Below are 72,089 nucleotides of genomic sequence, written 5' to 3'. Positions count from 1 at the left end.
AATACACTATAGCATGAGGTAACATTAGAATGGCAACACGTGGAAACATGTGCTTTCAAGGAGATGGGCAGATAGCTTGTGAAAAAATGAAAGCTTTCAAATCATGTATTAGTTAGCTTGACCAAGAGAAAACTAAGCTAACTCAGTCAAAAGAACAAACTATAGCTTGGTAAAAGAACAAATTGAGTAAACCTGGTCAAATAAGGGATCGAGCTAATAGGAAATGTTAGGCACCAAATTTAACATGATGACCCACTACAAATAAAACATCCCATTGAAGGTCTCTCTAATTAGATATCGATGATGGGCTAAATGGGGGCAAAAATACCCAACATTCTTGGCAACTTAGAGGGGATGCTTTCTTACTAAGCATGGATGAGTGGCCTTAAGAAATCCATTGGGAATAGATTCACCAACAAGAAATGACACATAATTCCACCTACAACTTTGCAAAATTCTACAACTAACAAAAAACAAAAAACTCTAGGAAGCTCTGGAAAAGGGAGCAAATAGTTGTAGAAGTTCTAGGAAGCTCTGGAAAAGCTCTAGATGGAAATTCTACATGTTTGTTATGTGGGAAGTTGAAAATAGCAGCAAGCATAACAAACATACTACTACATGTAATACCCTCTTCTGATTGTTTAATCTTTCTAGCACTAGGATACTATCTTAATGAGGAAAACATGCTTTCTCTTCCTTGTACTCTTCACCCTCATGCTCAAGAGTAAGCATGATTGGGGGCAACTTGCTAATTTGTTGCAGAGCTAGATGCCTAATGGGGCATCCTCTTGGTGGCTTTAGGTCTAAGAAATTGACCTTAACCTCACTATTATGCTCTGCAACAGATGTATCCCCTTAGCTAGTAGGGGTTGGATCTGATGGCGTGGTTGGTAGTGTGCATGTCTCCTCATGTTATTGTAGAAGGGGAGGACTACTCTGCATGAAGTAAGAAAACTTCCACCTTAGGGGCTCATACACCTCAGCAACTTGCAACTGGGAAAACTTGAGCCTTGTCTCCTCCTGGTCTACAACCAACCTTTTGTTAAGATCCTCCTTAAATTGAGCCTTAAGCCCTTCCCACTCTAGAAAGTAGATAAGGGCAGAAAAACTCACTTTTATTCTCATAATATGGAGGTCCAAAAAAGGGGTCTCTATGAATTAAGTCCATGTTGAATAATTTAAACAAGAGACTTCATAGAAATCCCAAGAAACATAAAAAAGATCAAAAGATCTTTACACAAAATAGCACTTGGTCTGTTAAAACTAGTGAATGCATAGAGTAGCCATGGTGTTAGATAAAATGCCTCTAAAGGTTGATTTCACTAAGAATAACACCAAAATTCTCAATGCATGAAGATTATATTGGCTTCCATTGGACTTATGTAACCAAAATCTATTTCTCCCACTGGGCATGCCAAAAACTATTGAATGACTAGTGGAGGTTTTGGAAATTGATTTCAAGATTTGAATGTTTGTCCCATCTGGCGTGCCAAAAATTGTTGACACAAAATTTTGCACCTTTTCTTGAGGTATGACCCTCAAGCAACCTTGTGTAACATGGAAACAACCTCCAAGTGTAGGACTTGCACTCTAAGGTTGAATCTTTGGATAAGGTCGACTTCCTCACTATAAGGATGCACCTACACTACTAGTTGAGAGGAAAAGGGAGAAGGAGAACTAGAATTAAAATGTAGAAAGGAGAAGGGGTGATGCACCAAAATAGATATATGGCTACTACTCTGACTATAGATGCACTACACATCAATGAAACACCCAATTACACTAATCTTGACTCTATACTACCTTCTAAGAAACTGCATGCAGGTTTGGAATTGGTTAAAGTGTTGAAAGGAAAGGAATTTCACTATACAACAACCGCTAACAGACTTAACACAACACATAGATCCAAGAAAATAGAAAAGAAACATTCAAAACAAGGCAATAAACATGCACAAAGTAATGAATGACAAGAATAGGTAACAACAAAAATATTTCATTAATAGAAAGCAAGATTGCATAGCATAATGCTACTGCAAAACATACAAATAGAGAAGAAACCCTTAACAAATATTTACAACTTCCTTTTAAAGAGTTTAGGCATAACTTTGATTTAACATTGAGTTCAAAGCCCAACCAAGTGGAGTTGAGTTGTAAATGAGAGCAATAATTGAGAATCAGAAAGGAATATGATCATGGAGTAGTGATGGGAAGAGACCAAGACCTATAAACCTAGCTACAAGAGATAAAATCACTAAAATCAAATCATTTCATGCATTAAAGAGGAATGGAGTGCAATGGTGATGTGCCAATCGATGCCCAAGAAGTAGCTAAGCATTTAAGAACTGGCCCCAATGGCATGAAATGGCCAAAAAATGTAGGGAGGGATAATAGGAGATGTTATCTACCTGCAACATGCAAGGATGACCATGGGGAATAACTTTAATTTTCCTAAATTTAAACATTGACCATCAATCAAGGTCTCCTCTTTGAAACAAATGTTCTAGATGCAATAGGAAATCTCAGCAATGAGATATTAAAATACAGTCATCCATGTAGATCTACTTCATTTCTAGTAGATGGCTAAGATGCAGTGAAGATACCCCAAGAAGTGCTAGATCTAATGAATGTCATGCAATTCTAGGCATTGAAGGCTCACGGGGGACTCTGCTACATGAAGAAAATCTAAAACAATGACACTTGGCAGCATTTCACACTTTGTCATTTAACAAAATGGATGACCATCTTTTAATTTTTCCTTGAATCTTGATCATTGATCTGTGCATGTGCATTGGGTGGACTTAAGTCAAAGATGGGACCCTCCACCATGTGGCACAATTTTGGACCTCAGAACCTTGTGGAGACACTGTAGCATGAGGTAACGTCAGAATGGTAATGCATGGAAACATCTTGTGGTTTGAGGGAGATGGGTAGATAACTCGCAAAAATATGAGAGCCATCAAATCTTGTATCAATTAGCCCAACCAAGAGAAAATCAAGCTAACCTGGTCAAAAAACAAACTATAGATTGGTAAAAGAACAAATTGAGTCAACTTGGTCAAATAAGAGACCAAGGTAATAGGAAATTTTACTCACCAAATTTAACGCGATGACCTATGGCAAAGAAAACAACTCATTGAATGTCTCTTTGATCAGATATTGGTGATGGACTAAATGGGGGCAAAAATGCCCAATAGTAACTCTTAATCAAGAACACTTAGTCCACTTATAGATTAATATAATCTAGAAAATAAAGATCCAGCTGACAATGATTCCATGTAGATTATCCCATTTTTGCATAGTGTGAGGTGTTGTTATTTAAACCAAGTGTGGCCTTGTGCCAAGAAAATATGGATGTTATCTAAGAAGTTCAGTTATAACATTATGTGGTAATCCATAATATACCAAAAAACCATTTAATTTCCATGACCCAACATTACAAGGGAATGTTTAATATTTCCTAATAACTTTGAAGAGCATCCAATTTGCAAGAAAAAATAAATAGAAAAGGGGATTATGAAGAGGAAATGAGTATAAAGGAGGGATTCTTTGTTTTTCTTCTTTCAAGAGTCTTTGAGCCATAGGGGAGAGGGATAAATTTTCTTTTTTTTTCTATAATTGAAGGGAGAGAGATGAATATTTTATTCTAAACAACATTTTGTAGACATCTTATTGTGTCTTTCAAGAAACATGATATATATATATATATATATATATATATATATATATATATATATATATATATATATATATATATATATATATATATATATAAATCTTTGAGTTTAGATATTTGTCCTCTAACTAAGATTGATCTTTGAAATGTTTCAATCTTCTTTGAATATCATCCTATTCCATTTTATGGTTTGTATGTCTATTACTTGGTCTCTGATTCTCAATCATTCATGTATCTAAAATGAAATAACATATCTTCATTTGTTTCTTTGTAGTATGAATAATGAATAAGTGGTATTGATTTCATTTATTGGTCAAATTTAGTTATTTAAATCCAGAATAATGTTCATTCTATGTTTGTGGATGAATGTTAGTATGCCTTCTTTACCTTCTAGTTAGAGGTATAATTATTATAATGTTCATTGCAAATCCAAACATGGGAGTTGTACCTTCACATAATAGTTTAAAGAGCATGTACACATAACCATTATAATAATCTCAACTATTAGTTGTATGTTTCATCTTCTTTTGTGGGTTCTCAAGAGTCATTTCAAGTAATTTTTGTGAAAAGACAAACCTGTTGACTAATACACTTGCTTTTTCAGATATGTGAATGGAGGAAATGGGTGCTTCTACAACTCCCTCGTATAGTCTATAGTCATCCCAACATCTAATACATCAGGGATAAGATCCTACTAAATAGGTCACAACTCCTGCATCTCTCATAAGCACTCATATGACAACATTAAACTACATCCTAGGTCTTCCTCTGCAAGACATTGAGCATAGTCAGTAAACTTTGTACTGACCTCTTATTGTCTCTTAAACTATTTCTAGACTCACATGATGTAGAATCTCTCAACATGTATGAAATCTCTTTACAAGCTTCCTTTGCATTTCTTGTACTGAAGATACAACACCTAACTATAGAAGTAAGATCATCAAACTTCTATCTCCAATATAAGGTGTTCCCTAATCGGAGTTGATGGATGTAACTTATGTATTTCTATATATAGGGTATCCCCATTTTCCTTTGACTGACTACTAACCTTTTAATTAGGATGTGCTCATAGACCCATATCTAAGCTACCAATAATCCCACTTACCAAATATTACCCTTGATAAACTACATCATGTAGCTCCAGGTATAGTTCATTTAGTAGGCTAGGACTCTAGGCAAAATAACACAATTTAGACAAAATATCCATCAAAAGGAAGCCCCATCCACACAAGAAGCCTACTGGCTCTAATCATTCCAAGTACACAATTGATCAATGAGACAAGTATACACAGTATTGGGAAGTCTCTTTTATATTTAGTCATCATGTACTCTCATGTGATATGCTGGTCAAGAATGGTATCATCACTAAATATGTGTCTCATCAATGAAAATTCCCTCTCCAAGGTTCTAATCAAAATATGCATGTACACATAAAGCTAATAGTTAGTACAACTTGTTACATCATCAAGAGGAAATTTTGAACATATTAAAGCACTTAGTCAACAACTCTCCAACGCAAGGAATACAAAGGACGTGGTAGACATCCTCCAAAGTGATGGTTGTCTCTCCCATCGATAGATAAAAGGTCTTATGCTCCAAGTAAAATTTCTTTACCAAAACTATCAACAAACTGTGGTTCACTCTATTTCTCCCATTACACACTCATGTTATTATTAGTGCCAAAAGCATTGATAATAAGAATAGAGGATACTAGTCTATAGACATAGTCACCAATCCATGCTATAGTATGCAAGAAAAGGAGAAGGAAGAAGTATACGTATGGTAGTTGTAACTGAGCATAGACATCACCAAGAAAATCAAGCTTAATTGAGTAGGAAGGTCACTGAGAAACAATATTTTTACCAAGCCATTATATGGTATTCATCGAGTTGCACAAAAGATACATAAAAGTTTCAAATGGAATAGATACTTATGTATAAAGATATCACCAAGAAGAAAAATATATTTTCAAAGATAAAGAATATAATTTGGTAAGCTTTATTGGAAAATGTGATTTGATTGTTTATGATTCCAAGGCAAAAAATAGACCAATGAAAAAGAAGAAGGAAAAGGAAGAGGTAAGGATTATTCTAGATTATTGATTTTGATCTATGGTGCATTCTAGATGATTCCTAAACCCTAATTTGGTTAAGGTTTGAAATGGAAAATATATTACTATAAAGGAACTACAAAGATGAATTTAAATTTGTTGTTGAGATAATTATTGGAGCTATTATTGAATAAGAGTTTAAAAATTGGGAGATTTTAGAGGAATGATATGATATATCTACTGCAGAGAAGAACATTGATCATAAAAGGATAGATTAAAAGATACATCTATCACATAGGGTGATCAGACATTGAACACAAATAGATATTTGATTGAAAAAGTAAGTTGCACATGTACATATCATTTACTGATTTTTTTCACCATTGTAGCAGACAAAATCCTTTCACAAGGGAGACCTCATAGTCTTATTATAAATCTATTAATAAAGTACACACTCATTATAGTGTTGTAAATTCCTTGGAAAAGATAGGTCCTAACAAATATTTTGTGTTACTCCTAGGAGAGTAAGTCACTAGAAGTGACACAGCCCCATTATAAACCTCACAAGGAAACTTCTTATAGCAGTAGTGATGGATTTGTGGGTACCATCCCCACCATAATTTTCCATCTAACCAAGGGCTTCTGCATGACCAAATACTTATATTATTTTTCATGGTTTTATGGGTTATGTTTACATGCATATGTCAAGATAGATTATTTACATTTAATTTTATTTCAGTATTGAAGTAATGTATAAGCATGTCTATTGAGGGAGTAAATAATTAAGGGCTAATTATATTGTAAAGGGTATAATGTTTTTGGAGGGTGCTGATTCTGGCACCCCTCTCCCTGCATCCTACCTTTCCTCAATATTACAACAATTGGTATTAGATATAGTTCTCTTGTTAAGGGATTTCACCACCTCAGAGCAAGATCAAAAACATGGAAAGATGTAGATTTGACCTAAATTAGAGTTAAGGATGAACCTAAATTAGATCAATGAGATAAAGGAGAAACTAAAGCAATCACTAAGCAAGAGGGAAGAACCTACACATCAAAAAAATGATACAATATATCAAGTAGAAGTGATAAAGGAACTATCTGATGGGAATATTTATGATGAATCTGATGCTACCATAGCTGATCTAATGGAGAAAAACCATCACCTTATCGAGTAGATGAAATCAATGAAAAGAGAGCAATAAGTGCAATCTTCAAGGATGTGTGAAGTGCTAAAAAAAAGAGACAAGATGAGGATGAGAAGAGAATTATTGAAGATGATAAGAGGCATATCACTACAAGACTCTATGCAAAAGATGAGATTGGCACAAACCCGCTATGATTTGGTAAATCAGCTAATTGGTACAAACAATGGTATTGGTAGAAAGATGGAAGAAATAGTTGAGTTGAAATGTGAGAATGAAAATTTAAATAATGAATTAAATGTTGAAAAAGACATGAATAAAAGGTTGAAGAGATTAGAAGATAGTATAAGGAAATTTGATGATTAATTGAGAGTAGAAACAAGACCACGAGATACTTCTAGATTAAGATATACCGAGCAGTCTTCTACAATCAAGCAAGGAGACTTGTCACATAAAGTAGAAGAAAGGAATTTCTATACAAATCCTAAGCCAAATAAAACTTCATTATACCATTATGGAATATCTGGACACACAACCAATGTATGCAAGAGAAAAAGTGGTAAAATAAATATTATTCCTAAATTTGATGGTTATTATTATGATTGCAATAATTATGGTCACAAAGCATATGAATATAGATCTAAGTCTAATTATGATCCTAAGTAATATGAGTTCAATGAATATTGTCATACTTGCAATAAGTAAGGACACAGGTCATATAATTGCATATCTCACAATAACTCTAATTGGTTACTAAGAAATAAAGGTAATACATTTAATTGGGATTATAATACATGGATTACCTATATTTTATGTGGAAGATATGGTCACATTGCAACCAATTTCATGAGATTACACTTCAAAGGAAGACTTGCAAACTGGAGGAATATTAATATGGCATATTATCATTATAATAAGGTCAACCATTTAAGAAAACACTGTAGTTACTGAGCATCAACACCTAACGAAGAATATATCAAAGGTAAAAGCAAACTTGATGTTGAATAATTACAGAATTATATGGGAAAGACGTGGAGAAAGAAAACTAAAGAGAGCGAGACAACAAACACCATAGTTGGTGACACCTCATCCAATGGATTGGGTGAAACCTCCACTTCAAATTAATTCATACAAGGAGGTATGGAACTATATTTTAATTGATAAAATTACATTAGTTCCTAAATATATGATGGAATGAAGTCCATATTAGCATAAAGCTAGATGCATAAGGACAACTCATGAAGTATTGAATGTGAGTGAAGTTGATGAGTCTCAGCAAGAATAGTGTTAAACAAGCTATGTATGGAAGTGTTTACTAACCAACAATTTTATATCAACTAAGTGAGGAATGGAGAGTTATTTGAACCAAGCATGTTGTAGGTCACATTTATTATACACTACCTAATATTAAGAACTATTTTTTGTATAAAATATTGATTAAAAAATTCATTTATTCACCTTGGATTCACAAGAGAAAATTAAAAAAAAAAGAACAAATAGTTTGAGAAAAGTTTGAGTGATTGATATTGATCGAGCCTTCCTTGTTTGTGATCAAAATGAGTAAGTGTGCTAACTGGGCTAGATTTTCTAGTACTTACCAAACCCTATTATTACAAAATGGATTCAATCTCTACACTAGTAAAGTCCACCAAGGATAATAGGGTTAGAATGATTTAGAATGAAGATTGCAAGGAACCAAAGTACAAACCACACCCTGAGGTGGCAAAAAAGATAGATCAGTGAGGTGCCTTATCTGCAATTATACCTAGGGTTTTGCTAGTGTGTGATATTCAAACATTTTATCACTTTAAGATTGGTGAGGTTGGAGATTTTGAATTTAACAAAATATACAAGAAGTCATGTGTGGATGGAAAATTTAAGGAAGAACACAAGCATTTAGTAAAATGGGACTCATGCATTTTCTTCATTTCTCCAAGGTATTTAAAACATAATGGATTCAAATTGTTTTGTCCAGGGTTCATAACATGACTATGTAGTTGGATGAGTCCATAAAGATCACTAGAGATTTCATTCATATGTGATGCAAGATTATCTTTGGTCTTTCAGAAATCTTGCATCAACCAAAAATATCTATGGTTTTCTATGCTAGTTTTTTGTTCGCAAAGTAGTGATGCTTTTGGTTTTAGGTTGTGTGCAATTGGTATCATGTTGTATATCTATCCTAGATCCTTGTCCTAAGTGTGTGTATTCTGATGTTTCATATTCTTTGAGTTATGTGTCATTATTTTTGGTCTCTATTTTTTGTAGTCTTCATCTAGTGAGGCATGTTGTTTCTTTTGGTGCAGTTTCCTTTGCTCACATGATGTCTTGCACAATTGGGAGCCAACTTTTGACTTATGTTTGGACTTATTTCTAAGAGTGCATGATCTTATGTTTTCCTTTTCTAGGGTTTTAATTTACTCTTCCAAGAGTTAACCTATAATGTAATTAATTGCCTAACTAGCCATAAGGATAACTTTAAGAAACCCCCCTTTGGAGAAAAGTATAAAATTATGGCGAATGAAATATTTTTTCAAGGGAAAAAAATTAATTTCTATTGGAAAATTCTTTTTTTAATAGTAACAAATTTAACTTTATTGGCAATTTTTTCAATCATATGAAAATTCTATGAAATCTTGGTGAAATATTTTATTATTGATGAAAATTGCGAACAAAAGTACACATACCTAGAAACCATGATTTTATTATTATTATATGAAGTCTAATTAGTTATCAAACTTGAAGGCTAAATTTAGCCCACTTTTATCATTACAATTTCCATCCATATAATTGAATGGTGGTTTGGGAGTAGCGCCCTTATTATCTATAATCATTGGATGATCCTAAATAAATGACCTAAATCCTATTTTGGGCCCAAATTTTAAAAGGATACCAAGTTTTAAAGAAAGTCCCAAAAATAAAGACACTTGTCCCCAATCAAATCTATTTCAAGCCCAAGTGAGAAAGGATTAAAAGTTTCATGGAAAGTCTCTCGAATAGTGACACAAGTGAAATCTACAAATTATTACCAAACATTGGAAAATATGGCCATCAATTAAGACAAACCTTGCAAATTATACACAAAAATATTTAATTTACCACATCAAAAATTTAGATTCCATTGGCAAATTCATCACTAAAATAAAAATACTTTTGTATTAGTATTGATGATTGATTTAAGCATGGGACCCAATTTTAAAAAATTGTAGGTAACATGGCCACCCCAAAAGTATTAAAAAAAGGGCAAATTTAGAATTGCCAATGAATGACATTAGCCAATTGGCAAATATTAGCAACTAAAGTTATCCTTTACTAGTTGGCTGGTGGCTTAGCTAGCTATAAAAGAAGCTTGGTTAGATGTAGGAGAGATCATCAAAGAGGATCTTAGAGAGGAAGATAGATTATGAGAGCTTAGACTTTGGTTTTGTAACTCTTCCTTGTATAAGGCCGCAACCTAGAAGGCCTCACAACCGATCATGTTGTTTTCTTTATATATGAAGTGAAATAATTACACCTATTGATATTATGCATATGGCCTATTATTCCTTATCAATTGTTTGAGTAAAGCTTCTATGTGTAAATCTTTGCAAGGGTAGCTTGGAAGTTCCTCCTTGGCATTTCTATCCTTGCATCAAGTGGTATCATAGAAGAGTTCTTTCTTATGGGTTGGATCATGGAGAACCTTATTGGATTGGTTATAGGGTGGCATATCTAAAATCTGACCTATAACTTGTAGAAGGCTATGATCTTGTAGAAACTATAGTAAAGATGGTTCATGGTAGAGGGAATGTAGATAATTCTATAATGGACGTGCTAAGGAAGATTGCAATGAGACTTGAAAATATTGAGACAACCTAGAGAAGCGATATATATCTTGAAGATGTTATTGATCATGAAGAAGTGAAACCTAATCCTAATCCTGAACTTGTGGTTGAAAAAAATGAAGAAAGGATTTTGAGATTTTTTCGAGGGATAATAATATACTTGTTATTGAAGTTGCTTCCTATGATGAAAGACTTGAGACTAATCCAGTATTCGATTGGATCTCTGAGATGGACAAGTACTTTGAGTATGAAAGCAATCCTGATAACAAGAAAGTGAAGATAAAAGTCATAAATTTGAAGGGCCATTCTTCACTTTGGTGGGATCATTTGCAAACTAGAAGATAGAAAAGAGGAAAAGAAAAGATAAAAAATTCTATGCTATTGTTCAAGCTTTGAAGAAATGGAGACATTACTTGATGCCAAAAGATTTTGTGTTGTACACTAACCATAAATATCTGCAATATTTGGGTAGCTACAATAAGTTTAATTGGAGACACATGAAGTGCATTGAGTATTTGTAGAACTTTTCCTTTTTTTTTTAAAGCATAAGAGTGGATAATCAAATAAAGTTGAAAATTCTTTGAGATAAAAAAAGAATTTTCTAATAAAAATAAGAGTTGAGGTACTTGGTTTTGATGATTTGAAGTACTTGTATGAAACTAATCCTAATTTTGCAGAACCTTGGATTGCTTTTAAATCTTAGATGGTAAGATATAAGTGTACTGATTACTTCATTCAAGAACACATGTTGTTTAAAGGAGTTCAATTGTGCATACCTAGAGGATCTATGAGAGATAACATCATGAAGGACAAGAATAGTGATAGACTTGTAGGACATTTGAGTATATATTTCCCATGGAGACCTTTGATTATGCCCCATCTTGTTCATGGAAGAATTGGATGGTTGGAAATCATGAGGAAAATTGGAGAATCATAGGTACTGGCCTTCTTCCTAGAGAAAGCAAGGGCACTCCTTTTCTAGATGTGATAGTCTTTCATCATATCCAAATTATTAAAATGCATAGAAGGAGATTTTTACCTTATTTAGACCCTAAAATATGAGGGTTAGCACTAAATGATTGAATGATTCAAAAGAATTTATCATATGTTGATAAATAGGGTGAATTTGAAGCCTCACAGACTTCATCAATTTGATTTCTTGGAGGACATAATGAAAAATGTACCCAATTTCAAAATACAAGATGAGTATAAGAGGAAATATTTTTCTTATGAGGATATGTTAGAAATAATTCATGAATTTGATCCAAATTATGACTTTCTTGGTATATACTTAATAATGAAGGAAAAACTTGACCAATCAAAGAAAACAAAGGTTACTTTTGTTGAATGTATAGAGGGTCTAGAAATATTATCCCAAGATACTGACATGATTCCTTAGGAGGAAGTTGGGAAAAAGAGATCAAGAAGTGAAGGAGACCCAAAATATGCTAAGACATCTAAAAGAGACAAGAGGGAACATGGCCTTAAAGTATATCAAAGAAAAAGGTCTACTAGGGGTCCTCATACACCAATGGTATACCAAGGCCAAGAAGAATAGGCTCCATCTTGAAGGTCGCCTTCCCCCTTCTTCACACCCACCTCCTATTCCTTCACCCAGATAACATCATCATTATTTTCTTCTTGAAGAATAAAGTACACAAAGGGGTGTGATAAGAACCCTTGACAAAGATAAAAGAAAATAGATTGAGAAAGTGGAGTCTGATGTGGGAGTGGCCCCTGAAGCAAAGGATGAAGAGGAAGATATAATTTATGCACTTGAAAATTTAATGAGAAGAATAATGCCTCTTATGCATGTTGCAATCACCCCTAAAGAAGGAAGAAAGATAGTCAGGAGTTAGGGGTGCTACTTCTATAAAATATGGATATATCTAATGCCATTTATTTTATTTAGATATATAAAGTCTGAAAACACACCACCCAAAAGCTAGATTATCAGATAAGCTAATGAAGGGGAGTTATTAATAGTAAAGATTATGCCATGTGTAGTTTGGTTCTTTACTCCCACAACTACCCAAAAGGAAATTTTTGATAAAGAGATTGGCATTAGGGGATATTTTATTTTACAAAGGGTTGAAGATGCCAAATTCTCTAAGGCCACAGATGGACTAAAACATCATGTTTCATATGTTGATGATGTTTCTAAGGAATTTAAAAAGAGATACAAAGATATCACTATAAAATATAGACATATTTTCCAAAAATATGAAGAGAAAAGTAACCCTTCTGTAGCATTACAGTCCAAAGTTGAGACACTAGAGAAAAAAGTAGTTGATCTTGAATTTTCTAAGCCAATAGAAGTAGAAGTGGTAGGTCCTTCAAATAAATTGAGCTTAGAAAGGAGAAAGAAAAATATACCTCATGTGCCAGTACAAAATATTTTAGTTGGAAAGTATTTGGATATGGGAAACTTGCAAAAAGATATTGCTAGACTGAAGGTCACAACCAAACAAGAAAAGAAGGATTAGGAAGAAAACAAGAGTGAAGTTGTTCATTATTTGTTTTACATGAAAAAATAAATTCTAGAATTTATAGGATTCATGAACTTTATTCTTTAATTCATTTATCCATTAGTAAATTTGAAAGTTATAGATCAGTTTCCAAGCCTATTTTTGAAAAGTTGGTCCAGAGAGTAGAAAAGATGAAAATAATTGAAGCATGTATGAGAATAGATCATGCCGAGCCATGAAATGCTATGCCTTCTACCAAGTTAGCTAGATCAAAAACTAGTTTGATCACTCTACCCAAACATATTGAGGATATAATGGTTGAGTTAAAGAAGCAATGGATGAGTTTGAAGACACATTGATACCACCAATCTTAGATAAGGACAAAAGTGTAAAACCATTTGCAAATTAGTGAATGGAAGCCATTGATAAAATATATGAGGTAGCAGTCGAGATTAATAAAGATCATAATATTGAGCTTTTCAATATTAACTTGGGCAAGTTAGTTGACTTTTGACTTCATTATGAGAACTTTGAAAGAGATGTCACAAAATGTACTATCAAATATAATCCTCATAGGAAATTAGTAAATCAAATCACAACTCACAAATGGCCTTGTGATGATGAATATGAATAATGGATGCAAAGGAATGAATTTATTGATGAGGGCATACCAAAGTACCAAACATGAGAAGATCTTATTTTAAAGACAATATGTGTTTGAAGAGAAAACATAAGATATCACAGGTGCTAGAAGTGTTAACATCAACTTCTCAAGAATGTCTAACTATGTGTTTTCCTTTTGACTTTGATGTATACTTTTATTTTTCAAATATTTTATATCAAATTGTAAAATTCCATTTGTTACTCTCCCATGTCTGAAGCTTGTTGTAATCCATCACTATAAAAAGATTTCCAAGACTGGGAAAAGGGACCTAAAATCTTATTTTTGGGAATGTCATACTTGTATTGAAATGATAGATGAAAGGAGAGAGAACCAATATCTTAATTTGTTGTTTTTATTTTTAATTTTGGTCATAATATCAAATGTATTATATTCAAAGAAATTAATACAAAGAAGGCATTACAAGGAGTTCTAGGGTATGTGAAGGAACATGGTGTGCCAAAAAGTGGTGATGTGAAAAACATGTAGTTTTGAAATGCCTAAAAGTGTTTCAAAATGCACTTTGACTTTTTTCCCATCCATCTTGGTACCAAACCAAAAATGTAATACCTTGCTTGACCGAGTATCCGATTTGAGAATAGGTATCCGATTTGAGAATGAATATCCGATTTGGGAATGGGTATCTGATTTGAGAATGGATACCCTATCTATGTTCCCAAATTATGGCACCAAAATTAAAATGTAAAGGGAGTGAAGACCAATTTTTACGATAAATATTGATTTTTATTTACCAAACTCAAAAGGGAGACCAATTTTTAAGTTATATCAAGTCTTAGTATAATATAGTTATGGGATAATTGTGGGGGGCGAACCAATTATTATATATAGTTACTAAAATCTATTAGATAGTTATAAATAATAATAATTTATTATATCATTATTTATATATAGTTATTACATATTGTATACAATTATATAATTATATATCATATATTATTATTATATATTATATATTATTATATATTACTAACCTAAATTAATAAACTATATGATGATGTATGTTCCTAGGGGTCTCCCTAGGGACATACATGTGTTTCAATGAGTCCAATTAGGTCATGGGATACCCTAATTATATATCATATATATAATTATTATTATATATTATATATATTAGTAACCTAAGTTAATAAACTATATGATGATATCTGTTACTATGGGTCTCACTTGGGACATGCATGTGTTCCAATGAGTCCAAATGGGTAATGAGATACACTATGACCCATTTTGACCTAATATATGACAACATATCTTCCTAAGGGTCAAAGGATGCCTAGGGACATATATCTTGTGCTTCAATGGGTAGAAAGAGGTTATGGAGAATCCTATGACCCCTTTGACCTAATCCATAATAACTTGTTCCTAGGGGTCCTAAGACCCTTATAGACATATATGTTGTGTTCCAATGGGTCGAAAGGGTTCATAGAGTATCCTATGACCCTTTCAACCCATTACATGACAACATACGTTCCTAGGGGTCTAGGAACATATGTTGTCATGTAATGGGCCAAAAGGGGTCATATTTAGATCCATTGGAAAACAAAATGTATGGCCCTAGGGTATTAGGACCCCTAGGAACATATGTTATCATGTAATGGGTCAAAATTTGACCCATTGGAGCACAACACACATGATGATAAGGGTCCTAGGACCCTTAGCAACATATGTTCTCACGTAATGTGTTAAAAGGGGTCATAGAATACCCTATGACCCCTTTCTACCCATTTGAATATAAGAGGTATGTCCCTATTACCCCTTTCTATCCATTAGAACACAACATATATGTCCCTAGGGGCCCTAGGATCCCTAGGAACATAAGTTTTCATGTATTTGATTGAAATGGGTCATAGGTTATCCACACAACACATTTCAACACAACATGTTTGTCCCTAGAGGTCTTAGGACCCACAAGAACATATTTTGTCATGCAAAGGCTCAAAAGGGGTCACAGGATATCATTTAACCCAATTCGACCCATTGGAACACAACATGTATGTCCCTAGGGGTCCTACAGACCCTATGAAAGTATTTTGTCATGTAATAGGTTGAACTATGTCATGGCATGCTCTATGACCAATTTTTACCCATTATAACACATCATGTATGTCCCTAGGGATCCTAAGTCCCCTAGGAACATGCAACATGTGTTTGAATGGGCTAAAAGGGGTCAATAGGTTCCCTATGACTCCTTTTGACCCATTAAATGATAACATATGTTGATAGGGGTCCTAGAACCCTTAGAAAAATATATCATGTGGTCGAATGAGTTGAAAGGGGTCATAGAGTACCCCATGACCCCTTTCAATACATTATATGAAAATATATGTTCATAGGAGTCCTAGGACCCCTAGGGACATAAATCATGTGTTTAAATAGGTTGAAAAGGGTCATAGGTAACCTATGACCTATTTTGACTCATTAAATGATAACATATGTTCCTAAGGGTCTTAGGACCACTAGAAAAATATATCATGTATTCGAATGAGTCAAAAGGGGTCATAGATTACCCTATGACCCTTTTTGACATATTTCATGATAACATATGTATTTTGAGGTCCTAGGACTCCTAGGGACATATTATAATCATTTATATGGGTTGAAAAGGGTTATAGTATAACCTATGACTCCTTTTGACATATTTCATTACAACATATGTCTCTAGGGTCCTAGGAAACCTAGGGACATATTATAATCATTTATATGGATCAAAAGGGGTAATAGGATAACCTATGACCCCTTTCAACACATCTCATTACAACATATATTTTTAGGGGTCCCAGAACCCCTAGGGACATATTATAATCATTTATATGGGTCGAATGGGGTCATAGGATAACCTATGATCCCTTTCAGCATCTTTAATGACAACATATGTCTCTAGGGGTCCCAGGACCCCTAAGAACATATTATAATCATTTATATGCAATGAAAGGAGTCATAACATAACCTTATGACCCCTTTCGACATGTTTTCATGACAACATATGTCCCTAAGGGTCCTTGGACTCCTAGGGACATCTTATAATCATTTATATGGGTTGAAAGGGGTCATAGGATAACTTGTGACCCCCTTTCGACACATTTCATTACAACATATGTTTCAAGGGGTTCCAAGACCCCTACGGACATATTATTATCATTTATATGGATCAAAAGGGGTCATAGAAAAACCTATGACCCCTTTTGACACATTTCATTACAACATGTCTCTAGGGGTCCTAGTTACACTAGGGACATATTATAATCATTTATATGGGTCAAAATGGGTCCTAGGATAACCTATGACACCTTTCGACACATTTCATAATATCATATGTCTTTAGGGGTCCTAGGACCCCAAGGGACATATTATAATTATTTATATGGGTCGAAAGGGGTCATAGTAACCTATGACCCCGTTCGATACATTTCATGATAACATATGTCTCTAGGGGTCCTATGACCCCTAAGGACATATTATAATCATTTATATTGGTCGAAAGGGGTCCTATTATAACCTATGACCCTTTTCGACACATTTCATTACAACATATGGGTCTAGGGGTCTTAGGACACTTAGGAACATATTATAATCATTTATATGGGTTGAAAGGGGTAATAGGATAACCTATGACCCTTTTCAACACATTTTACTACAACATATTTCTCTAGGGGTCCTAGGACCCCTAGAGACATATTTTAATCATCTATATGTTTTGGAAGGGGTCAGAGGATAACTTGTGACCCTTTTTGACATGTTTCATTATAACATATGTCTCTAGGGTTACTAGGACCCATAGGGACATATTATAATCGTTTATATGAGTCGAAAGGGGTCATAGGATAACCTATGACCCCTTTCAACATATTTCATTACAACATATGTCGCTAGGGGTCCTAGGACCCCTAGGGACATATTATAATCATTTATATGAGTCGAAAGGGGTCCTAGGATAACCTATGACCCTTTTGACACATTTCATTACAACATATGTCTCTAGGGGTCCTAGAACCTCTAGGGACATATTATAATAATTTATATGGGTTGAAAGGGGCCATAGGATGACCTACAATCTCTTTCGACACATTTCAATAAAACATATGTCTCTAGGGGTCCTAGGACACCTAGGGACATATTATAATCATTTATATGTGTCAAAAGGGGTCATAGGTCCTTTCAACACATTTCATTACAACATATGTCTTTAGGGGTCTAAGGACCCCTAGGGACATATTATAATTCTTTATATGGGTCAAAAGGGGTCATAGGATAACCTATCACCCCTTTCGACACATTTCATTACAACATATGTCTCTAGGGGTCCTATGACCCCTAACGATATATTATAATCATTTATATGGGTCGAAAGGGGTGACCTATTACCCCTTTCAACGCATTTCATTACAACATATGTCTCTAGGTGTCCTAGGACCCCTAAGAAAATATTATACTTGTTTATATGGGTCAAAAGGGGTCATAAGATAACCTATTACCCCTTTCGACATATTTCATGACACATATGTCTCTAGGATCCCTAGGGACATATTAGAATCATTTATTTGGGTCAAAAGGGGTCATAGGATGACCTATGACTCCTTTCAAAACATTTCATTACAACATATGTCTCTAGGGGTCCCAAGACCCCTAGGGACATATTATAATTGTTTATATGGGTCAAAAGGGGTGATAGGATAACCTATGACCCCTTTCAACGCATTTCATTACAACATATGTCTCTAGAGGCCCTAAGACCCCTAAGGACATATTATAATCATTTATATGGGTTGAAAGGGGCCATAGGATAACCTATGACCACTTTCAATAGGTTTGATTACAACATATGTCTCTAGGGTTCCTAGGACCTCTAGGGACATATTATAATCATTTATATGGGTTAAAAGGGGTCATAGAATAACCTATGACCCCATTCAACATGGTTCATTACAACATATGTCACTAGGGGTCATAAGACCCCTATGGAAATATTATAATCATTTATGTGGGTCGAAAGGGATCTAGGACAACCTACGACCCCTTTCAACACATTTCATTACAACATATGTCTTTAGGGGTCCTCGGACCCTTAGGGACATATTATAATCAGTTATATGGGTGAATAGGGGCCATAGGATGATCTATAACACTTTTCAACATATTTCATTACAACATATATCTCTAGGGGTCATGGGACCCCTAGTGACATATTATAATCATTTCTATGGTTTGAAAGGGGTCATAGTATAACCTGGTCTACCTCACAATAGGTGTATAATAATTATGCCAAAGGCAATACTTAGGAATAGTGTATTCAATCTAAGGACTATTTCTCGCACCATGAGGTGAATTTAATTTTGTCAACCCATGGATGTATACTTGAAATAGTCAGCACAGTATGTGCACTAGGTTTCTTGATGAGTCATTATTCTTATGTTGCAGGAAAGTAAAATTCAAAAAAAAACCTACACTAGTGCTAGAGGAAACTAACACACAACTCTTTACTGAAATGAATACTAGATATGAAATGAAATATTAACATATATTCCAACTCAGTTAATCTACTATAACTATTCTTATAGATGTTATAGGAACATTCACAAAGTATAATGCTACAACAAGGAACTTATAACTTCTACCTACAGTACTAAAAATGCTTGAAAATGAATCTATACTACTCTATTCTAATCCACCTCCCTAGTGGGCCCCCTTGGTTGGCTTTTTCTAATCTACTAACACAAAATATAAACCAGGAGTTATTTCATTATGTTCTAGAAATTCATTACATGGGAACAATACATAGAATTGTAAAACAACTCACTTTAAAAGTCAACAATTTCTTGTCATAAACTTTCTTCTAACCTCCTAACTCTATTGGTCCAATCTATATAGATAGAAGATTGACACTTATTCAACAACATAAAAGCAAAACAAACTAACTTTAATTCCACCAGAGAAAAAGGAAGAAAAGATAACAACTCAAGGCGGGAAGAAAAGATAACAGCTCAAGGCAGAAATAATAAAGTTTGCACAACTACTTTGTCATAGCTCCTCCATATTAGTGATCGTATCCCTTGGTACCATTATGACTCTTTCCATCACAACTTAATATCTTTTCTCCTCGAATGCTATTGGCTATCTTTAATGTTTCCCTTGAATGCTTCCGACCATCTTAAGCTCCCTTTGCTAATTAGGTTAGTTATTATACAGAGATATTTGAAAATAAGCATTATCAAACTAAATTCAAATATGAGGACACACATTTTGATGGTTATATGAAATACTACATTATATATATAATATTGGAAAAATATAACATACTATCTACCCATAGGTTAACCATCAGTTCAAGCAAACATAGGTTCACAAATGTCTTGGTGGAAATAAAACAAAGTGTTTAAAACTATCATAAATAAGAGGCAATAATTAGCCTCATCATCTACCCCCTGGTAAACTAATTCTTGTCCTCAAGCATTGCATTTCCTAGTCAGTGACTTAAATTCCCCACTTTAGTCCTCCCTTTCCTGTTACTCTTGAAGGTGTACTAAAATCCTCATGTTCTTTCCCAAAATTCCATTTTGTTGTCCTCTTGTAGCTTGTCAAGTCTGTCAGCATTAATATCATACATGGGCCACATAAGCATTGGAGGTTGCATAGTGAGTGGGCACCATAGTTCTAGCCTAGCCTCTTTCCGCAAATCTATATACTTTGGAACTCAGTGAAGGGTGGCCTCTAAGTTGATAGGACTATGTGGCTTTGATCTTTTAAGTGTCTCGAGTAATCTGGCCCACCTACTTTTAGCACCAACCATGGCTCTCTGAAAGGAAAAGTAAGGTAGGTTCTCATATTCTATGTACACCTTTGTTTTGGTAGGTAAGATTCTATCTCTTGCTCCCTTGTTCTTATCCCCATAAGTTAATCTAAACCATTCCCTAAGAACTTCTTTTGGTTTATTGCTCTCAGCTCTTAATGGCAGGTGCTTTGTTCTTTCCTCATCTCTATAATTATTCAATTGTCTGTCATAATTAGCTTCATTATGCATCCAAGACATCAAAGCCTCAGATTTATGTCCCTTATATAGAGTAAGGGGTTCCATTGAGTTTCTACTGGAATTGTGCACATATAATTCATAGAGCAAGTTATACTGCCAGAATGGCAGAGTTTGGTATAAACCAAAGAATTCTTGAGTTAATTTAAATTCTTCATTTATATTCTTGAGGGTTAACATAAGTTGGAATAAAAGGAATTGTTTCTTTAAACATAGAGCATAAATTTGAGGTGGTGGTCTACAGGCAAGTGCTTGATCGGCGAATTTGAGGGCATGATCCATCCTTTGTTTTTGGTTTGCCAATTGTTCTTTAAAATCTGCAATTTCCTCACCTAGAGACACTATGTCTTTCTTCATTTTATTTCTCTCTTCTTCCCATTGGGCTACAACAAACATATGTTTTCCAAACAACTGGAAAAGAAGTTTTTGCAGGGTAATGAAACCGTTGTCCTCTTCATCAAATGTAGTTAAACTTAGGAAATACCCTAACCAGACACATGCATTAAATCTCCTCACTACCTCTACATTTGAGAGTAAAATAATATGCTCCACTAGTTCTCTTCGCTGCAATTGTCCATCCATTTTGCCTAACAATTTCACTCTCTCATCTGTTGGCACTATTTCTCTTCTATGAATTCAAGCTTTTAGACCTATTTTCACATTCACATTTCATTTTTTTTAGTTGATTAATGTCATAACAATTCGTTATGAGCAGCAATAATGTGGTTTATCATGAATTTGTGAACATCATCCGAAAATGGAATTCAAATCACTTGAAAATTAAATATGAGTCATATCACAGCTTGACAGTAAGGAATCATTCAAGAATAAGGGGTATGACACCTAGACACTTGCATACTTATAGCAATTGACTTTCATAAAGGAAGTATAAAGATTTGGAAAAAATCTTCATGAATAAAAAGAAATGTCATTGGGTATTAGTAACCTTCCTTGCCCTTTTGAAATATGGACAAGTCTCCACACTTGTCAGACTTAGTACTGGGTATGGAACTGGCATAACATTGCCATCATATAAATAATATAGTATTATATATAACCAACAAAATAAATGTACTATAAATGAATTAAGATTTGAAAATATTATACCCATGAGTTGATTGTTGTACATACCAAAAGTGGCAGAAAGTACATCAACATTGATAACATACATCATCAAACTTGAGGTTTTTATTGAAAGCATTGGAAAATGATGACGTGGAAGGTGGGTGGGTGGTAGGTAAAGAAGTGAGATGAGTTGGAAAAGAAGAATTAGAAGATGAATGGAGAAATTTGGAACTTTATGTGGTCATAAAGTTTTTATTATGGGCATGTGCGAAGAAATTATTATTGGAGAGCTGCAGGCAGGAGGTCAGCACCTTCTGCTGCAAGAAGAGTTACCTGGTGTGCATTTGAACTTGGTCATTGAAACTGCTGCAGGAAGTCCACTTATTTTTTGGGGCCATTTATATAACTTGAGTCTATGACCATTGACTAATAATTTAAAAGGCACTGGATCAATGGTAGTTAATTAGATGACTCTATTTTCAAAGACATGGTTAATTTCAAATGGACCTAGCCATCTTGTCTCTGGCTTGCCTGGCATATCTTTAAATCTAGAATCATATAGTAGTGCCCAGTCACCAACTTGAAATTGTTTATTGCTAATGTGGGATTCATGCCATTGCTTTCATTTCTTTTATATAATTTTAGTGCATTCTAGAGAAACCTTGCACATTTCATCCAAGGAATTAAGATATAGAAGATGTTCTCTCTATGTTGTAGGAAGTTCAATGTTTAGGTCTTGTGCAATTCTTACAGTTTTATGTTCAAATTCAATGGGGAGCATTGCTATTTTTCCATATAGGGGCTCAAATGGTGTGAACCCTGTAGTAGTCTTCCATATTGTTCTATAGGCCCAAACAACTTCTAGTAATCTACTATTCCAATCCCTATGGTGCAAATGAATTATTTTTGTTAAGATAGCCTCTATCTCCTAATTTGTGACTTCTGCTTGTCCATTTGTTTGAGGGTGAGAGGGACTTAATTTTTGGTGCCTGATATTATATTATTTCATCAATTCTATGATCAGATTATAAGTAAATTGCACACCTTGGTCAGTGACTAGTTCTTTGGGTACACCATAGCGAGTAAAAAAAAATTCATACAAAAATTATACAACTTTTTGATCACGAGCATGCTTCATGGCTCTCACTTCAACCCATTTTGTCAGGTAGTCAGTGCACACAAGGATATATGATTTCCAATTGGATGGAGGATCATTTGGACCAATGAAGTCCATACCCCATTTGTCAAATGGTGTTAATGCTAGTTGTGGATTGAGAGGCATTTCATCTATTCTTGTTGGTTGCCCAATCCTTTGGAACTTGTCACACCTCCTTGTATAGTTGGTTGCATCTTTGTGAAGTGTAGGGCAATAGTAACCAATTGTTAAAATTTTTAAGGCTATTCTTTTTGCTGCAAAGTTCCCTCCACATGGTTAATTATTACATGCATGTAGAATGTCATATATCTCATCCTCTCTCACACATCTTCTCATAACTTGATTAGGTCTAGTGTAAAATAAGATATTATCAATCCAAGAGAAATGGAAAATTTTCTCTACAAGCATCTTCTTTTCCTTATAAAAGAAATGTTCTAGCATTTTATTAGTGCAATGTAGTTAGCAATGTCTGCATACCATGGAGTTTGAACAACAATGTGAAATAATTGCTCATCTGGAAATACATCATCTATTAGAGTAGTGTCATTCTCATCATGATGGATTCTTGATAAATAATTAGCTACCACATTGGCTCTTCCAGGCTTATCAACAATGGTGATATCAAATTCTTGCAACAATAGTAACCATCTTGCTAACCGACCTATTATAGCAGGTTTTTTCATGAGATATTTAATTGCTGCATGATCAATATGAACAAATATGGGATAGCTAGTTATGTAATGTCAGAATTTGTTTAGAGCATAAACTATTTCTAATAGTTCATTTTCAGTCACTATGTAGTTTAATTATGGTCCATGAAGGCTCTTGCTAATATAATATATTGCATTTTCAAGATGTTGAGATTGTTATCCTAGAATTGCACCTATGACATAGTCAGAAGCATATGTATAAATGTGAAAAAGTAATGTCCAATCAGGGCCTTGTAAAACTGGGGTTGTAGTAAGAAGTTTCTTAAGCTATAGGAAGGCTTCACTGCATTCTGATGTCCAAATGAATTCAACTTCTTTGGTCAGTAATGTATACAAGGGACTAGCTATTTTGCTGAAGTCTTTTATGAAACATCTATAATATCCAACATGACCTAGAAAAGATCTTACATCTTTCAGTTTTGTGGGTATGGGCAATGTTTGAATTACCTCTATCTTAGCTGGATCCACTTGTATTCATGTAGCTGATATAAAATGACCAAGTACTACACTCTCCTGCGTAAGCATGAAACATTTTTCACTATTACGTGTCAAATTATGTTCTTGACCCCTTATTAGGTTTTTTTCAAGATTCATCATTTCTTCTTTAAAGGTGACTCCAAATGTTGTGAAGTCATCCATATATATTTCCATACAATCATGTGATATGTCAACAAAGATGCTAATAACAACTCGTTAAAATGTTGCATGAGCATTATATAGACTAAATGGCAAAAAAGAGTATGCAAAAGTACCCCATGGGCATGTGAATGTGGTTTTATCTTGGTCTTCAAGTGCAATATTGATTTGATTATAACCACTATACCCATCTAGAAAAGAGAAATACTTCTTTCTAGCTAGAGTGTCTAGAACTTGATCCATGAATGGTAAATGAAAGTGATCCTTTTTAGTAGCCTTGTTCAGTTCTCTGTAATCTACAAAAATATACCATTTTCCTACCATTTTAGGCACTATGACCAGGGGTGACACCCATATACTATTAGATATAGGATAAATAAAACTAACATCAAGCAATTTTTGCAATTTAGTTTTAACTATTTCTCTAAGGCTGGGATTTATCCTTATTTGGGGTTGATAGAGTGGTAGACACCCATTGTTGATGTATATTCTATGAGTGCATAATGTAGGACTCAAGCCTTTTATATGACCATAATCCCATGCAAAAGCCTTTTCATGCTTTTGAAGCAACTTTATTAACTGTTCCATTTGTGTGGATGTTAATTTGGGGTTAACATGAAGATTATGACCTTTGGACAACTCAACGGTAGTGGTAGACTCTATCAAAGTAGCTTCAAAAATTGGACTTGTATCTAATTCACATGGTAAAAGTTGATGAAGAATGTCTGGTTCTTTGAGAAAAGTACAATTCTTATCACATTCCTCATACATGGTTAATTCTAACATAGAACTTTCAAATACATCCTTTTCTACAACACAATTATTAGTAAGAATACTCTGAAGTACTGAATCCTCTTCTTGCAACTTTAGAAAGGATTGTCTATGTAACATCATAAGCTATACTATAGAGTTTAATTCTTCTTCTTCATCCCCTAAATCTGGCTAGAAAAATGTGCTTAAATATAGTAATGGTTGTGTTGAAGGATAAAAATCAAATTTCTTTGTTGCTTGACCATTTGATATGGTCATATTTCCTGATCTACAACTTATATTTGCATCAGTTGTAGCTAACTAGGGTCATCCTAGGATGACAGGGTAACTAGATAGATTAAATTTGGGAGACAGAATCATGAAATCTATAGGATACTCTAGAGAGTCTAAGGTTACAACTATGTTCTTTATCATTCCATCAGGAGTGACAATAGAACTTTTAAATACATCCCTTTGCAAGTTGCAGAATTGTTGGAATAACCCTTAATCCTTCTATTTTCAACTTCTTCATAGTATCCTTAGTCATGAAATTTATAGCATCACCAAGATCTATTAAAGCATTTTTAACAGACTGACCATTTATACTCACATTTGACTACTTGGATCGAAATATTTTGGAGTGACCAATTTTTCTAACATAATGTTAGCCAATTGTCCCACAACATGGACTGTAGTTGGATCCTTTTTCTTTCTCCCAGTCTTCTTCAGCTAGGCCTCTCTAATGGCTTTTCCATAGATAGGAACATCTTTAATAAATTGAAATAGGGGTATTTGGACATGCATGTTTTTCTATTGATCAACAATATCAAAAGATTGTTCCTCTATTTGTACATGTTTACTTTGTACAAGTTTCTCTGGAAAAGGAGGTTCCACCATTGGTTGAGCTTGGGATGATTTAGTGACATTAGTGGGGTTAACCTCTTTAAAGACTAGGGGTTACAATGATGCAGGAGTATCTGATATTTCAGTTATAAGAGGTGGTTTAGGTGATGGTAAAGTTGTACCAAATCTCAAATGTATATTTGCAACATTCAGAGCGTAAGTAGGATATTGTTGAGCATCAAAAATACACATGGGTTGTTGTGGCTGCTGGTTATTTGGATTTGGTTGAGGTTGTGTAGGTAACTGTGTCTACTTTTGAGGTCTAGGATTCACAAGTGATGGCATTAATGTAGGTTTTTGAGCTAGGGGTGGTAATGGTGGAGTACTAGTATTTTGGTTAGCCCACTGTTAAGGTCCCCTCTATTGGTTTGTAAACTGCCAATTCCCCTAGGATGGTTGCCATTGGTTCTGCTGGTTAGGCTAGGATGGTTGGGAGTTCTGAGGCCATTAGGGCTATTGCAGATTATTTTGCCAAGCATTACTCCAATTAAGTTGATTATATTGTTGGGGGCCTTGGGGATTATGTTTTTGCCATTGACTATGGTTTTACCATAGGTTATCATATAAATTTGGATTTTGTAAAGGGTCCTAAGGCATACCTTAACATTGAACCCATGGCCGATGTTGAGCAACAAAGAATAGTTTCTCATCATCTCCATCTACATTGATGTACTTAGTTAGAAGATGCTAGTTCTCCATGCTGGCCACTAGTTTGCATTGGCAATCCTTCTTTTGCTTCCAGCAATGAGGGTAGTATTTAGCTAGTTGTAATTCAACTTCTGCATGCTTCTTCTTTGCAGTCATTGTGTCAAGATGTGTAGCAACATCATTTATGATGTCCTACTTGAAATCTAACAATAGGTTAGATATCTCGAGCTTTGAAATACCTTAGCTAATTCCTTTAGTGACTGTGGAACGAGGTCCTCAACCTTTCTTCATAGTTGACCTTGAATAGTTTTGACAGATCTTCTTGAGGTCATCCTAGGAAGTTTGATATACATCACCACCAACCATTAGGTCTAGTGCTTCTAGACAATTATCATTCACACCTCTAAGAAATACTAGCTTTTGAGAATCCTCAAATAACACATGTTGAGGGTTCTTCTACAGTGTATACAAGAAATGTGAAACGTAGTCTTCCAATGTTTCTTCCTCCTTTTGTGAAACATATTCTTTACAATACTCTTTATATTTGTCTAGAAATAGAGTTTGTATTTCATCCCAAGTTCTTGCTGCATTGGCTCATAAGCCCATGAAACATCATAAAGATGACTCTTTCAATGTTGCTGGAAATAATTTGAGCTTATACGAAATTAGTGTTGTAATCAAAACTATGACTAGAGTATGTCAAATTCAAACAAGAAGGTATTAGGGTCTTCAGTTGTAAGGCCATAGAACTTTGGAAGAGTAGTTGTAGGTATATTCTTGAGATTACCAATATTTATGAGGCTTGGGAGAGGAAATGGAAAAGTAGGTTGCGCCATTACTAGAGGTATTAGACTATGAAGTTTTTGTTGAAAAGGAACATTAGGTACTAGATTGTTAACAACTGGTAGATTTAGAGCAGTATTATCAAGGAAACTGGCCAAAATTTTAGCAAAACATTGAATACCACTCATATCTATAGGTTCTACTCTTGAGGATGATTTTTTAGGAAAAACAGGGCTTGTGTCTTCAAAAGGAAACTCAACTTCTTCCTCTTCTTCAATTTCTTCATTCAAATTAATAGACTCCTGTGGAAGAAATCTACCATATTCATCTCATTGTCTTCCTCTTCGATGCATGCAATTGAATTCTTCACACTGGTAAAGAAAGCTTTAAGATTACAATTTTCTAAAAAAAATTTAACTAAAAACTATGACTCAAGAATGCTCCTAGCTTGACACCATCCTTGACAATGGTGCTAAAAATGGTCTGCCTCACAATAGGTGTATAATAATCATGCCAAAGGAAATACTTAGGAATAGTGTATTCAATCTAAGGACTATTTCTCCCACCATGAGGTGCATTTAATTTTGTCAACCCAAGGATGTATACTTGAAATGGTCAACATAGTATGTGCACTAGGTTTCTTAATGAGTCATTATTCTTATGCTGTAAGAAAGTAAAATGCAAGGAAAGAACCAACACTAGTGCTACAGAAAACTAACACATAACTCTTTACTGAAACAAATACTAGAAATGCAATGAAATACTAACATATATTCCAACTCATTTCATACTATAACTATTCTTATAGATGTTGTAGGAACATTCACAAAGTATGATGCTACAGGAAGGAACTTATAACTTCTACCTAAAATACTAAAAATGCTTGAAAAAAAATCTATACTACTCTATTCTAATCCACCTCCTAAGAGGGTCCCCTTGGTTGGCTTTTGCTAATCTACTAACATAGAATATAAACTAGGAGTTATTTTATTATGTTCTAGAAATTCATTACATGAGAACAATTTATAGAACTATAAAAATAACTCACTACAAAAGTCAACAGTTTCTTGTCATAAACTTTCTTCTAACCTCCTAACACTATTGGTCTAATCTCTATTAATAGAAGATCGACACTTATTCAGCAATATAAAAGAAAAACAAACTAACTTTAATTCCACCAGAGAAAAAGGAAGAAAAGATAACAGCTCAAGGAGGGAATAATAGAGTCTGCACAACCACTTTGTCACAATAAATGTAGAGAAATATAACAGTTCTTCATAGCTCCTCCATATTAGCAATCATGCCCCTTGGTACATTATGACTCTTTCCACCGTGTCTTAACATCTTTTCTCCTTGAATGCTATTGGTTGTCTTCAATGATTCCCTTTGAATGCTTCTTTTTTTTGCTAACAATTAGCAATTGGAATCAATATCCTATTTATTATTTATGAGAACCAATCCTTTTATTTTTGGAGTTTCCGCACTTGTCGAAAAGAAGGCAGGACGTATTGCTCAGATCATCGGCCCAGTACTAGATGTATCTTTCCCTCCAGGTAGTATGCCTAGAATTTACAATTCTTTGATAGTTAAAGATAACGATACAACTGGTCAACCAATAAGTGTGACTTGTGAGGTACAACAATTATTAGGAAATAATAAAGTTAGAGTTGTCGCTATGAGTGCTACAGATGGTTTGATGAGAGGAATGAAAGTAATTGATACAGGAGGGCCACTTAGTGTTCCAGTTGGTGAAACTACTCTCGGGAGAATTTTTAATGTTCTCGGGGAACCCGTGGATAACTTAGGTCCTGTAGATGCTCTCACAACATCTCCTATTCAATCTTTAGCTCCCTTTGCTAATCAAGTTAGTTATTATGCAGAGATAGTTGAGAATAAGCATTATTAAATTAAATTCAAATATGAGAACACACATTCTGATGGTTATATGAAATAATACATTATATATATAATATTAGAAAAATATAACATACTATCTACCCATAGGTTAACCATTAGTTCAAGCAAACATAGGTTCACAAATGTCTTGGTGGAAATAAAATAGAGTATTTAAAACTATCATAAAATAAAGGCAATAATTAGCCTCATCATAAACTATGACCCCTTTTGACACATTTCATGACAACATATGTCTCTAAGGGTACTAGGACCCCTAGGAACATATTATAATTGTTTATATGGGTGGAAAGCTTTCCAGATATTTCATGACAACATATTTCTTTAAGGGTCTTAAGATCCCTAGGGACATATTACAATCGTTTATATGGGTTGAAATGGGTCATAATATAACCTATGACCCCTTTGTACACATTTTATTAGAACATATGTCTGCAGGGGTCCTAGGACCCCTAGGGACATATTATAATCATTTATATGGGTTGAAAGGGGTCATAGGATAACCTATGACCCCTTCGACACATTTCATTACAACATATGTCTCTAAGGGTCCCAAGACCCATAGGGAAATATTATAATCATTTATATGGGTTGAAAGGGATCATTGGATAACTTGTGACCCCTTTCAACACATTTCATTACAACATATGTCTCTAGGGGTCCTAAGACACCTAGGGACATATTATAACCATTTATATGGGTTGAAAGGGGACATAGGATGACCTATGACCCATCTCGACACATTTCATTACAATATATCTCTCTAGGGGTCCTCGAACCCCTAGGGGCATATTATAATTTTTTAATGGTTTGAAAGGGGTCATAGGATAACCTTTGACCCTTTTGACGCATTTCATTACAACATATGTCTCTAGTGGTCCTAGGACCCTTAGGGTTATAATTTTTTATATGAGTCAAAACTGGTCATAGGATTACCTATGACCTCTTTTGACATATTTTATTATAGCATATATCTCTATGGGTCCTAGAACCCCTAGGGACATTATAATTGTTTAAATGGGGTTGAAAAGAGTCATTGGATAACCTTATGACTCCTTTGGACATGTTTCATTGCAACATATTTTCTTACGGGTCCTAGGACTTCTGAGAACATGTTATAATCATTTATATGGGTCGAAAGGGGTGATGGGATAACCTATGACCCCTTTTAACATATTTCATTACAACATATATCACTAGGGTCCTAAGACCCCCAAGGACATATTATAATCATTTATATGGGTTGAAAGGGGTCATAGGTGATACATTTCATTATAACATATGTCTCTAGGGTCCTAGAACCAATAGGGACATATTATAATTATTTATATGGGTCGAAAGGGGTCATAGGATAATTTATGACCCCTTTGGACATATTTCATTACAACATATCTCTCTAGGGTCCTATGACCCCTAGGGACATATTATAATCATTTATATGGGCCAAAAGCGGTCCTTGTATAACTTATGACCCATTTCAACACATTTTATTACAACATATGTCTCTAGGGGTCCTAGGACACCTAGGGACATATTATAATCATTTATATGGGTCAAAAGGGGTAATAGGATAACCTATGACCTCTTACAACACATTTCATTACAACTTATGTTTCTAGGGATCCTAGGAACTCTAGGGACATATTATAATTGTTTATATGGATTGAAATGGGTCATACAATAATGTGTGACCCCTTTTGACAGATTTCATTACAACATTTGTCTCTAAGTTTTCTAGGATCCCTAGGGACATATTATAATCATTTATATGGGTCAAAAGACTCAACATATTTCATTACAACATATGTTGTTGGGGTCCTAGGACCCCTAGGGACATATTATAATTATTTATATGGGTCGAAACGGGTCATAGGGTAATCTATGAACCCTTTCAACACATTTTATTACAACATATGTTTCTAGGGGTCCTAGGACCCCTAGTGACATATTATAATTATTTATATGGGTCAAAAGGGGTCATAGGATAACCTATGACCCCTTTTGACATATTTCATTACAACATATGTCTCTAGGGGTCATAGGACCCCTAGGGACATATTATAATCATTTTTATGGTTTTAAAGGGGTCATGGTATAACCTATGTTCCCTTTCGACACACTTCATGATAACATATGTCTCTAGGGGTCCTAGGACCCCTAGAGACATATTAAAATCATTTATATGGGTCGAAAGGGGTCATAAGATAACCTATGATCGCTTTCAACAAATTTCATGACAACATATGTCTTTAGGGGTCCCAAGACCCTTAAGGACATGTTAGAATCGTTTATATGGGTCAATATGACCCCTTTCAACACATTTGATTACAACATGTCTCTAGAGGTCCCTAGACCCCATGGACATATTACAATCATTTATATGGGTCAAAAGGGGTCATAGGATAACCTATGACCTCTTCGACATATTTCATTACAACTAATGTCATTAGGGGTCTCAAGACCCCTAGGGACATATTATAATCATTTATATGGGTTAAAAAGGGTCATAAGATAACCTATGATCCCTTTCGACACATTTCATTACAACATATGTCTCTAGGGGTCTTAGAACCCCTAGAGACATATTATAATCATTTATATTGGTCAAAAAGGGCCATAGTACTATGACTCCTTTCGACACATTTCATTACAACATATGTCTCTAGGGGTCCTAGGACCCCTAGGGACATATTATAGTTGTTTATATGAGTTGAAAGGGTTCATATGATAACCTATGACCCCTTTCAACACATTTCATTGCAACATATGTCTCTATGGGTCCTAGGACCCCTAGGGACATATTATAATTGTTTACATGGGTCAAAAGGAGTCATAGGGTAACCTTATTACCCCTTTCGACATGTTTTATGACAACATATGTCCCTAGGGGTCCTAGGACTCCTAGGAACATCTTATAATCATTTATATGGCCCAAAAGTGGTGATGGGATAAACTATGACCCCTTTCGACACATTTCATTACAACATATGTTTCTATGGGCCTAAGGACCCCTATTGACATATTATAATCATTTATATGGGTCAAAAGGGGTCATAGGTTATGACCCCTTTCAACACATTTCATTACAACATATGTCTCTAGTGGTCCCATGACCCCTAGGGACATTTTATAATTGTTTATATGAGTCAAAATGGGTTATACGATAACCTATGACTCCTTTAAACACATTTCATGACAACATATGTCTTTAGGGGTGTCAGGACCCTAGGAACATATTATAATCATTTATATGGGTCGAAATAGGTCATAGGATAACTTATAACCCTTTTCGACACATCTCATGACAACATATGTCTCCAAGGGTCCTACGACCCCTAGGGACATATTATAATCATTTATTTGGGTCTAAAGGGGTCATAGGATAACCTATGACCCCTTTTGGCACATTTCATTAAAACATATGTTTCTAGGGATCCAAGGACCCCTAGGGACATATTATTATCATTTATATGGGTTGAAAGGGGTCATAGGATGACCTATGAACCCTTTCGACACATTTGATTACAACATATGTCTCTAAGGGTCCCAAATCCCCTAGGGACATATTATAATCATTTATATGGGTCAAAAGGGGTCATAGGATAACCCATGACCCCTTTTCGACACATTTCATTACAATATATGTCTCTAGGGGTCCTAGGACCCCTAAGGACATATTATAATCATTTATATGGGTCAAAAGGGGTCACAAGATAACCTATGACCACTTTCGACATATTTCATTATAACATATGTCTCTAGGGGTCCTAGGACCCCTACGGACATATTATAATCATTTATCAACATATGTCTCTAGGTGTCCTATGATGCCTAAGGACATATTGTAATCATTTATATGGATCTAAAGGGGTCATAGGTTCCTAGGAATCCTAGGACCATTAGGGACATACATTATGTGTTTAAATGGGTCGAATGGGATCATAAATTTTCCTATGACCCCTTCTTTCTCAACTAATAAGAAAATGGATTCGTAGGGGTCCTACGAGTATATATTATGTGTATGAATGAGTCAAAATGGGTAATAGAGTATCTTATTACCCCTAAGCACACTTAATGTCATCAAATAGATCAAAAAGGGTCATAGGGTATTCTAAGGCCATTTTAAGTCATTAGATCACATCATTTATGTGGTTAGGGGACCTAGGAACCATAAGCACACATATTATGATTGAATGGGTTAAAGAATGTGAAAGGGTACCCTATGACCTCTTTTGATCCTTTAGAACCATTATATGTATGGTTAAGGGTCCTAAAGCCTTTAAAAAACATATGAAGTATTCTAAAAAGGGGTCATACTATTATAAAAGAATTTGAAAAAAAAAGTTGAAAATAAATTAATTAAAAAAAAAAAGAGTATCTGATTTGAGAACGGGTATCCGATTTGGGAATGGATACCTGATTTGGAAATGGGTACCCAATACTATCGGGTACTCAATTAGGCTTGCTTTTGGTTTGGATGCCAATCCTCCATGGTCAATGCCAGAGATGTCCCAAAAACATTGTTTTGGCTTGTTGTTGTTTATTTCTAACTTCAACGATGTAGCTAACAACTTTTTTTTCATCCAAATTTGATGAAATGAGAAGGGTTTCTTGAGAATGTTCTCAACTTTCCATTAATATAATGTCTATCAAATTATGAGTTAAGTAATTATTACTTATTTTCTAATGGAGTTGGCTACAAAGTGTTGATTGACATACTAATTGAAAATAGCTACAACTTTCAAACCATATAAGATTTGTTAAATCTAAAAGATGTAGCACATTTTATGCTTTGACTAGTATAAGAAAAAAAATAAAAAAAATTAATTTTGAATTTTTTAGAGCTAGTTAAGTTGGTCAGACACGGGAGTTTTTTAATTCTGAAAACATTATAGTGGAAAATTCATAATTAATTAATTATTTGGAATAAAAATTCTCAAAAATATGTCTTATATTCGAGCATGAGTCTACCTACCTTTTATATATATAATTATATTAAAAAAATATTGTCATTTGATTTTGATTAAGGTGGTTAGACATACACTGACTTTTTATTTTCATCCTAAAATTTTAGTAGTATTGCATTAAAATCCAAACTTTTGACTGATTAAATAATTTTTTCTTCAAATAAGGCCTAGTAGTTTAGAAACTAGATTCAATTTCCTACAAATTATTTTTTTACAACATTTTGATATAAAGTCTAGAACCACTTTAAAATTATGTGTCAAGTTGACATAACCCTAATTTTTTGGTTTTTCACTACCATTTAAGGCCATAGTTTGGTTGACCATGATCCTGCACCTACCCTCTATCATTATGCATTTTGTACCCCTATTCTTATTCTCACATTTTTTGTGTTTATGGATAAATAACATAAACTACAGTTGTAATTTGTTTTAAGTTGTATGTGATGTTTTTCTATGTCATTGATCTAAAATATCAAGTAAATGCTATGTATGATTTGGCAAAATTGAAGAATTTTAGGAGAGTTTTTCCCTAAGAAGAAATTTCACAGTAATTTATTTATTTTCAATTGCGTAAATGAATAGATCATTTATTTGTAATTTGTGATTGAGTTTGGAATAACCTAATATATAAAGAACTGGTTATGGAGTTAACAGTCAAGCAAATGTCTAATTCATTATCATGGTCGTAAATCAAATTAAAACCATAATTTATATTTGTAGATTTGAAGTGTAAACCCTCACTTAGCTTATGGGAGGATAAAGTAGTATGATTAGTTGTCATATTGTGTATTATCTTGCATAGGTATAGAAGTTTTAAGGGTTATTATCTACTAAATCAAGGACTAGAATGACGATGTTATCATAAAAGGAATGAATCTAACCCTAGGAGTGCCCAACTGAATTTTTCAAAGATATAAGTGTAGAAAGCATTATAGCTTTATCAATTAGTCCTAGTATTTGATTTTATGTGCCAAGAATAGGAAATAGCTACACCTTAGACATGTTTTCTCTTATTATTGGGTAGTTTAATTTTTTTCAAAATAGGAGCCAACAAAATGGCAACTTTTTTGGGAATTCATTGGATAGAAATTATATGTTGTACGTAGTGCATGTTAGACTTGTTGTCCTTTGGGTGGTATAGAGAATGTTTTTCTTGTAATATGTGTGTTTCCTTCATGTCTGGGTGGTGGATTTTCTTCCTATTGTATGTAGCTTTCTTTTAGATTCTCAAGGTTTGTCTTAAAGTAAACCCTTATTTCCAAAGGTGGGTATGACTCAAAAGGTGGTTTCTAAACTAGTGCTTCTATTTTACTATTTCAAAAGATGAGTGACAAGATAAAAAAAAACTAGGGCCTACACTAAGGCACATCCTAAGGTCCCTTTATGAATAGAATACCTCATGGGAATAAAATATAGTAGCTAAGGAAGAGCAGAGATTCAAGTACTACTCTTTCATAAAAATCCAAGGTTGATAAGGAGGAAATATATTACACCCAGTTCTTAAAGAGAAAGATTTTTCTTCAAAGAGTTCTAACTATGAGAATGCAAGATATTTTGAGGGTCTTTTTTATACTCTTTTTCAAGGAGAACGTGCATATCAAGATAAGGGTATTTCATTTGTTGGGTGTAATATATCTGTGTAAAGGGGCTCACAACATATAGATCAGTATATGAACCAATCAAATGTACAACCTAGTGTGCCTTAGTATACCCATATACCTTTTACAAAGATGAATCTCATAGATATAAAAGATTATTCTCACTTAGATGCACCACACAAAACCATGAGAATTTACTTGATGAATTGTAGATAATTAGGAGACAAGCCATCGAGCGAGATGTTGTGTGCATGCAACTAGAGAAAGAGAAAGAGATGGAAATTGTGAATGCTCTTTTAGAGAGAGACAATTTACTCAAAAAAATTGTATTATGAAAAGAGAAGATCAAGAGACTTGAAGAAGGTCCAAAATATTTGCACTTAGACCTTTTTGGTGATTCAAGAAACCTAAGAAGTGAGTTTCATGAGAAGGAGCCTCTATTGAAAGATAAAAATGAGTTTGAGAAGGAGGTCCTATAATAAGGCAATTATACTAGTATAAAACTTCAAAAGAGAATAGAGCTATAAATATCCCAGCTAGACCCTTGGCCATTGAAGCAGATAATGGTAAAAAGAACGGAATGAGTGTCCATATAAATGGACCAATAATTCCTTTAAAGGGTGTTCCTCATATATCAAAGATTGACATAGGATTAGAGAGAGCTAGGAAAGAGAATGATGACATGGCTACAAAATTGGAGAAAGATGAAAATGAAGTGACAACTATAGAAATAAAAAGGAAGTTTCAATTTGTAAAATCTTCTTCCTTTGTATCTTTAAGACAACCTTCATTTACCCGAGGTATAATTTCGAGAGCTATTTTTGGTGCAAGAGAAAATATTATGAGTATCTCTCATGGTGGACATGGTGTTACTTCTAGTGGAGTAGTACTTGTTGTGTTTGGACAACATAGTGTTGCAAATTCAAGAAATATGAGTAATGTTGCAAGTTTTAGTGGAGGTGTTCATTTGTGTTTCTAGAAAAAACTTGTTAAAATTGAGAGATATAGACATATTTTCTTTGGTGGTAGACCTAGATATCCCAATGTGGTCTGAAATGAGTTAAGAGATCAGGCTAGTAAGTTTACTAGTAACAACGTTATAAGTGGTGAAGAACACTTGAGTTCTTTTGTTGATATGTTGAAAGACTATGACGTTAAACATGAGGATGTATTCATGAAGCTATTTGTACATTCTCTCACTAAAGATGCCAGGGATTGGTTCAAAAGACTCCCTAATGGTAGCATTTTCTCTTGGCATGATTTTGAAAAATGTTTCAAAGAGCAATATGGTGATAAAACTAATGATAGTTTCATGTTAAATGAGTTCAATAACATCAAAAAGAATAAGAATGAATCAATATTTTATTTCCACATCAAACTTTAGAAAGGGATGTATAAATTATTCCAAGTCATGAGGCTAGATTAAAATGTGTGTTTGTAGCCTCACCACATATTTCAATGCCTTTGATAGCAAGATGGTGAACCTCTTGAGAGATAAAGATCCCCAAACTCAAAGATATTATTTTACGGTCTCATTTAACATAGAAAGTAACATAAGAGCATTGGGAAAATTAGGGAGAAGAGATGAACTTAAGTTATTCACTAGTAAGAACAATAACAAAAATAATAGAAATGACACGGGTGTAGGATAATCGGATCCCTAATGTACTTGGTGAACACTCACCCTAATATTTTCTATGCAAAAAATGCATTAAGTCAATTCATGTGTTAATCTAAGAAGATTCACCTCATGTAACCCAAGAAAATTTTGAGATACTTTTGTGGTACTTCTGGACTTGGTCTAAAATATGACAATGTTGAGATTTAACTTCAAGGATATTTAGATTTTGTCTGGGTTGGCAATTCCATCAAGTGTAAAAGTACTACTAGATGTTGTTTCAGTCTTGGATCTACTATGCTATCTTGGTTTAGAAGGAAGTGGTCAACAGTTTCTTAGAGTTCCACTAAAGCCAAATATATAGCCGCCTCTATGGGATCTTAAGGAGTATGGTTAAGAAAGTTGTTGTTTGGATTATTTGGAAAGTCATTGAATCTCACATTTATACATTGTGATAATCAAAGCTACATTAAATTGTCCACAAATCAAGTTTTCCATGATAGATCCAAGCATATAGAAACTCTCTATTACTTCATCATAGATATGGTAGACATGGATGTCATCAAGTTGGTATATATCAACATTGAAGAGAAAAATATTGACATACTTACCAAACCTCTTATAAATTTGAAAGTGAAGTACTTCAAAGATAAACTTGGTATGACTAAAATATAATTGTAATTCCTAAGATCAATTCTCAATCATGTTTAAATTTAATATATATTCATTTATATTTAAATGTTAAAAGAGTTAGAAGTTGTATATGTAGTTTATATCATGGAAGTTGGAAACCCTTCATTTGATATATTTATGAGGTTGGTATTGTAAGGTGATAATCTTATAAATAGCTTGACCTTTCATCATGATAGAATATATTAATTTGTTATCCTGGAATGTGCTAGAGATCATTGTAACAAATGTACCATGATTGACTACATTAAATTATTGTCCCAAAATGTGCTAGAAATCATGATATTGAAATTGTTAATCTTGAGCTCTTAATCTATGATCATGATAGACTGCATTGAATTGTTGTCCCAGAATGAGCTGTGAATCATGATAGACTATATTGAGTTTATGAACCATAGTATGCTGAAGATTATGGTACTTTTCATAATGGAAACTATGTTGTTATTTCTAAGATCAAGATTATTATCTAATAGACTTTGTTTAGTCATTGTCTCGGAATGTGTCAGAAATCAAATAACTCATATTCTTCTAGGATATACTTGTTGATAGGCATCTTGATTTTGATGCTAGCACTCATATTTGATAATATTTCTCATTTTAGATCATCATTCTTGATATGGCCATATTGGATATATCCTCCCTTGCTAAGAGGGAGTGTTAGAGTTGTAGTTTTGGTCAGATTGATGCTCTCAATAAGTAAAATAATATGTATGATTGTAAGAAAATCATATTAAACATAGACATATATGTGTATATATATACATACACACACACACATACATATACATACATACATATACATATACATATATACATATATATATATATATACATATACATATACATATATACATATATATATATACATATACATATATACATATATACATATACATATATACATATATACATATATACATATATTCATATATACATATATACATATATACATATACACATATATATAGAAGCATTCCAATAATCTTTGCTCTTGTGACACTCATGAAGGAACAAAGAGATAAGAAGACATGGGAGAAAAAGGAAGGAGGGTGAGTGGTGTAGGCAAGATGAAAAATGGAGGAGTTGTGACTTTAAATAATAGTAAACATATTATGATTGGTGATAACCAAAGACCTAATCGGATTTAAGGACACAAGAAATTTGGGTTTGATTGGAACCAAAGACAGGGCCTCCATTCCTACTCACATTTCAAAGCTCATGGAAATATCTTACCAAGGAACTTGTAGAGTCATTAACCTTGGCTTCCTCCTACACCAAGAAATCCTAGTAGAGACCATAGGTTAACCAAAAGAATTTGTATAAATCTAGCTCGACACGTATCCCCAACTGAAATCACTAGGGCTAATCAAAGATTCTAGTTGGGGCTTAAGGAAAGTTCTCACAATTGGAAAAAAAAGAATGGTGCCCTAAGTCTGATCTAGTGAAAGATCAGATCCCTTATGTGTTTCCCTCCACTTTTTAGGACTAGGTTGTAGACATTCATATTGAACTAAAGGGTAAGGAAAAGTTTGGTAAAAACCCTAAAAGACGGAGCTTTCTTCATGAAATGGCAAAAAGGGTGCCTAGATTTCTCCAAAATTCTCTTAAGGATGAATAACTTGAGGTAACCATGTCTCAATGAAGACATTGCCCATCGGTTTTTTTCTAATCATAATGGGTACTTCACAAGAAAATAATATGATACTTTTTAATGGTCCTTTCCTAATGGATGGGGTCAATTTTACATCAAAGATTGGGTCCTTGACTTCAATCCTCTCAAAGCAGTAATTGAGTAATTCCCTACTTGGATTCAGTTAGACAATATCCCAAATGAATACTAGAATATTTTAGCATGTATGCTTGCCTTTGCATTCTTTCGAGTCCCCATACTATATTACCAAAAAAACTAAGATTAGATTTGTTGAAGGAATATAGTGGCAAGAGATCTAGGTGGAAGAAATCATTGACCATTATAAGAACTGTTAAGATTGGGGACATTGGGAAGTAGAATGCACCGAGGCTAAGAAAGAGAAGGGAGTGAAAGCTATGACTCTTGAAGATAGGCTCTCAGATGATGAATCTTTGAATGATAAGATGAATTTGGATCATGATCCTCACTGTGATCCCCCTATCCCCCCAACGACGAACACTTCAAATTCAAGTGCAAATCAAGATGAACCAAACCCCATATCCAAAATTACAAATGATCCTATATTTTTCCAAAATTTGAAGCTATTCAATCAAAATCTATTGGGGCAACCATTCATCACTCCTAAGACTCACTTATGTTTGGTAATTGTAAATTTTTGTGGGGACCTTCATGACTCTTCTAATGAGGAAATCATGACTAATTTGACTATGTAGACCCTCAATCCTTTGGATTAAGAATCATTATGGATGCTTAACTCATAGTCATTAGAAGGGGAAAAAGGTGCTTCTAGTGAGTATGATGGTAAGGAAGATGAGCTTGTAGTTTTGGAGGAGGTTGGTATTGTGGAGAACATAACTATATTTCAGAAGGAAGCCAAATCCTCCAAATTTAAAGTTGGAAACCAAAAAGTCAAGGGTAGAAAATCCACTCAACATCTGCTAGAAGATGTCAGTATCATGAAAGGTCAGAAAAAACTATGTTTAGGGAGAGACATCGTCTCTCCCAAGCATTCATGAAGCTTCTTACATGGAATTTTAGGGGCTTCAATACCCATACAAAGCTCTCCTAATCAAAAAAGGTTTTGATCAAGCGAAAGAAGATATCATTTACATCTAGGAGACAAAGCTTGAAATTGATAAGGCACCTAGAATTCTTGGAGTTCTGCCAAAAAAATTAGGCTTCTTTATATATGTTGTTGGAACTTTTGGTGGGATTGGGAATCCTTTGGAATTCTCAAAGACTCTCTATGTCACCAATATCTAAATTACGATACTAGCAAGTTATAGGTTTTTCTTCACATACTATGAATTGCTTTAGATTCCTAACCAATGTTTATGGACCAATTCAATCGGATCAGAAGAAGCACATATAGAAGGATATCTCAAATATCATCAATTACCACCCTTAAGAAACTCTGATCTTGGTAGGTGATTTTTATGCTACCCTTTCCTTAGTAGAAAAGTGTGGTGGAAGGGGTTATGTAAATAAAGTTCAATTGGATTTCCAAGGTTTTTTTAGAAGTAATGGATAGTGGGAGATTGAAGCCAAAGAAAGAAACTTCACCTGGACAAACTGTAGAAAAGATTTCTCTAACATAGTAGAGAATTTGGATTGTTTCTTTCTAGCAAGATCCTAGAATCCTCAATCCTTCCTCTTTGAAGGCTGTATATTTGGCATATCAGGGTCATATCACTACCCTATGTCCCTTATTATTTAGAAGAGTAGAATCCCAATTAGATGTCCTTTCAAATTTGAGTTGATGTGGCTCATGGAACATAGAGTCATGGAATTAGTCTTAGATTGGTGGACTTCAACTTCAATTATTAAAGGAAATCATGCTTTCTAATTCTTTGATAAATCGAAAATGATGAAGCAAAAATTCAAAATATGGAATAGTTCCCATTTTGGAATTTTTTAAAAAGAAAAATAAGAAATTGAAGGCTACTTGGGGCTCTAAATAATAAAATCCTAGAAGAAGGTATACACAAAGTGGATTTTGAGACTAAGAAAGATCTCCTTAATTGCTATGGGGAAATCATGCAAAAAGAAGAGATTTACTGGAAGCAAAAATCAAGAGAAACTTGGCTGAGAGAAGGGGACTACAAAACCAAGTTTTTTCACTACTCAATCAAGGCGAGAAGAAGCATCAATAAAATCCTTTCAATTTCATTCATTGATGGAACTATTTTTGATGATATAAACACTATCAATAAGAAAGTAATAACATTTTTTCTAAGCTATAAAAAATTGACTTGATGAATAGGAAACTGTCCCAAGACGAGATGTTGTGACTAATCCCAAATTAGGTTTCTTGAGAGCACAATGCAATACTAACAAAATGAATCATGATGAGAAAATAGAAGGAAATAGTCTTTGGAATAGGGGGAGAATGGGCTTCAAATCCTGATGGATTCCAGACCATGATCTTCTACCAAATTTTTTTGGCATCTCTTAAAGGATGATCTTCTTAGGGTTGTTGAGGAATCGAGGAGTAAGGGCTTCATCTTCAAAAATTTCAACAACACCTTTGTCACTCTCATCCCAAAAAGGAAAAAACCTATTTTTTTTGAGGAGTTTCAACCCATTTCTTTATGCAATACAATATACGAAATCATCACCAAAGTGACAACAAATAGACTCAAAGGCATCTTGGGGAAAATAATTTCCCCTAAATAAAGTAGTTTTACTCCCAATTGTAATATAGCAAATGGTATAATAGTGGCACATGAGGCCATCCACTCTTCCAGCACAAGCACAACTAGACGTAATGAAGGCATGTGATCTTGTAAATAGAGATTTTCTATTGCAAGCTCTGAAGAAGTTTGGTTTGAATGATGGTTGGATAAAGTGGTTGAGTACCATGATCTTAGGCTACACAACATTTATCATGGTTAATGGAAGTCCCTAGGGATTTTTTGAGACTACCCTCAAGATCAAAGAAGGTGACCCTCTATCACCTTTCTTGTTCATTATCTTGGTAGAGGTGTTGGGCAGATCAATTTCTCAACTTTGAATGAATGGCCAATGGAAGGGTATTAGAATTGGTAGAGGTCTGGAGGTAGAGACTCAATCATATTTTTTATATGACTCTTTTTTCTTCAAGGTAGTAACCATGGTGGAGGAAAGATTGACGAAGAAAGTTATGGATGAACACAACTTTTACTTGGGACACACCATTACTTGGAGCTAATATGAAATCCTATTTTTTAATACTGAGATTGACTTTCAACATGCTATATAGCATGGGTCTTTGGTGCCAAGATTGGAAAAATCCTGGGCACCCCACTATTTTTGGGTTCTTCCAAACATGGACTTTGGAAGGAACTAATTGATAATTGCAAATCCTATATGAATGGTTGGTAGGATCGATGGCTTGCATTGGCAAGACACATTCTCTTGATAAAATCTGTGATAACAACTATGCCCATCTATTCTATGCCATGCTTTAGGATTCAAAACAAGGTGATCAAAACCATTCAATAGGATATGACTGAATTTATTTGGAATGGGAATCAGGATCACCATAAATTTTTTGTCATGGCTTAGGATCAACTTTTCCAACCTAAAGGTAGTGGGGGTGTCAATCTAAGAAATTGGAAACTCCTACACACAAGATTAGGAGCAAAATTAGTTTCACAAATATACTCACAATCATACCAAAGACGGGTTAAGGTCCTCAACAAAAAATATCTAGATAATATGGAGGATGAAAGAGTCTTGACTATAGTCAATCCTTCTCATGGCTCTGCACTTTGGAATTTTTTACTGAGCTTTCATCTTCTGATCTTGGATCAAATAACATGGCAAGTGGGAAATGAAACTAAAGAATTTTTTTGGTTTGATTCTTGGGACAATGACAAACCTTTGAAAGATGAGGAGGTTCCTTGCAATCTCATCAAAGTGGAAAAGTGTTTTGGGGTGAAAATATGGAAGATTATGTAGAGCTACAATCCTCTATACTCAAAAGGCCCCTAAGATGGAAGGATCTGACCCTACTCTAGTTGCATACTGAAGAAAAATAAATACACTCTTGATTGTTGCAAAACTAATCAATTTACGAAACTCAAGATCAAGATATCTTAAGGTTGTTTGGGGAAAGAAGTAGGGAGTACTTTGTGAGGATTGGTTATACTCTCCTTGGTTCCTTTCATGCTTTAATTGAATGGGAAAGAAAGCTATGTTGGCATAGCACGTGTCTTCTTAAGGCTGGCATATTCACATGGTTGGTTAGTTATACATAGATTCTTACTAGGGATTGCTTGATGAAGATAGGCTTCTCTTGTCCATTCTAATGTGTTCTATGTAACAAAGCTGAAAAAACCATTGATCATCTCTTCTTCAAATGTGATTTCTCTAGAATTGTTTGGACATTTATTTTTAAACGCTTATAATAGTTAGGCCCCATGCTAGGCACACACACATAATGCCTTAAAGTTTGGCTGAGTGTCTCACAATCATCTTGCTTTTCCTTCATTTGGTTGATTTCCCCTTCAACCACACTATGAGAAATTTGGAAGGACTACAACTAGCATATTTTCTAGCACAAATCTAAGGACTTGCCAGATTCCTAGTAAGGTTAGAGAAAGTTATTTCTGAGGTAGTCTACAATGCTAGTTCTAGAGTGAATTAGGTCAAGTTTCCTTTCTCCCAAAAGGACACTATCATCCAAAAGAATTGGTCTATGATCAAATCCAGGCCCGTTAATGGGCTTCCAAAAGCTCATTCTCAGTAGTTGAATAGACCCTCTACTTGGTTTCCCCTAATTTTAGATGTGTCAAGATAAACTTTGATAGGGAATCCAAGGAAAATCTAGGTCCTTTAGGTATTGGAGTAGTGACTCATTTAGAGGATAGAAGCATCCTGGTTATAAATGAAAAGAGGACCAAGGATGAGACAAAAAATTAAGTGGAATGTTTGGAAACATTAGAGGTAGTCTCCCTAAGAGTCAAACTAGGTATCCGCAAAAATTATTTGGAAGGTGACTCAAAGATTGTGGTTAACGACATTGTAAAAGGTAGTATGGCTTCATGGTATTTAGAAAATCTAATCAAGAAAATCATGTTTTTTCTTGATGACATGGATGAGTTCAAGGTCTCCCATTTTATCAAAAGTGCCAATACTTTGGCTAATAAACTCTCTAACATTGGGGTGGTGGGATCCCTTGAAAATAAATTTGAACTCTTCGAAGGCTATACCAATCTTCATCCCATGAACTTTTACTAGAGAATCATGCTCTAGTCTAGTTGGTGGATACTTCCCTGTATGATAATCACATTTTCAATTTGTCTACATCACATTTTCAATCAGGATGGGGATCTCTTCTGGGAGGCTATGAGATTGATTTTTGGAAAAGAATATTGGGAGAACTATTTGAGACCATGATCCAATCTGGACATCTCGTCCCTCTTCCTAGCCACTTGTTTGATGGAAGAAAACTCTTTATCACTAGATAGTGTCTAGAAATTAAAGGGAATGGGGTGGTGGACTGTGATGAGATGGGTTTTAGCATCCATATGGGTCAATTGTTGTGGTGCTAGATTGGAGAACTCTATCTATTGATGGTTTGGGCCTCCAATGACCCATCTGAGTCTCATCTGTTGGGGCTAGCACAAGATTCTCCTTTTCCTACATACACTTAACTTAGAGAGTCTCTTCTTCCTTCTTGGTGGGCAAAATCCAATGTGCCCTTTGATTTGTTGTCAATTATCATCTCGGGATAGAAAGTGATGCAAAGTGGTGGTAGGTGTTGTAGAGTGTAGGTCTACTACAATGGTTGGTGACTAAACAATTGGGGCCTTTGGACCCTAGTTGGCCTAATCACTGGTTTGGGAATAGATATCTCTTTGTTTCCCTCTTATATTGAGCCTTCCAAAGGATACAAGGTGAACAACCAAGGTAGGGCAGGGTTTCTATGGATGATTGTGTTATTCCCAACTTTTTCGAGGAGACAAAGTGTTGGTTCAAGTGATGCAGATTGGGGCCCTTTGTCTCTTATTTTTTATCATACCCGCGTCATGCTTATTTTGGTCTGATCACTTGTTGGTCTTTTTTTTCGTATCGATATGTAAGCTATGTCTCATTCTATGGGTTAGGAGTTTCAGGGATAGGTGTTTTTTTTATGGGGATCTTGTTGATCAGATGGTGGGATTATCTTTGAATCCCAAATTTGTACCTTTTATCTTTTCAATATAAATCAATGTGTGTGTGTGTGTGTGTGTGTGTGTGTGTGTGTGTGTGTGTGTGTGTGTATAATATGATGCATTTAGAGTTTCTTCTCTATCATACATCAATGGTGAAACCAATTTACTTGATTGAACATTATATTTAGTCATATGCCTAATTAGACATTGTATTGTAAAGTCACTGAAGATCACATTAGTGGCTTGCATATTGTGATTAGGACTTTTTGTCATTTATTTAAAGGCAAACAATTATCGTGTGATCATAGAAAATGTATTTAAGTTAACAAACTAACACTAAGTGACATGACCACGTAATGTCATGACCCTACGTGGCTCATTCCATTTAAGGGTCCTGCTCTTACGTTGTCATGTCCCTTCACCCAAGTATATATATGTCGTGCAATCAAGTAGAAAGGATATCAATCAAAATTGACAATCTCATGTATGCATTCAATCTTTAATTATATATATTCAAAAATAATCTTCATCAATGAATACAACATTATTCTGAATATCCATAATTAGAATATCAATGACAATAGATATATATCTGCAAAAAGGGCAAACATAGACATGTAGGTCCAAGAAGAATTCATTAGTATATGTAAAACAAACTAAATCTAAAATAAACCATCTTTATTTGAGATCCTACATTCCTTTACAAGCACTACTTTCTATATTTGATGGATTGTGGAAATATTCATTCACTTATTATCACGAGTTGAAGATTTGATCAAAGTATTTTCTTGTGCATTTTAACAAGCTCAAGAGAAAATGAGAGATGTACAAGATATCATGCCAAAAAATTCAAGGATGAATTACATGAAGAATATAACAATCTGAATAGTATAGATTAGTGGAAGATATTATTTGTTCACTCCACAATGTGTAGAAATGATTACCTTTGTTAGAGGATAAAAGTAGAAATTGGAAGATCTAATGAACAAACCAACATGTAAAATAAATATAAATAAAGTTGTCAAACATAAAAGAGTTAAATTTAGTTATTTCAAACAAATTTTTTATAAGGTTGTTGTTCACTTGCAAGGAGAAAGGGTTTTGTTAGTTTTTTATAAGTTTTAGATTTTCCAAATATCTCAACACATACTTCAAAAAAAGAGTTCTCAACCCTTTTTGAAGTTCAAGTTGACATTTATTAGTCTTGAAATCATTTGAAGATAATCTCACATCAAACTATAGTTTATCTAAAGTTAATAGTAGTTATAGATCCTCCAAAGTGCTCCAAATCAACCCATAAACTGTGCAAATTTTCTACAACCCAAACAACTAGTTAGATCTAAAATTCTGGGGCACATTTTTAGTGTTCTAAAGCTCCAAAATATTTTTAAATATAATGTACAAATTCTCTAGCAAATTCACTTAGTTTTGAATCACTTTTGAGGAGTTCTTTTATAAATATATTTTTCACTCGCCCATAATCACATTCAAAAACCCAAGTTTTAGGTTTGACATTTGTATGTTAGTATTTTTTTTGAAATAATGAGTTTGATTGTAATAAAGGTTGGAAATTATGTCTACAACATTGAAATAAATGGTACAACATGAGAGGTATTAGAAGAAGATATAGGATAATAGAGACTTAAAGAAAATATTAGATACAACCATTGTCTAATACTTTGTAATAAGGTATAACATGAGAGACATTAGAAATAGGGCTTAAGTGATAATGGATGAAGAAGCTAGTGAACAATAGTCAAAGATGTACTGTGGAAATAACTAAATGGGACAATCTTAACAATGTCTTGGAGATGACATTAAAAAAAGGTTCATTAATCAACAATGGATGGAAAACATTAACCACATGTATAAGAAAATCAAATTAGAGGGTGAATTTCTTGAAATAATGCAACAAAATCAAAATCTTCCTTCTTTCTATTCATACAAAATATACCTTAGAATAAACTAACTTTCCTCATTATCATCATTATCTATTATCTTACAAATGACTAAACTCTAAATCAATAAAAAATAAAATAAATTTCTTAAAAAATAATAATAAAAGAACACAAAATAAATCCAAAAACCTTTACATATAAAAAGTAATAAATACACTACGTAAAAAAATTCAAATACATTTGAGAAAAACAGAAAACAGAAAACAATGTCAAAGCTAAAAACAAGTCACTCTGACACACACACGCTAAACATTAGAATTTATACAATTGAAGTAGTAAGTGCACAGAATTAAATAGTGAAATAATTCAACGATGATTTAGGTTGAAAGTGGATGTAACATTTGGGCTTTCACAATGCGGATTTAAAAAGAGATATAAACTGCGAAATCGTTAAGCTTTAATTTAAAAGCCCATGGGAAAACGGGGAAGTGCGGGGCGTGCATGGCTTTTGGTTTATGAAAATGACTGACGGCGCTTCTTTTCAACAAATTCAAAAAAACATACCAAATCATGATTCACTAATTCAAACGACCCGGTCAACGTACGCACACATATATACATGCTCTTCAGTCGCTTTCAAATATTTCCCACTGTCCCTTTCCACCCCAACAATTGCATTGGGCCGAGGCCACAAAACTCTCCTTCCTTGCACGCTCTTCTCATGGAAACCCCCTCATTTCCCTTCAAATCTTTCCTTTTATTTAGGGAAACCTATTCTAACTTTCCGTATCCACAGATTCTAGTTTAGTTTCTAATTTGTATATAGAAATTTGCCAATTTCTTCAGTGAAGCTCTCTATAGATGAGTGAAGAGCTTACAACAAAACTTTTGGCTTTCCTACATTTACAAGCTTGTACAGTGCAAGGGACTTTAAAAGTGTCAATTTAAAATGTTCGCCCCGTTCCTGCTACTAAAATTCCCAATACCTACTCATCTAAAATATAATACTTTTGCATAAATAGACCAATCAGAAAAACTAAAAATATCAACTATAGTATATGTGTGATCAGCTATATAATACATGTATAATCATTTTTTGAAATTTTTTTATCAACTGAAAAAGATAACAATAAATGTAATTCAAATACGAACATGAGCATCATTTTATTTCAAAAATGGAAGAGGATAGATGGCCTAAAGTGGTCTTTAGTGACACACTATGTCAGCGAAAAAAGGACATGGATCCAACAAAACATCAAATGGATGAGTAAATGGAATATTCAATTCAATATGTGCCCCACAAATAATAAAGAAATAAAGGTCTTTGTCATGGAGAAATTCTACAAGAGAAATTGGAGAAGCGAGATCGGACGGAAGAAATTATATTATATAAATGAGTTCAACTCCGCTTGTGATCAACTCCAAGTCTTTGTCATGGAGAAATTCTACAAGAGAAATTGGAGAAGCAAGATCGGAAGGAAGAAATTATATTATATAAATGAGTTCAACCCCGCTTGTGATCAACTCCAAAAAGCATACATAGGAGCCAACATTTCTTGGAGGGCTAAAATTCTTATTGCTCAGCTGAGAACCAACTCTCACCAACTTCGTTGTGAGACCGGACGTTGGAAGAGGCCAAAAGAGGCTTGGGAAGAAAGAATTTGCAGATTCTGCAATTCTGAGAAAGTGGAAACTGAACAACACTTTATTTTAGAATGTGAAGCCTACAAGAGTAGTAGAGATAAATTTGCGGACACTATATGTGACAGTTCTTGGCATAACTTATTCAACGAAGAGTACATTGAGCAATTGGGTGGACTCATCATCATCCTACACAAGCAACGAACATTGTTACTTAAGTCTGCTTGAGTTGTCTTGCTGTCCCATAAGCTATTTTTAGCCTCGTGGACGTTAAAATTTTATCTATCTATCTATCTATCTTTCTTTATTCTATAATCTTTTCCAATGATCAATCAATACAACTGTCAAGTATTAGATTGATTTGAAAGTGGTTGCAAAAATATTCTTTTTGAAATTCTAGAAATGAAGGCGCAAAGATCAAGAATTAGGGTGATTATTATTGTTTATTCATAGGAAACAACATTGCCCTTTGCATTTCTGTTTTCTATCTCTATTCATTGTTCATCGTCTCGATCTTCATGGGCCTTTGGATTTGAGTCAACTGAACACGATCATTGCTCGGTAAGACTTCATTTTAACTTACCTTCTGCCATTATTAGGCACTTTGTTTTTTCCTCTAGTTTCCATCATCTGTTATTTTTCTTCTCTTCTTCCATTCTGAATCAGAGTAGAAAATTAAACCAATGAAGTTGTACCTAACATAAGATATTGCAGGGGGGAGAGGAATAGTGTATCTTCAGATCTGTGTTGTGAGTGAAGCAGAGATTTTCGTGTGAGAAGTCATCTTGACCTGTAGATACTACAGACTGCTACATAAACCTGAAGTATGTATGCTTCGCCGTGAGCCTGTTTTGCAGAGATGGAGTACTCAGTGGCAAGGGAGCGTAAGATGCAGCCAGAAATGCAGAAATCTCTGTCACAAGTGTTGCAGGAGGAAGAGCGGGAGGAGCCTTTGGTGTATTCGGAGAGAAGGCAGCAGCATCATTATCGGTCATCTCCTTTGAAGGGGAAGAGAAGAACAAGGCTGAGGGAAGCGGCTGCCAGGATCCTGGAGCCCAGATTGCATTCCTGCAGCTGCCCTCGCCCCATTACTGTCCGTTACCTTGTTCATTTGGATCGTATCAGTATGGCCAATCTTAAAAGGAGTAAACGCTTGAGAAAATGGCAGGTGGAATATGTGGATGAGAGTCAGAAGAAGAAGAGATCGAGCTCTTCTGCTTGGCAAAAGGCAGCAGAAGCTCTACTCAACGCTTTCGGCTTCTCTCCTCATCCCGCTGCTGAATCCGCTAGCCTTTTCCGCTTCAACAAGAACAGGGGAGAAACAGGAGAAACAGGGGAGCTTCAGAGGAAGAACAAGTATAACCTACTGAAGTCTATTTTGAGGAGGGTAGGCCCGTCGAAGGATTGCGTCCACAAGGACACCGTTTCAGAGGGTTTCCCAAATGGCCCGAGGGCTCTGAGCAGGCCGGAAATGGAAGGCAGAGTTAGAATATATGACATTGTGAGGTGGAATTCCTTCGAAGAGTCGCAATTTCTTGACATCTCAAGGAGCAGCTCGGGAAGAGAAAAGGAAAGGCGTCGCCATATTTCTTCAATGGAAAGGAAGGTGCGTGGGAGAGGAAAGGAGGGAGAATGGATGGAGGATATATCCTTTAGCACTAGCAGTAGCAGCACATGGCTAGAATCGAGCCTTGACGGGTACTCTGGATCAAACACTAACACTCCTGGTCGAAGCAGCAGCTCTGGTTGTAGCGAGATTAAAGGAAGTGACTCCGATTCTGACCTTTGCAATTTAGGGGATTCCTATTTTTCCCTGGAGAACGATCAAAATGGAGGAGCTGGTGATTTTCATCACAGTCCGAGATCTGCAGTGAATATGATCTCAACAAAACCCCAAATGTGCGACGCCGTCTGTAATCGGTATGAAGGATCTGTTTCTTGTATTCAAAATGATAATAAGCTTGCTTCGTCGCCCCTCATAACGATTCCTCTGAATTTCATGCCGGAGATGGATGAAGCGACTTCAGGCGACGGTGTTGAATCAGACTCCACAGATATTGAGGTAAATATCTTTGCTTTTTCCGTCATTTCCATGACAACACCCTCTCATTTGCACGTGCACCTTCTCTCAAACCCTTATGTTCTTAGTATCTACTCCTCTACACTTGTAAAATGATCTAAAGTTTGAAACCCTAAATTTCAGTTTTCTGAAATGTTACAATGTGCGCTCGAGGCTTTGTACATTAGAAAGAAAAACAAAGAAACTGGGGACAATCTGGCCATATTAACATCCGATTTTGGTAGATTTATGTTGGAAAGTGGCATTTGCCGAGTGAAGAGAAACTAGTGCAGCCTGCTTTGTGTCCATTAATATCTTATAAAACAAAGGTTTGCTTGCCTGCTATTGCTATTGCTATTGATGAAGTTTAACTGGTTTTATGATGAAAAGGAGAAAGAATGCATGGAGAATGAGGAAGTGGAACAACAAAGTCCGATTTCTGTTCTTGACTCCTCCGGCTTTGATTTTGAAGAGAGCTTAGCAAACATACAGAGTCCGTTTCTGCGCTCTTTCCTTGTCACTTGCTTTTCTATTTCATTGAATATATTTATATTGTCCCTGAGATGAACTTTTGGTGATAGCAGGGGCTAGAAAGCATTTGCTTAGGAAGATATGCGAATATGAGCAGCTTGCCGAAATGAATACAGTACGAGTATTGGAAAGGAGCCATGTGTGTCTATGGGAAGGAGGAGGAGAGGAGCTCCTGGAGATGGGCAGAGGAGACTGGACGAGGAGGTTCAGCGTGGAAAGGGAAGAAATAGGGTTCAAACTTGCAGTGGCAATATTCCGACTGCTGCTGGAGGAACTTCTCCTGGATCTTCTTGCATGAACCTCTGGAAGCAATAATAAATAGATTAATATCGAAACAAAGAACATGAAAAGGGCACTATGAGAGAGAGATTTGCATATAGAGTATCTAACGTCTTGGTATTTTGTTTTTCAATATGAAAAAGGCACACCTTGTGCCAGTCAAGAGTTACCTCAGCGCATTTTAACTACAGATAGAAACAGTTGCATTCTGTTGTTCAACAACTGAGTAAAAATGATGTAATTTTATATTATCAATAGTTCCATTTTATATTATACGAGTACAAGAGTAATGCTAATTTCGAGCCTTTTCATCTCAATTACAAGTAGAAATGGCAGTCTTGTTTCCAATTCATCATATTGTCGTGCTAATTTCAATTTTATAAATTATTTGTTATCTTATTTTTAAGCACAATATAAATCACCTTTTTAAATAAATGGTCGGAAAAAATATTAACTATTTATACTTAAAAATAAATTATATAAAATAAAAGTTATATTTATCTTGAATATATATTCAAACGTGAAGAATATGTATGTTAAAATTTTAGAAACTGAGAAGAGAGATGATTTAGAACTTAAAAATTAATTTCTATCTATTTCCGTTCAAATCTACATCGGTTCAAGTGATCTCTAAATACACTCCTTTATCTACATGAAAATGAATTGTTGTGTAGAGAAAAACTTATGACTAACTAAATAAATTGCCTAAAATCTAATAAATAGATATTGTTTCCATAGATAAAACACCATTTAAGAATTTGGGAAGCAAGGGCTTGTTCTCCTTAATCAAGCCCCTAAGAGGATATATTTAATTGATTTTAAATAATGATAAAAGATAAGAACCAAATGTGCATTATGTCTAGGGTAATGCATATTGTTGTATTACTTTGTTAAATGCAATTGAATTCCTCAAGGGCGCTTCTACAATGTGTAAGTGGATTAAGGCATGTCACATTAACTCAAGTTAATAGTTAAATACTCTTTAAATACAACAAAATAGTACATGAACTGACACAACCATGCATTCGTTTAATTTCTAGTGGTGGTGAAAAGTGGACAAAGTTTAAACATGGATTTTAAAGTTTGAGGCCTAAATCCAGGACCATTCAATAACCTGTCAAATCTACACCTAGGAATTCAACTCATGCTAGTAAATGAAAGATATATATCGAGTTATTTTTTTAAGAATAATGATGATGAGATCAAGATAGAAGAGTACCATGAGTTAAATTTCATGTAAGTATACAAAACTCATTGGTTTGTCATCACAAATAAGACTTTTTAATGAAATACACAACTCTTAGACTTTGACCTCACAAAAAGGCATTTTAATTAAAGTGGGCCATAAAGATAAAGCTTTAAAATTGCATTGACCTACTTTTTTTTTATCAGTAAAAGGCTTATGCCATAATTTTATCAACTTATAAAAATAATACATGTATTTTTTTCCATTCAAATTTTAGGCACCGCGGGAAAATGAGTGGAAAAGAAAACCCTCGGTCTTGCTTGGGATGCTAGTGTTTTGTCTATAATTTGATACAATTACCCCTTAGTAATAACAAGGTCTTTGGTAAGGCATTCTTTTCCTTACAACATAAATGATTTGTATATTTACAATTACCCATTGTTTGGGGACCTTGGGAAAAGATTTACAATTACCCCTTGATTTGACCGAGGCCTTTGGGAAGGCATTCCTTCCCTTACAACATAATTGATATTTTTATTTGTTTCTTGACCGTTGCCTGTTAACTTTAATATTATTTGGACCTTCTTTCTTCCTTACTTCACTTGGTATTACTGAGATTTAAATGCACAACCTTAAGTTGGCTAAGATCTTTGTTAGTATGTCTATGTGTTATAAAAAAAAAGCTAAATGAAAACCTAAATGAAAATTCTCATTGTACCTCATTTTAGGTGAATGTTTATTCTTGTATTATAAAATTGAGTATACCTCAATGTTCTCATACGTTGAATTTATTGTGTATTATCCTTTGGAATATTATGGTGTTCTTATGTATTACCTATATAGTGATTAGTACCTCATACGAGAGATGAAAACATGATAGTGGAAATGATTGAATATGAAGCTAACTTTGGGAACTGTCAAACAATTGAATATCATAACAGTCATGAGGAAGATTAAGTTTATTGAATTAAAACATGGCACTGTAGTGGTGTCCAAGGAAAGGATGAAATGATGATGGATAAACACGAGGGACACAAACTTAATCATAGATCCAATCTATCATAACCACGAGATTGAATTAATAAAAGACTACCTAAAAGAGAAAGTGGATAAACCAAATGGATGTTTGTTATTCATACTAAAAGCCAAGATACATACCTTATTGGTAAAAGATTAAGTTATGCTCAATTCATAATGAAAGGAAGCAATTATTCTTGAAAAACCTTCCAATTGGCATATTGAACTAAATGTCTGAATAGCAATGGTTTTTTACATACTTATCTATCACACCTAGCATTGATAAGAAAAAAAAGATCTGACACTAAATATAGCATAAGCACAAGACATTGTTGTACCAATGAGGGAACAAAGATGATTAACTTTTTTAATCAAAGGATATATCACTAATGTATCGATGCCAAATTAAAGTGTTATCCTACCAAGCTATGCAAATTATCATTTTGTTAATACTTCACCAACATGCTAACTAATTTTTAATTTACAACCTATGAATGAGTTTAACAATAATAATGATCAATAAAGCAAGTAATGATCTGCAATTTAAAGAGAACTGGTAATATAAACATATTCCACTATAGTTTTAAAGAGTGATCTTGTGAGGATTAGAGGGTATTTAAATCATCATTAGATGATTCAACATTTTACAGATTAGATAGAAAAACTAGCATACAAGGTCTAATTTATATACAAAACTTAAATATGTTCTTTAGTTGAATAAGTTTAGCTAGTTACTAAAAGACACTTGGGGTTTTAAACTAGTAATATACATCAAATTACTTTTATAAGATAATCCCACTATTGCTTCTATCAAAAAAATAGAGGTAAACTAGTGATAAATACATAGCCCAAACTACTTGATGGGCCTCTGCCTAATTTACCTAATATTCCTAAAAGTTTTTAAATGCATAAAGGTACATAAAATAAAAGATTAAAGATTTATTAAGATTAATTATATCAACTTAACTATATTAATAAGAGCTAGGAAGTTCATACAAAGTGCATACTAAGTATTAATATTTACCAATCCTCAAGCTACTATTTTCTCCATTACAATCTCCCTATTTCAATTGAAGTACAAACTAACATAAGGATGTATTTCAACATGAAATCAACAATCAATATTCAAACTAAGTACCTTAAACAATCAAGAGATACAAATATGCTTGCATACTCTATTTCCAACTTTTAACCATTTCTTGACCCTTGCCATTAATGGATAATTTATAGTTCTTTACAAGCTAGTGAGACATTATAGTGGCCAGCCATAGTTTTCTTTTTAGTTCATATTGCCAAACTCTTTCAGGAGAATTTTCATATCATGAGCCATTGCCTAGTTTGAGACACATTGTATGCATTCAATTGATGATTATGACTACTTGTATGATATGATACTTTATATGTTCTTAGTGATTATAGTCATTTTCATGGTGATTCCATACTATGTGCTTTAAGTTGATGATTATAGTTATCTTCATGATGATAGAATTTATATATTACGATTTCATGTGTGCGTGTGAAATTATTAGTTATTGACCTCATACTATCATGTCTATGGATATCTTGTATGTTTTATATTTTGATTGACATGCTTGAAGTGGTTAAGGGAGGGAGTCATTGTCAACTATGTACTGGATCTACACGACATACTGGTCCTTGTCATTTTCTATTTTATATGTATACATGTACATGCTCATCTTTTATGTAAGTTTGAAGGTATTGTGCATTGACTTCCTTAAATTGCTAGAATGAGTGTGCCCTATTGCAATATCTCAAATGGTAAGAGAGGGGAGATAATGGTCAAGTTTAAATACTCACCTAATCCATCTTTTGTCCCAAAATAGTGGACAAGTATCTGATTGTCTACCCATCCAAATTCCTCAAGGTGACATGAATTTGTGAATCTTTTTCTTAAGTGTGATTATTAAATTTTGGTTTTAGTTTGTGTGTTCCCTAGTTGTGTACCATATTTCTTGATGTGGTTTTGTGTCAAAATAGATTAAAAGAATAAATAATTAAATTTTGTTAATTATAAAAAATACTAATTGTATACCAAAAAGTTGGCACACTCCTATAAATCCTTATTCTTGATAAGTACCCATGATGAAGATGTTGGAAGTCTAAATTGGAAGCCAAGATATTGAGAAGGGTGGGGTGAATTAGGATCTATAACACTGAAACCTTTTCAACAATTATATAATGCATTTACAACATTTACTATCTCATATCCAATTTCTTATGCATGCATAAATTATATAATAAAATTGTAATAACATATAGATCTAATCTATCACTCACATGCATGAGAAGTAATCACATGACACAAAGATCTTGGTTACCTAGAAATATCTCAAAATGAAGGTAAAATTGGGGTGAGGATGACACTCACAAATCTTCACTATTGTAGTAATAAAGTTAACTTATTAGGGTTACAATGTTTGACCATATCCAAATGTCTGTCCTGTGAGTGGTCTTCCCTGTTAAAAGATTTTGAGTCTGTTAGATCTCACCTGGTTAGAGGATTTCACACTTACAAAAAAGTAAGAACTTTGTTAGGAGATTTACAAAGATCTGTTAAGAGATTTACCTTGTCTCAATCTATTAAAAATGATTCAGTACCTAATCCTTTCTCTACTCTAATAAGATGATGTTGGATCTCTTCTTTTCAATCTCATTTGATCTCTTGATCTGATATAGCTCTTCTATCCTTCACTTCTTGACTAGGTCACTTGCTCTGTTCTAGAATAAAAAAAATCTTTGCCTCTTTTGTAATGTTCACACATTCACACTTGAACCATATGAATAGCCCGTTCGCTCCTTCGTATCACCATACACTTCACTATGTATCATACACAACTATGTCTCTTCACCATGTACCATAAAAACTATGTCAAGTTCTACTCTATTTAGAGATTTCATAAGGAGTTTTCTAGATGCTTCCTTGTTTGGCCTCTCTATTTGATTCATTAACATAGAACTGCTAATCTTATGGTAAGATATACTGTCAATTAGCGCCAAAACACTTAGTCATTATGGGAAGTCAATAGTGTTTGAGCTGTTGGAAACAATCAAGACTTGCCAAGCTACTGAGAGGGGAGGGGTGAATCAGTAACTCCAAAGCTTTTTATAAATTCAACACTTTTCAATATAAATCATTCACCATTAATTGATCTACTTTACTACATGCATATGAAACTGAAAAATAATCATTCATGACACATGAGCATATAATTTGGTGACCTAGAAACCTTCCAAATAGAAAGTAAAACTAGGGTGGGGATGATACCCACAAAACTTCACTACTACAGTATAAAGTTGGCCTGTTAAGGCTTACATTGACCACTTCTGATGATCTGCCCTGTTAAGAGCAATTTGGATTGCTAGATCCACCTTGTTAGAGGTTTTACAACATATAGTGAAGTATGCAATCTGTTAAGAGATTTAAAGAAAGACTATTAAGTCTACCCTATTAAAGGATTTAGAAACTGATTCACCTATTAGGATGAAATAGTATATTTGACTTACAACTTGAAGTACAGATCACCTCTTGTGATAGATATAACTTTACTACTCCTTATAGACCTTGCTGAATACTCTACTCTACTGCTAATTCGCATTCACTCTTCTCAAAACATTGCTTCATTCCTTGATACATTGGTATGATACAATACATCACATATATATACCATTCTAATATTCACAATTACAAGGTCGGCTAAAACACAAGTAAACAAAATATTACCGAGTCGGCTCCAAATAGTAGAAACTCGGGTTCTGAATAGCTAACTTGGTAACCTTCTAATACTTGGCATCCACTGCATTACTCAGTATCATCATGCACTTGGTATGAGTAGAGGCTCGGTCCATACTAATCACACAACGTAGCTTCAAACTTGGTGACCATTGGAGACTCGATAGATAAAGTGTAACTCGATGGAAATGAATTTCTATGTTTACCTTGTTGAACTTGATAAACATTGCACATCCATCACTCGGTAGACACTAGCTCCGCATCACAAAAATTGATGACTCGATAGACACTGTGAAGCTCGGTGACTATTGTTTGCTCGGTGATAATTGCGAGACTGCACACTGTCTGCTTTCACTCAGTAGCTTCTAGAATGCTTGGTATAAACTGGTTAACTATTGAACTTACTTGGCAACCACTGAATACTCAGTAAACATTGGAGATTGAGTGATGAGTTTGGTAACCATACATAACTATGAATAAGTGTTGTCACTAATGGCAAACGTAACTTAATGCCAAAAATCTCCCCCTTTGGCATTAGTGACAAAAACACTTATAAGCCAAGACTTATGTACACTAACATACTGATTTTGATTTTTCAAAATTTATCTTTGTAATGCTGCTGTATATATATTTGCACTTATCTCCCCCATACATAAGACATAATATATACATAGTCTCTCTCCTTTTTATTCTGTACATATGTCATTCTATTCTCTCCCACTTTGTCTCTTCACAAAATATCTCTTACTCCCCCTTTTTGACAATAATGCCAAAGAGTTATATAATATATTCATACAGAGACACCAAAATGTGAGAGAAACTTGGAATGTACCTTGAGAATAAGAGCTAATGTCTTATCCCAGTTCTCTTGCAAAATTTTGCAGGTATGAAGAGCTACTTGAACTTCAGATGAGAGCTCAATCATATGGTCTGCAATTGAAAAATTGTAATCCTGGACCAATGACTTTGAATATGCAATATGCTTTTGCATTGTGTCCATGATTGGAAGGATCATGTTTTGGATCTCTATTAATGTGGATCTGATCCTTGCTTCCTCTCTCAGTAGTTTAGCCTGCGTATTTGATAGAAATCTCACCTTAATGTGATGTGCTGAGCTTGAACTGGGGTCAAGCTGCAACCTTTGGGCACTGGCCTTCATATCTTCATCAATCTTATCCAATTTCTCTTTTACCTCCTTAGTGAACCTAGTAACATCACATAGTTTAGCAAAAAGTGATGTTACATTTGTAAAAGAATTTTCAATGTTAGCCAAAATGGAGGATAGTTCTACCTAATTTATGGCATTGTGCTGAGCAATGTGCTCAAGCACTTTATTGTCAAACTTTTTCTCTGCCTTTTCTATCAACTTCTCTTCACCAGAAGTGTCCTCATTGAACTTATTAACTACTTCTTCCAACTATAGCAAGATATGTTGATTAGAATCAACATCCATGCCTATATCCTCTGTTAAAATGTTCTTTGCACTCTCAATAATTCGAAATTCCCTGTCTCTTTCCTCTCTTAGCTGCTTTTGCCTTACCTTCTATTCCAAAAGTTGGCTAACCAATCTCATTTCTTCAACTATAGTAGTATCAAGATCCAACTTAGGAATTACAATCTCTTTATCCAAATCAATATCATCATCAATTTCCTTTCTAGTAAGAAAAAGTTTTAGGGATGTCCTTGGTTCTACTTCTAACATTACTACCTTGGACTTAGGAATAGCGACAATTGTAGAGATAGTTGGACTAGGTGTAAAAACTTGAAAATGACCAATTGAAGAAATACTTGTAGGAGTGCTAAAAGAATCCAAAATTGTTGTGGTATCCAAAATTGAAGTAATAATAGGTGGAGTGCTGATTGAAGTACTTGCAACAGAAGAACTTATTGGAACAAAAATTGGTGCAAGCAAAGCTGTAATAGTCAAAACTGTAGAACATGATGATGAACTTACTACACATACTGCTGATGAAGTTCCTAACTTGATAGCTGAAGAAGAGGAGGTTTGCAGCTCAGCAGATGAAGTAGCTGACACTTCCATTAATGATACCTGGAGTTAAGAGGTAGCAAAGGGTGATTGAGCAGATGATATATCTATTGATGTTACAATCACACTTTCTGAAGCTATCTCTATGCCAGATGATGTAGTAGTCTTTGGTGGAGAGTGAGGAAGGGAGGCTATAACTTGTGCAGCTATCCTTATTGGACTATTTTCTTCATTTCCTTCCTTATCTTCCTCATCAACTTCTCCCTCCTTCTCTTCTTCATCATTCTTCAATGCTTGAGAGTCGTTCACATCAAAAATGACACAAGGTGTGTTATCTTCTTTGTCATTGTCACTATCATCGTCATCATCTTTTATTTCAACTGGATCCTCACTAGGTTTATGCAAATGATACAAATTTTCCCACATAGATGTAGCATCCTTGACTACATGCTCAATTTCCTTTACTAAAATTAAACAAGTATGAAATCTCATCATCATCTTGTCTTCATTTTTCTTCATTGCTGCCTTAACTTCTACATTAGTAAGATTACGTAGAAACTTTCTCAAAGATTGCTCAAATAAGTCTTTGGCTATTTGCATAGCTACTTCCCATCTAACCTTGACTTTGTCTAACCGAACTGTAGAGATTTGTGAAGCAAACTGATTAGGAGAGAATTTCCATCTTCCTAACTTGTCCATGATCAGATCTTCAACCTCCTTTTGTTCAGCTAGAGTCTTGGTTTCATACTTAAGTACTTTGAAGTTGTTGATCCCAGCACCTACTCTTAATTGGTTAAGTCTTTCCTGAAAGGTGGGAGGAGGCTTAATAAGCACAGCTTCACTATCTCCTTTGTTCTTAGATCTCTTGGTAAACACAGCTATGGAGGCCTTGGGTTGCTTGGTGATAGTCACTTTGCCCTTCTTTTTCACAAGCTCTTCCTCCTTTTTTGATTCCTATTCTTCTTCTTGTGATTCTTCTTCATCCTCTCCTTTTCCTTCTGTAAGCATACTGCTTGAGGTAGCTTGATCTCAAGCTCTATTCTAGTTTTAGCTTCTTCATAGGTTCCAAAGATAAGTAGCTTTAGATCTGCTAGCTCATTAACTAGGGCTTCAATAATGCCTTTTGTCTCATCAATGTTAACCTCATATGGAAGAGGTTTCACCCATTCAACTCTAGGCCTGACTGCCTGGATATAAACTTAATCACAATCAACCATGAAGCATACATCATCTTTATAATCTTCAACTAGTCTAGGAGGAATCCTGAACTTGTTGTTCATCTTCTCCTTGAAAACTTCAAAATAATTATCAATAATACTTTCAAAATTTTCACCCATGTCTGTAATGAATTCATTAATTTGATATAGAATGGCAGTATCTTTCCTCCATACAATTGAACCTTTGGATGGGAAGAACTTTTGAACATAAAAGAAAAGACAAGTTAGCAAAGAACCAAATTTATAGGGGTTGTTCTTTGATGTCTTGATGCTGTCCATGTTCTTGTTTAACTATTTCAACAATAAATTTGACAGATCAAATTTTAGGTTCTTCTTCACAACCTTATATGCCAAATCAATGGCCTCACACAACACACTATTCAATCGAATGGAGCTATATATCTTATGTGTAATGATGTGAATTCCAAACCTAAGTTCCACATCAGATACATTACTAATCTTTATACCTCTGCTGTCCCACTTAGCTAGGGTTTTCTTCTAGAGCTCTTCCTGACCTAAGGTTTTAGTTGTTTTAGCCTTGTTGAGCATAGGGAGACCCGTGATCTTATGAGTCATTTTCTTCATAATCAACATAGGCTACTCTAACCATAATTGACCATTATGCACATGGCTTATAATATACCTAATCCACCTAATTTGGAAATTCCTTGGTAGATGCGGGATATGGGTTAATCCTTTGACCTCTAGATGCCTATGCTTGGGTTTCAAAGATCCATCAACACACATTTCTCCTAGGAAACTATCCATCTCTAGGGTTCCAATTTCTTTCATAGTACACTTAAAATGAGTGCGAATATTGTTAATAAGGAGTACCTTTGGAGGAATTTGTGATTGAGCTCCATTTGGGTCAAGTGACTCCGCAACTGCTAGTACCAACTTGAAATTTGGTGCTTTCCATTCCATGCCTTTTACCAACACTTTAGAACCTCTTTTTGCCTTCTTGCTATTGCTACTTCTAGATGTCATGGTTGCTCAGTAAATGAGAAAAATTCTTTGAAAAATCTTTGCTGCAAATTCACTCGAGATTGCTTGGATGCACTGTAAATTGCTCTACACTGGGTATACTAAAGTCACGATGAAAATGAAGTCAAATTCTGCCCTTTTTGATGAATTTTTTTCATTAATGCTTGGTGCCATAATGACATAGTGCATGACAGACTATCATCCACTGACTATGCTCAGTAAAAGCTTGTGACTCGGTGATCGAACAAAACTTTATTACTCCCGACCTAGCTTGGTAGAGTCTATGAGCAACCTTGCTCAGTGAATACTGATTTCTTGTGATTCCTCTATATCTAAAATACTAATTTGGATGTTTTTCTTCCTTTCATTCATTGGAACTGCTTAAGATATGGCTTGAAGATACAGTTCCAGTTCTTCCTTAAGAACTTAATTGGAAACGGTGGAGTCACCCACTTCTTGAGTGACATGGCCATCATTTGAACTGGTTTGCTTGGTAGATTTGGGAATCCACTATTGTCTCATCTACTTCCTGATGTTATCAGCTTTAGCTTTCTTTTCATCTTCAACCTTTCCTATATTCATGCAATTCTTAGCTATATGACCAAGTTCAGTGCATGTATAACATCTTATTTTAGTATCCTTCTTTCTCAAGTGATGCCTTGCATAATTTATGCCAATCTCCACAGTAATGACATCTACACCAAGTATTGTAGTCCCAACCAAATATTGCCTTTACAAGTTGTTCAGTTGGATTGAATGGTTTAGATCTGCATTCAGATGCCTTGTGACCTTATTTTTTGCATTTGTGACATTTACCTTCAAATTTAGGTTTATCCTTACATTCATTAGCTTTATGACCATGTTGACTGCAATTGTAACATTTCCATTGAATTTCGCCTTTCCATTGCTCCAACATTTGTTTGATGTGTGACCTAATTTACCACAGTGATTGCAAGTAGGTCATTGATTCCTTTGAGCACTTTGTTTGGAAGATTCACCTTATTCTTTGTATCCAAGTCCTGCTTTACCTTTTTGCCTATATAGATTCTGCTCACTTTGCTGATTCAATTGATCCATGTCTGCTTGGGATTTCATTATCCTTTCATTGAGTTGCTTTTTAGAATTCAAATCGACCTTCAATCTTTCATTGATTTGTCTTTCAGTGCTTAAATCATTCCTTAGCCTTTCATTTTTAGATCTCAAACTCATGATTTCCTCATTTTCATTGGACAGCTGATTGATAAGACTTTCTTGCTGAAGGGATTGATTTTGAGTTGCATTGTTCCTTGCCTCCAAGTCTTCATTTGCCTTATTTCTTTGTTCCTATAATCACCTAAAAATGGTCATCTAGACTATTAGCCCCCTTCTCAGCATTTTGGCTAAATTAATCTAATAATTTATCTAGACCAAATTGCTAATAATCAATTTATTTGATTATAACCTATAGTTTGACTATGCTATCCTAAGTTCATTATTTGATTAAAAGAACATGTCCCCTTTTAATTAAATAAAACACCCCAGTCTTCTAACCCACTTAAAGTGCACACATAAAATCCTTTTTCTATTTTACAATTAAAAGAAAAGGCTTGTGAGACTTTTGTCTTATGTGACAAGTCAACTTATATTCTATTGGTTGACTTGTGTGTGCACATGGATCACTCCTCTTTTTGAATTCCACCATTGATCATCCATCATCTTCATCTTGATCTCTATCGTTTGTACTACTTTAAAAGGGAGAGAGCTTTCCCCCACAAAGGATCCATCTTTTGAATATTGTTATGCTGTAGGTTTTCTAACAGGTTTCTTGGGAGCTTTATGGAGAACTTCTCACTCCTTGTCTACATTCTCTCATTCCATCATATTAGCATAGGATCATATGGCATTCTTAGCATAGTTGCATGTTAGTTTAGCTTTCATTCTTGCAATAATCTCACATAGCTTAATATTTGGTTTTGTAATACTCTCATTCATGCTTAGAATAGTTGCACTTTGCATATTCATTCTAGTGTAGTCTTCATATTCACATTTGTATCCTTGAGGGATTCATTGTAGACACTTGCATTCTTGCTCTTGTCTCAAAGAACCTCCCGTTGCATGGTTTACTAGAAAGAAGCTTTTCTCTAAGGCTCGACTGAGAGCCTTCAAACTTGAAACAATACCTTCTTGCACTCCGTGGATAGGGAGCTCTAAGCCAGCATCCAAGCATTCCAACTCATGGAATCGTTTGGATAGAATGGTTTAGAGTGTGACACATTTCTAGTGTACATTTTTGGCGCCCACCGTGTGGCTAGACTGTATGTTTTGCCCTGCACTTTCCTATTTCCACTTGCATTTCTCTTACTGCTCTGCATTTTTTCTTTTTTTACAGTCGTAGTGTTGGGCGACATTTTTCCAGTATCGCGCGACAGTTCACAGTACTGTCGTGCGACACTTATTTTTGGAAATAATGTTGCACTTTAAGCCTGCATTTTGTTGCCCTCTGTCCAAAACTTTGTCGCATGACTGAAGAAAAAGTATCGCCTGAACAAAAATTGTCGCTTCGGTATACTGTGAAGTATCGCACGATATTTTTTTAGCAAAAATTATCGCCTGACAATTTTTTGCTCGTTCCTTGAGGGTTTTGATCAAATTTCTTCTTAGTTGGCTGACTATTGTTTTTAAGAAAATTTCTAGGCTATTTTACAGAGGTTTGTAAGGAAACTCAGGTGTGGAAACAACTTCCTACACTAATCTCATAAGGAAAGTATGATGCAAATCCTATTAAAATCTTCAACACTTACAAATTCAATATCATGTAAACAACAATATTGCAGCCAACCATGCATACAGAAAATAGACAGAGAAAGAAACAAACAACACAAAGATTTGCTGGTGGGGAAAAACCTTTCGGTAAAACAACCCCACCCCTTTAGAACTTGCACAATGTATTATCTTCAACAAAAGGTTACAATACACTTGCAGTGCAAGCTCAACATCGACAACAGAAGACTCCAGTAGCTATTCGCAGTACCAACAATACACTTTTTTCGCATCGCATCTCCTCGCAACCCTAAAAATGCTTATAACATGTGCTTCACTTTAGGGCTACTCCCAAAGGTAAACCATATTGAGGTAGAGTGTACAATACTCAAATATCTTAGTTGCCACATGTCTTCACCTGTCATTGAATCTTCCTAAGATAGCTCTTATGTGTCATAGGAATCCGTCATAACCATTTTAGTCATGATCTCCTTACACACAATTCAAGATGTCGACACATCAACATTATTTGCAAGAAATACATTTTACAAAACAAATAATAAGAATAGGAATTATACAAGGTTGAGACACCTTATTCCTAACAAGGTTTAATTCACAGGTTTTGTGATTATTTCATGCTAACTTGTGGGCTAACAAGTTGTGATTGTAGGTTGCTCTCTTTGTGAAAAAAAAAATTGAAACCTTGCATACAAAAGAATGCATGTCAAAGCTTCAAATGCGCAAGGGCTACTAACATTGTTTGCAGGGCTGCCCAAAGCATAAAAACTGAAACTTTCTTGCTTTTTTGTTTTCATGTGTGGCATTGAATAATTGTTCATTTTTATAGGCACATAAAACTTGTGATTGGAGTCTTTTGGTAATAGGAGAGTATGCTCTTCACCCTCGCGGTGAATCAGAAATCTTGACTTGCCATTTGGTTTCAAAAGCAAGGGGTAACTAAATCTTCCTGGCATGTTTGGGAGAAAATGATTGGAATAGGAGAGTATGCTCTTTACACTTGTGGTGAACCAGAAATCTTGACTTCCAAAAGTTGATCCACTTTGTGTAGTTAGAATCCTTTAGAGGGCCTGCTCTAGGACAACTTGAGAGGACCAACCCAAGTGGGGATAAGCCGATTACCTGGCTCTTCCAACCCACTATAAACTCAAGGCTACCAAGGACACAAAACTTTGGTAGATGTAGTGTTTGTCTTCGCCTAGTGTGATCGCTTATGGGATTTTGACCATAGGGAGATCACTAGGCAAGAATGCTTAAGGTACTCTTGTGATCCCGAGATCAATTACTCATCGCAAGGTGAGGTGTCCCATAATTGGGAGCAAGAGGAACACTATGAATGGAAGCCCGATCTAAAAACCCCAAGTTAGTAACTACCCTTTTTAGCCACTCAACTTTTTGGTGCAAGGATCGATCCTAGTGGACTACCCGGATCACCCCAAGATTTACACTCACTATATGTGTTCCCTTGGTTGTGCTTCTGGCACTTCCATGACAAAGCCAATATCTCTTGTGGGAAACCACTTGGTGTGAGGCAAAGGAGCATCAAGCGTGGGCCAAGTTGTTGAGTAATGAACCGTGACTCTAAGGTAGATTGCTTGGCTATTGTTTTCGATGCTTTGATCAGTGTTAATGTTCTTGCAACATAAACATTCCGATAAAAAGTTGTTAGGAAGACTATTCTGATATCCCAAATGCGTATTGACAAGGTTGTTTTTACCCTTGATCAATTGTTTTGAGACATGTTAAAACACTTACTATTTGCAAACCTTGTTGTTTATTGATACGAACTAAAACGAAACATTGTCTGATTGAAACAACTGTCTGATTGACAAATTGAAACGAACTTCAAACCAAAAATTGACTTTTTTTGCACAAAACTGGCACTCTGTCGCATGCTTTCACAAGAAATATTGTGCGACATTTTTTTACCCAAAAATATGTCGTATTTTAGTAGTAAATTCTGTCGCACTATGTATAAAATACTGTCGCACTCATTGCAAATATCTGTTGCTTAGACAAAAAGTGTCACACCTTTCTTGAAATCTTGTCGCGTGACACTATTTGCTGAACTTATGTCGCCCTCCTTTTGAGAAAGTATCGCCTAGAGTCATTTTGGGTCAAAAATAGAGTTTGCAGTTGGATTTATTTGGTCTAAGGAGCGTCACGCTGGTCACCTTTGATCCTGGCTATGTATTAGTGTGTGAAGAATTCGTCCTAGGTTGAAAAGATGGGTTTAGTCCATCGAATGTAATTCTTGAAACATCTTGATGAATCACTCGTCAAAATTTAGCTATTATTTTATTCTAGCTATCTGCTATTGAGCTTCTCGCTCGCCCACTCGGCTCAAGTCACCCGTGCTGTAAGATCTTGAGCACTGTTTGACAAGCCATCTATCACATTTTGACAAGAGACTAGTCCTGATCGTAAAAGCTTCAAATTCAGCTCACTTTTCTTGTCCTACTAAACAAAAACAACTCTTTACATGCCGGTCGCAACTAGATATCAAGTTGGTAAAGGTATCCACACGCCTTTCATTTTCAAGAAATTGGAAACACCACCCAAACGTCCTCGTAAACAACCTTGTGATAAGAATCTCAAATTTTCTCAAACACAAACGGCCAACATTCGGCACAACCCATTTTATAGTTTTGAAAATCCATTTGGTACACCCTTTGAGACACCCAAGGATACGAGTTGTATGGTCACTATGGTGTACCCTGATGAAATTAAATGTCACTTAGAAGAACAAGCACGTGAAACCCAAAAGACTTTGGAGGCTATATACGCTATGGAGAGAGAAAACCAACAAGTTGAAACTGACAATTAGGCACTCTATGAAGGATATAAAGGAACTTGTCCTCGAAATACTTTTGAGAAAAATGATGGTAATCACACGCCTCCAAGGACTCCTAGAGCTGCCACTGGCGCATGTCCTTCACCTAAACCATCTCATCATGATAGTGATGAAGAAGTAACTAGCGAAGACATGATCAAATTTCAACAAGATGGCTTTGCCCAAAAACTAATGCTCAGAGCTTTAGAAGAAAATGGAGACCAATACTTTTGATACATGGCTGCTAGGGGATGGAAACTCCCTCAAGGTTTTAATGTTGATCATATTATTCCAAAACTAGAGCCCACTGAGGCTGAAATCTTAAGGGAAGAAATACAGGAACTAAGGAAACAATTTACAGAACTGCAAACTTCAAAAGAGCCACCTAAAACATCATTTGTTGAATCAATTTGCGCTCTTCCATTTGATAGGAGTCTATACATGTTACCATTTCCTAAGGATATAGAGGTTTCTAAGTATGACAAATATGATGGAAATGGTGATCCTCACAACCATGTGAGACATTTCTATGCTATTAATATGGACTTTATGCATGAAGACACCTTTCTTATGCATCTGTTTCCCAGAAGTTTGAGAGGACAAGCCATGGAATGGTTTACCAAGTTGAGTCCCCCTCTCAAGATGTTTGATGAACTCACACAATGCTTTATCCAGATATATGCATACAACATTCAACATCCTGTGACTATGCTAGACTTATGCAACATCAAACAAAAACCAGGAGAATATTTTGCAATATACCTTCAACGATGGAGATCTTTATACTCTTGATATCCTTGGCAAGTGCCTGAGGCTGAAAAAATTGACATCTTTGTCAATACACTTGTAACCAAATTATACTTTGATCTAAGAAAATAGTTATTCACATCATTCAACGCCATGGTGGAAAGTGCATATCGCATTGAGGATGTTGCTATCAAAAGAGGTGACATTGCCATAAACAAAGATAGAGTTAACAATGGAAACGGTAAAGACAAAGGCAAACCTTGGAACAAAAACTAGTATGTTGTCAATGATGGAGTAGTGGACACTCCTAAGACTAAGGAGCCTACGTTTAACCTTTCTAATGCCATCTATACAACAAAACAACAAGAAGGTTCAAAGCCACAACCCTTTGACAAAGGCTCCAAGTTTGCGAGGAAGAGACGTGTTTACACACCTATGGTTGAACCTTATGAAGTGGTTTTAAAAACCTTAATTGCAAACAAATTGGTTACCTTACCAGACAACTCACATCCTTACGATCCACCCGTTAGACCTCCATGGTGGAGAGAAGATCATACTTGCAGCTATCACCAAAGTAAAGGACATAACACAGAAAATTGCTTCAAAATCAAAGATGTAATTCAAGACCTCATCGAAGCTGGCAAAGTTGTTCTAGATGGCCTTGTTAAAAATGTTGATCATAAGGCTTTCCAAAAACCATTACCTGAATACGAAAAGGGTGAGACCTCAAGGGTAGCTGCCAAAAAGAATCATGACGCCAAAATCAGTTATGGTTACACTAACACTGATAATGTTATAGGCATGCTTGAGCCCGTTGAATACATATGTATGGAAAACTCCAACAATGACAATTGGCCAAATTATGACGTTGAAGATGAACAACCAAGAGTGGTCTTAAGGACATGATCCACTCCTCAAGATCATACTGATACTAGACCCAAGGTGGTACTTCGAGTGGCTGAGTCTTCATCTTCTCAGGGTGAACCACTTAACGCTGTCACTAGGGGGCAATCTAAGGTTGTCCTAAAAGTTGCTAATGATCCTAAAAATGCTTCATCATCTAAGAAACCAATTACTTCCAAGATCTCCAACTATAATCTTGTTAGTCAACTGCAACACACACAAGCACAAATTTCCATTTTTGAATTGCTAGAGTTATCTCCTTTGCATAGGGATATCCTTGAGAAAGCTTTACGTTTTGCCAACGTTCCCACATATATTGATGCGGAACAATTCCAAGCTATGGTGAACCACATCTCCTCGTCTCACTATCTCACCTTTTCTGAAAAAGATGATCAAGCTCTCAGTCATCCCCATAACCTTGCTCTTCACGTCAAAGTTCAAATCTTTCGTACCCGCATCCGCTGAGTCCTGATAGACAATGGTGCAAGGTTAAATATCATTTCGTTCAATGTAATCCAACAGTTGGGCATGTCTGAATTTGCCATCGATCCTAAGTGCAAGATCACTATAAAGGCCTATGATGAGGTCGAAAGGCCTTTTAAAGGTCTAATTGTACTTCCAATTAGAGTTGGTCTAGTTGAGAAGAATGTCATTTTCCAAGTCTTAGACATACCACTTGCATACAACTTGTTTTTGGGATGGTCGTGGATTCACAATATGCAAGCAATACCCTCTACATACCATCAATGCATTAAGTTCCCTTTTAAAGGTACTAAAGTAGTTGTCCCCAGCGACAACTCCATGTCTATCAACACATTATCTATTGCTGAAATGCTAGTCCCACACAATTGCTCTTCTCATGAGCTAGCACCATCTTTCACAGAATGTGAACAAAAACTGAAAATGATGAGCTTTGGTATGGGCAAGTACACTTTGGACTCTATTGCTGCCTTACCAATTTCCCCTCGGTCTTATGGGAAACCAACTATTGCAAAGAAGTCTTTTGCTTCTGCTATGAGACTTTTTGGTACTTTTGTGCAAACTTCCATACCACTAGAAGCAAAGAAGGAAGAACAGGCCATTAGGGACTGGATCTACAGAGAAGAAGAAGACAAGGAGGTTACAGTGACTACTCCAATTTCTCCCAAAAAATATGGAAAGGGCTATAGATTTCTGACAAAAATGGGCTACCAGGGCCACGGGTCCTTAAATTGTTGTAAGAATGCTCTAGTTGAACCTTTAAGTCACACTTAAGGTCGTGATGCTCGAGGCACTACTGGTCTAGGCTTTGGGCTAAACAATAATATACCAACCTGTGATTGAAGATTGCTCATGTCTAGTGAATTAGAGGATGATGACTCTCTCATAATTGCTACTACTACACAAAATGAAGACTTTTTTCCTCTCACTTCCCTCCTTTGGGGAGAATAAATAGTGACTGCTAATAATGAAGAAGCTTCTACCTCCCAACAACAGGAACAAGAAGGGTCTACTTCTGAGGACATAAATAGAGGATGAATTAGGCAAAATATTGCTCATCTCATAGCTAGGGGTCAAAGTAAAGATTCTCATGAGTATGAGTGGGAAAGCCTCTCTGATGCATCTTGCGAGCTAGGGGTGGATGTCATTCATGCCTATGCAACCTAACCCGATGTAGTCAAACGGTCTAGTATGGGGTCGGATGAGTTTGACTCACAACATGTCTCAATGGATCACGCTAGTTCCTCTAGGATTATTCCTGAGCTGGACTCCTTTGTGACATTTTCTATAGGCTCAACTTCACAAGTCACCAGAGATGACTCCTTCCATGTCAATCACATTGAAACTTCTCCCTCACTCTCGCTAATTCACCCAAATCTCATAGATTGGTCTATCCAAAACCAAAGAATTGAAATACGATCTTTCCAAAATGATTATGAGATCACTTGTTATCTGAACACAATTGAACCTGTCATTTCTTCCACCAGTGAACCCACGGTTAACATGACGAAATTAGATATCAAGTACCTCAGTCAAAAAATTAAAAGGAAAAATAAGCGATCAGATGGCAAAAACCACATTGTGGCGGTGTCTGATCCTCAAAAAAGTAAAAATAAAGATGTATCTAATGGTGAAAACCTCTCTGAGGCACCTGAGGATGAGGTAGTTGGTAGTCTACCAAGCTATTTCTAAGATAGATCTTCGATTCTCGTTGAACCTACACAACCTAT

The 72,089-nt window shown here is 35.0% G+C and overlaps 1 protein-coding gene across 2 annotated transcripts; it reads left to right on the top strand.

Annotated features, from left to right (window-relative positions):
* The first annotated feature begins 50,062 nt into the window (after positions 1 to 50,062).
* Positions 50,063 to 52,770, top strand: TRM28 (histone-lysine N-methyltransferase SETD1B-like protein). 2 transcript variants are annotated; one of them, XM_089831625.1, is made up of 4 exons: positions 50,063 to 50,189; positions 50,343 to 51,690; positions 52,081 to 52,180; positions 52,272 to 52,770. In XM_089831625.1, exons 2-4 carry the CDS (start codon positions 50,488 to 50,490, stop codon positions 52,514 to 52,516), a joined length of 1,548 nt encoding a protein of 515 aa, XP_089687751.1. In that variant the 5' UTR covers positions 50,063 to 50,189; positions 50,343 to 50,487; the 3' UTR covers positions 52,517 to 52,770. The 2 variants fall into 2 exon arrangements, with proteins under 2 accessions (XP_089687751.1, XP_089687750.1); XM_089831624.1 differs by having other exon boundaries at positions 52,078 to 52,180.
* Positions 52,771 to 72,089: the final 19,319 nt, after the last annotated feature.

Source organism: Cupressus sempervirens, chromosome 5 (assembly GCF_028749045.1).
Source record: "Cupressus sempervirens isolate cs-2001-9-10 chromosome 5, ASM2874904v1, whole genome shotgun sequence".
Classification (NCBI taxonomy): domain Eukaryota; kingdom Viridiplantae; phylum Streptophyta; class Pinopsida; order Cupressales; family Cupressaceae; genus Cupressus; species Cupressus sempervirens.
Note: the sequence above shows the minus strand (reverse complement) of the source record. Positions and strands in the feature narration are given on the sequence as shown.

Coding starts and splice junctions, on each gene's coding strand:
- TRM28 (XM_089831624.1), top strand. CDS start 50,488: ATGGAGTACTCAGTGGCAAGGGAGCGTAAGATGCAGCCAGAAATGCAG. Junction 51,691..52,077: donor CAGACTCCACAGATATTGAG/GTAAATATCTTT, acceptor TATGATGAAAAG/GAGAAAGAATGCATGGAGAA. Junction 52,181..52,271: donor GAGCTTAGCAAACATACAGA/GTCCGTTTCTGC, acceptor TGGTGATAGCAG/GGGCTAGAAAGCATTTGCTT.